Genomic DNA, 55,325 nt, shown 5'->3' with positions numbered 1-55,325 from the left:
TGGTTATTAAGGCATTTTTTCAAAGCAGCCATGTCACAGATTCAATAATGTTTAAGTTACTTAAATCTACCACTTAGAATCAGGATTCTGGGTTTTGAGTCTTCACTGGAGAAACCTGAAGGCAGTTAAATTATCTTGCAATTTGAATACTTCACGTTTTCAAATACACCTTTCTCTATTTCTTGCTTTGTCTTTTGTGAGCAGTTAACAAAATGTAAGTTTACAAGCGCACAATATGTGGACTTTCTTCATGTTTTCACTGCTGCCTTCTAACATATTTGGTACATTTTCCCTTTACACCGTTTCCTTCTGCAGCAGGAGCAAAACAAGAAAAGACTGATCTCGTTACTAATGATATCATGTTTGCTTCTGCTTTCTCATCTTATTTTTATTTTTCTCTTTATGCCTTTTGAACTCACAGCTTCTCTGCGTCACACACACACACACGACGCTGGAGGACGGCAGCAGTGACCGGAGCACAGCAGCGGGGTCAGCAGGTGGAATCCACAGAGTGAGTGAGAAAAAGTGCAAAAGAGGAAAAAAAAACAATAGTTTTTCATCACATTCATGCTCACGCAGCAGTGATGTGACTCCCCCAACACACACACAATCCAACACACACATGCACACACGCACCCTAAGACTTTGTTGTATCTATAAAATATCTATAAATCTTCTTATTCTTCTCTTCTCCTCCTCCTCCTTCTTCTTCTGCTTATCATCATTATTATCATTGATCGCCACATATTGCGTGAATGGAAACTCATTTTGTCTACACAACCTTTTCTTTTAGAGGTGATCAGGCTGCGGTGAACTTCCTCAGCAGTATTACCTGTAATAAAAAAAAAGAGCATCCGTGTATTATTACAAGCCAAGAATGAGCCCAAATCACAATAGTTAGCGGCCACGTCAGGGGTTTCATTTGTTTCTCTTCATGCTCGTCACCAAACGTGAATAATTGTTCAGTGTGCAGACACTGGCAGCGCTCCGTAACTTTATTTCTGGCCACACTGACGTGAAAATCAGCTGTTTGGTCAAAGTCTCCACACAGCTGTATAAAATTCAGATTATTGCGTTATTATTAGTGTTACTATAGATTTTTAGAGCTGAACATCCTTCAGAAAAGCATCTTGTAACATCTTCAAAGTGAAACTTTTTTCCTTTTCCCTTTTTTCCCTTACAAATGAGCTTTTAGGTGACGGGAGTGATTGGCTCCTTTAAATCTGCACTGTGAAACATTTTAATGAGAGTCACTTCATGCAGGAGCTCCGGCTTAGGGGCCCCGACCCTTCACGCATGCCCATGAGCAAGCATTAACTCCCCTCAGCCACAGAGGAGCAATCCTGCAGGGAGCTCCTGGTTTGGGAGGGGGGGGATGTGTTTCAGCCTCCGTCTCCCTGCAGTTTGTCCTCCAGGACATCTTTGTTTACACAGCTCACCTGCTTAAAGGAGAAATAATAACAATTACTCTGAAGTTAGATGAACACACACTGGTCAGAAGACTTTAGTTCTCTGTGTTGTGTGGCGTGAGGACGGCCGCAATAACATGACGGCAAGGCAGAGGTAGAAAAATGCTTCTGTGATGTCTCCAAAAAAGCCAGTATTAGCCAATATAATTCATTTTTTTTAAAGAAAGGAAAACTAGAATAATATCTAAATGTAGAGAGGTTAGATCCAGAGAGTGAAGATGTTTTTCTCTCTCTCTGTGTGTGTGTGTGTGTGTGTGTGTGTGTGTGTCTTTTCTAAACCAGAAGGTGATTTGGGGCTCTGAATTAGTGCATTTTACATTTTCATGTGAGTGTGAAAGCAGCCTGTGATGTGCTGTACATGTTTGGAGGTGGACACTTTGCATGAAATGATGATTCTAAATGTGTTAGGATATGTCATCCCTGAGTTTTCTTTGACTTCGTCTGGTAGAATTTTATTTGAAATGGAAGATGCAGGGAGCAAGTTGTGTACATGGGGTTGATTTGCATCCGTGTCGTGTTTTTCGGATGTGTGTGTGTGCGTGTGCACGGTCTTTACAATTATTTGTAGATTACGGTCTGAAATTAAAGACGGTGTGTGCGCATGTGTCCTCCATGTAGCCACAAACATTTCCAGCAGCCCACAGCTCATATGGCTGATGTTAAAATCTGATGTGCAAATATCACCAAGCACCCGCAAACCACATAAACATGTTCCTCTCCTGCGTTTGCATCAGGCAGAAATGTTCTCAATCAGATCAGCTGATCCCATGTTTGCAGTTTTCAGACGTGCAGTGAGCAGCACAAAATATTCACCTCGAAATGGAAAAAAATCAGATACGGATTAACTGTTGAGGCTCCAAAAGCAAATTTATTGGAAATGTGGAACTCCTTTGAATATGCCATTAAGCCCAACTCCTCATTTGCCCCTGAATAATTGATTTGTGCTCTTTTTTTCTCAATTTAACAGCAGAAGACAAAGAGAGACACAGAGCAAGTTGTGTGTGTGTGTGTGTGTGTGTGTGTGTGTGTGTGTGTGTGAGTCAGTGTGTGTCCTTGTTCAGTGTGTGTGTGTTACCATTGCTTTACACTTGTACATCCTCCGTTCATACATGCTTTCTTGTCTCTTCATCATATCCAAAGAATGACTGAATAACTATACTGCTCATTTCCTCTGATTAAGAAAGGATTTCCAATTCAACTGTCTGCTGTTAACTGTGTGTTTTGCTTCAGAAGGTGCTGTGTTTGGATATTAATGGTGCTTTTAACCATTTATGCAGGAGCTTGATAATAAAAGCAGTGAAATCTTCTGTCTCGTGTCCTTATTGATTTTGCGTGTGACGTTTTGATAAGTAACACCACAGCATTTGGAGCATCGTGTTATAAGAAACACTAATAAAAGCCTCATGATGTACTGTGTCTTCTTCTCTGAATATAACATAAGAAGACAGAATAAAGTGTGTATTCTTCACTAGTGTAACACACACTGTATTTTATTTGTAACAGCTGCTCTCTTCGTGTGTGTGTCTGTGTGTGTTTTATCCTGTGACAGATTGCTGCACACAGTTGTAAATCTCTCCAATTTTTACGTCTCTTCATCATCAAGGTCTCACAAATAGCGAACAAAAGCAAGGACATCAAGATAAGGAGCTGTCCATCAACGTGGTGCTGAATTATTGGCCGTGGTGGACCGTGTTGTGTGACTAAAATTTATCCATATGCTTTTATTGCACATATATGAACCAGCTGCTTTTTGCACATTTTCTCAAGTCACAAGTCAATTTCTCTCTTTATTTTTTTCAGCGCAACAGTTTCCGCTCGCACTCTTCATCCACCTCATTCACACTCACTCACACGTGGACCTCAGGCCAACTCACTGTACTCGCCTGCAGGCTCTCCTGGTCATGATCAGCAGCTGGTCCATTTATGTCCGAGATGGCCCTTTAATCTAAATTTCATTCAGGTTCCTTTGAAAGCTTAGAGCCAACATTTTAGACTCCTGTTTACCATTGCTGCATTTCTATTTTTAGATGCAATGCTCTTATGTAACGCTCACTCTCACATTATGGACCACTGCTGTCTGCTCCACTTGGCTGAATTGCGTAGTCCCTGCGTGTGTGTGCGTGTACTTAGATTCAATTATGGCTTGTAACTTCTATGAAGTAAAAAGAAATTAAAAGGGAAGGAAAAACAGATGCATTCAAGGCTGAGCATCTATCAAACATGTAGTTGGAAAAACTATTTTATGAGAAACACAAAATATCTAATTCAAGAATGAGGCTGTTTTGTAGATGGTTTAATTATTTAGACCTATCCCCCTTTGTTGATATACACTCAAAATAATTCTTACAAATCTCTGGGTAAATATGCTGGACATGCCAAGAGTTTGTTGTGTTTAAGGATTTCTCACAATACTGTAACTGAGGCCTGTGTACAGTTTATTCAGTGTTTTCCTTAAACCAATAAAATGTGTTTAATGCTGAAATCTAGTCTGCCAGTTTTCATCAAAGCAAATGCAAAGTCTGTTACTCACAGCGTAACGGACGAGGCACCGAGCACAGACAAAAAAACATTTCAGTAACAGAGTAACAGCTGAAATTTCATTTTGGTTTTTTTTCAGCAGGTGTAACACACACACACACACACACACACACACACACACACACACACACACACACACACACATGCACACACACACACAGTATTTAGTCTTCAGCTGTAAAAATATGAGAAAATGTAAAACATTAACATCTTACATACTGTACTGCAAAATGTCAAGCATTTTCTCCAGAAGGTTTTAAACACAGCCTGCAGTTTGACGTGACGGCTTCATAGAAACAAATCTTGGTGTGTGTACAATGACAGACAAACCTGTAAAGAAGCAGGAGGTAGCAGGAGTAGTGATACACTTTGCCAGAGTGCCTGGAGGCTGTCAAGAACAATTATAAAATACTGAAATAGATATAAAAGAAACACCCATTACAGAAATTCAAGGAACATATAAACAACCGCAATCTCCGGGTAAAAGGACAATTTAAAATCAAGTGAAATTGCTGAACACTTGTGGAAAAGGTGTGTGCAACTGATGACAAAAACAAAGATGATGACAAGGAAGTGGAAAGTTCTAGTCCTCAGAAATGCTGCAGAGTGTATTGTTGAAGGTGTAGAAAATATATAAAGTCAGATATATAAGGTTAAAAAGCAGTTAGGTGAATGTAAAAGGAGGAAGGGAAAATGTCTGATTTGTAAGATTATGCTAAGATTATGTGTATATGAAAATAAATAAATAAATCTTTAAACATCACTGTAAAACCTTGCAGGGTGAAACAAGATGACTGAAACATATTATATTTTTATCATAAAACACAGCTGGGCCTATTACACAATGAGCTTGAATAGAAAATGGACAAAAAAAGCTTAAATTGTAAAACAACATAACATCTCAGTAAATGCCATATTACATATTCTTTATACGTTTACAAAATACGGGACTGACGACAGGGAGGACTGTAGCATATGCTGTCAGTAGGTGGCAGTAATGCTTTGCTGCAATTTGTTATCAGAAGCTGGAAAGAAGAGGAGGAAGAAGAAACGGGCCAATCACAGATCGTCAAACGCTGATGCGGAAGTCTCCAACACGGAAGTAGTGTCGTGAATCCTTTCTGACGCATGCATTTGCACTTTGCTCACTTGTTTGTAGAGTAATGCAGATATTGTAAACCCGAACGTTAGCATTAACAGATAATACAGACAGAGGTGTGCGCGGTGCAGGTATGTCGTCCAGCGGAGAAGCAGTGTTAAGGGCCGTGGAGACGCCACTGTTCTGCCTCGGTGCTCTGACCGCGGCCTGGTTGTCTGTGTGCACCGTCTGCCGGCTGCTGACGGGGATCAAGGTGTGGGTGCTGGGCAACGGACGGCTCGTGTCTCCCACTGAACTGGGGAAATGGGCAGGTGAGAAACTTTGGGGGATAAAAACGTTACTGTCCGAGGTTATCGTGGTCTGTGTCATTCAAGTTGTTGCTTTCTATTTAAACTCTATTGGCATCAAAGTTAAAATATATCAAAATATTATAGAGGATAAAATAGGCTTAGTTGTCTTCTTAGTTTTGTACATGTATATGTCTGTACATTTTGTACATGTAAAATAGTTCATGAATGACATTGTTTAGGTTTGTGGTGTTTCCTTGATGAACTTGAGGTATGTTTAGTGTTTTTAAAACTGACGAAAATGTCGTTTTAATCAGCTGTTTCTTCTTTAAACATGAATCCAAACCGCCAAACGGTGAGAAGAAATAAAAACGTGGTTTCTGTCCAATAATCCACAGAATTTACAAGAACGTTTCATCATCAAATCAAAATTTTCCCAAACATGTTTTACTCGTTATAATTGGTGTCTGAAGCAACTCCTCTCACTTCACCTCATAGTAATTATCATTGTTTTATGATTCTGTCACCTCCCATCTCGTTTACCTTTGTGTTTATTCAAAATTCAAAATCTGTTGAATCATTTTATGTGTCTATAAAACTGAGCGTCAGGCTGTAAAAGCACTGTTCACTGACCTCTTCTGGCTGAAACTCTGCTGCATCCACAGACTGTATAAAACAGGCTGCATCTCTGACCACATCCAGCGAAACAGGTGATGTATGCAGCAGCTCGACTTTAAGCAATCTCAGCATTTGATTATTTGTAGCATCGGCAAACAGCAGCTTTTCATTAAAGGGCCTTTGAATGTAACTTTAGTCTTCAAAGTCCATGGTCTTAGATGTACTAACAAATCCTGTTTGGCTGATTATCAACTGTACAGTAGATAAAAGGTCATTGAGCAATGAAGGCCTGCAAGCTTTGGACCTTTAGGAAACACTTCTTTTATCTGAACTAGCTTTTAACTTTATTGCATAGGAGGAAATGTACTTTAACTGCTTCGCAACATAGTTCCATATTACATACACCTCCAGTTTGAGGGCACGATCTTTTGATGTTTTGCTGAACTACATTTTATTGGGAGGCTTTTCTAATATTCTGCCCTCCTCAAGGGTGTAAACGGCAGGGACAAAAAGTTAGAAACACCTTTCAATGCAATGTATTCCAGCACAGCAGCACCTTTAAATAAATAAACCCATTTCTGACTGTCGATGAAAACAGGGCATTATGAACTTTCTAAAGGTTGAATTCATGGCAGAGCTGTGGCATTGGATTGTGTTAGATTGTACAGGTGTAGCTCCTAATAAAATGGCCACTGAGTATAAATTATAAGCAGACACGTTTTCTTTAATGAAGTGATTTTTGCATATCAGTCTGAACGTGTCAGGAACAACCTGTACTGTACCGTGCTGTGTCGCAGCTGTCTGCATAAAAAGTCTAGTCTGAATGTTTAATGGTTCACAACGATGACTGTGAAGTTTCCACATTTTGCCTTCTTTGTCCCAGAAAACGTCAGACTGTGGTACGTTTCACGTGAAGTAAGGAGTGGGCAGGGAATGATCAGCGTGTTGTAATCGGGTGTAAACTGTAGTAAATCTTGTAATTGGATTACAGCTCGAGGGGATTATCAAATCAGACTGAACACTGTAAATCTATCTGGTTTGCTTTCTGACTGAAACTTGAACCTTTGGACAGACTGCTGCTTTAATGTCGGTGAGTCAAGGTGTTCAAGGGTCACATCATAATGCATAAAGCTGTTAGACTACAGGTGTTTGAAGCTTTCTTATTAATAGTTAAGATAAGCATTTTATACAGCATTATGGAAAGAAATAGGAAGCATTTAAGTATTTTTTAATGCAGTTATATTACATCACATCTTATATCGTTGATGGAAGTCATAAAATGCTTGTTTATAGTCTGTTCTGGCTAAAATCTTCATGCATATGCTATGTTTCTGTATTTTGTATGTGTATTTACCTACTTGGACACAAGGTTTCTCGGCATTTTCCAGTTTTTCTCATTAAACCAGTGCAGTCTCCGTCGCATCGGCCTGCTTGAGAAACCCAAATGTTTGGAGGATGTGAGCTGAAGTTGCCTTTGATCTTTTTGTGTGCAGCTAAAAATGGAAAGGCGTCAGATGGGTTTTTATTTTTGGATTACACATGCAAAGTGATTCAGAATATCCAATGAGGCGAAGGAGCCCGTTGGCCTCGGCTGCTGCTTCCATTCACAAACTTTGTCTCAGCGAAGTGGACTTGATTGAGAGGACGGCCTGATTATGTAACACGACCAGAGTCATTCATAAAGGAGACGCATGATCCTCGGGATTCTGGTTCACTGGTACCCACATCGCACTTTGTGTGTGTCTGCGTGAGACAAAGATGGAGTCTGTGGCAGTATTACAGAGAGCTGTTGTGGTGGTTTCATTCCACCTGATACAATGCTACAATTCTCACTGATGAGGCTGCATTGTTTTATTGTAGTAACAAGGCAGCTGGTTTATAAATGAAGTGTGCAAGACATTAACATTGTCTAAAAAGGAGTTCCAGCTAATTTTCTTTTCCTCACAGTCCTCTCAGTGCATGTGTGATGGCATCATATGAGAACATTTGTCTGATATAAATGTACAATTCATTTAAACCCTCGAACATATACAGTAGATACATACAAATCAAATCTGATTTCTTTAGTTGTGATGTTCTTTTGCGCTCAGATGACAACCTACCTTGTCATGATAACAGTCTTTGTTGTCTTTTCAGATATGGTAGTAAATTATTTTAGTATTTTCATTGGTTAGGTAGTGCTTGGTGCAGTGTTACATTGCATTAGGGCTGCAACTAATAATTATTTTCTGAATTGGTTAATCTACAATTCATTGTTTTGGACTATAAAATTGCAGGAAATAGTAAAACACTGTCAGGATGATTTCCAACAGTCCGAAACCCCAAGATATTCATATTTTCCTTTGGAAAACTGGTACCAGAGAATTTTTGACATGTGATTGAAGCGAATAATCGATGATCGAAGTAGTTGCTGATTAATTTTGTCAGGCAACTAATCAGTTAATTGATTAACTTAACTGGCTTTTCACACATTCCCACACTTAAAGTAAATTGCACTTATTGGTCAAATGAATTAAACACATCCTGTGTCTGTTATTTCTGTATGAAGTGGTTTGTTTCAAATACCTGCACTGTTACTCCCCTTGTGGGAAGAAAGGGGATGTCCGGAAGCAGGGCAGCAGCTGATTTATTCCCAGTCCTTCAGTTATTCTCAACAATAAAATGATGTTGGCTATCAAACCCGACGCCCAGATGAGGACACATAGCAGCACTGTCATCAGAGCACCTAGCTGGTCTAACCTACTTTTGTAGAAGACAGCAGTTCCTGAAATAACCCTTGTTTTATTTGACTGAAGGGAACATGCACTCAGCTGTAAAAGCTTTTTTTTTTTTTTTTTTTCTGTTCCGACTGCAAAACATTTCATTCTTAAAACAACTAAAAATAACCCAGCCTATGTTTCCCTCATCATTGTGCCTGCAGACTCTCCATCACTCTCCCCTCCTTTTCTCTGTGCTATTTATAGTTGCCCCCAGGATCCCCCATGTTTGTGTTTGTCATTTTCTCTCCTCTTTCCTCCCCCACTCCCTTCTGTTTGGCTCTGCTGCAGCCCTAGAGGATGCTCGGCACCTCAGCATCATCTGTACTCAGGAAGATCACACAGAGGGGAGATTGGTACAGCGAAGGGCAGATAGACGGATGAGTAAGAGGAGGGATGCATTGTGCTGTCAAAATAACAAAATGTTTGCTTAAAATAAACTTTATTGTCTCTGTGGGGATATTTGTAGTAGGCATTGCGGCAACGGCACAAATAACTTCACGAAAACAGCAGCGATCAGGTGTGCAGAGCTCAGCGCTGGCTGAGATTATCACGATAGAAAAATCCCACATTAACAGCATTACTCATGATATTTACAACGTCAAAGGCTTGTAATTCTCATATAAAAAAAACAACAACATGCCATCTAATAAATTATTTGATTAGGGATGCACAAAGCCGATATGCCTGATCAGTATTAATGCTGACGCTGACCTTATTAAGTCTGCCACAATGGGCCACCAGCTCAGCTCAGCTCGGCCTCGTATAACCTTACATAAAAATAATCCAGACGCATGCAGTGAGGTTTACGATTTGTGAGGGAAGAGAGAGGACTGCAGAAGAAGTTGAACGCCAGCGTCCGTACGTAAAATAATATAACAAGCGAGCGCCCAGCAGTTCTTGGTCTCATAAGGCCGCATTCACATCATCGTGAGATACAGTCTCCTCATTTCAGTGAAACCGCTGCATTTTGGGTGCTGAAGCAAAACAACTGTGAGCCCTTTATATGCCTTTAAACTCAGTGGTTTACCACCAGGTGTTCAGGCTGAAAACTGTGTGTTGTGTTGTTTACTGAGACAATAAACAGTGAAATAGGGAAGGAAGGCTGGTTTAGGTGATTGATCGTGCTTCGGCGTTGATGCCAGATGAGACGTGCGTTTTCTGCCAGTGCCTTCTCTGCCAGGGATGTATTTTTTTCCACGTTTTACAAGTTGTAGCTTCTTTGCAGCAGCATCCATATTTGAAGCATTGCAGTCCACCACAAGCCGATATTGAGCTTCAGGTGATTGATGTTGCACCATGTGATGAAGCTCTCCATCAGTCCCCTGTACTCCTTTGGAAAAATAGTCTCCAAGTAAAGACTCCGTGTTTCTCACTGGAAATTAGTGGTATCTTAATATCTTTTATTAGATTCCTTCAAAGTCTTCACTACATAAAGGTACTAAAGTGTGTTTTAATAGAGTCTGTACTGCTGTTGGTGCACCTTGCTTGTAGTGTTTAATGAGCCAAAGCCCCTCTAGCGGACCCTAGAGGCTGTGCTGCTCAGTGCACCCAGCCAGACAGATGTGGTTTGACCTATGTGCACGTCACTCTCACAACTAGATCTAAAGCACGATGTAAAAACTGGAATAAAATAAGAACAGAATAAAGATTAACACCTACAACCGCAAGATGAAGAACAACACACGAGTTTACATTAAAATAAACTGAATGTTGCTCTTTGCACTGATCTTTTCAGGGACATATTGTAACGCCCTGACTCTCCACCTCACTCCCCATCTACTTTTTGTTATATTTAGCCAGAGGTGTGATGAATAGTTCCTTCTGAAAGATGGGAAATGCTAAAAATAGGCCCCTGCTGCTGCTGCTGTTTGTGCCAGGCAGTTCCAGGGCATCCGCTCGCTCGACTGCCACCGATGACAGAGAGGACCTAACTTTCCCTCCCCCTCTCCCTCCCTCCCTCTCCTTCCCTCTCTGTCCTCCATACTCACCTCAGCTGCTCTCCATGTACCCCGTCCTGCCGTTCATCTGTCTGCTCTGACATTCGCTTTACCCTTGAAACTTAATTTATTTCATTTTTCTAAAGCTTTTTGTTCTTGGCCGTCATTGGTGGTTTGGCACTGCACTCTCCAGAGATCACCTGCCTGTCAGGCAGTCAGTCTACAACTGACATCTTAATCATCAGGTTTCTGCTGCCGTGAGGGTCCTGGAGGTGGCGCTCTTCGTCTGCTCATCTGTGGTGGCTAGCACTGCGTAGTCCCCCTTGGTCTTCTGCCTTCATTTTGATTTCACACCAAAGAAGATAACAACATCAAATCTCTGCTTTTGAGTCCACAGCGGGGGGGACAAACATCTCTGGCCTCAAATTTTCTAATACTTTCTTCTGTGGGAATATTTCTTTAAAACAGCAGCTTGTGCTCACAGAGCACATTTCAGACTAAAACATGTGGCTTCTCCTTCGCGTCAAAGTGTGAATGTCCAGTTGAAGGTATGCAGACACCCCCGTCCACATACTTTTGTCTTGTCTTGGTCCAGGGTTTTTCATGGTTTCAGAACGGCTCTTTACCTCCACTAAAGGACAGCGCGACTTTCTTTTCTCAGTTTTAATGAACAGGCCAATTGAGTCCCTTTCCTGTATGTTCCTGGACACAGACTGTGGTGGATAATGAGAAGCACATCTTGCCTTATTAAATTCTCTGTTTTCATATATGGGTTAAAACATTCTACACTTTGTCCTGCTAATTCAGTCTCTGTCTGTCCTTTTTTTCTGTGTTTAGTTGTGACAGGAGCCACAGATGGGATTGGGAAAGCTTATGCAGAGGAGGTAAGATTCCCCAGATTCTGGACATTTTCAGCCTGCTAACCTAAACAGCACAGGGCCACAGTGTAGGGGGGGGGGGGGGGGGGGGGCTGAGTGGCATTTCTCTCCATCTATCATCCATCTGCTTTAAAATGCTTCTTTACCTGTAGTGTTGTAAGATTGAGCAATGAGGTTTGTACTTTCTGTTTTTTAACATTTGCATTCATTTAGAAATGCTAGCGAACATTAGCTAGCTGGCTAGCCACCCAATGTTGCCTAACAAGCAGGGCACTCAGATCCTTTACTTAACTAAAAGTACAAACTGAAACCAGTCTATGTTAGAAGTAAAAGGGTTGCAATGAAAATTAAGTATTAAGTAAATTAAGTATAATCAGGAAATTATACTTAAAGTATTCAATGCAGAAAAATGTCCCCTGTGACTGTTATTACCTTTATGTATCATATTATTAGATTGTTATTTTTCATGCATTAATACAAAAGCAGGCTTTTGCCATTTTAATTATGTCATATAAGACTGCACTAATGATCATTTTCATTATGGATTAATCTGCTAATTATTTTCTCCATTAATCGAGTGATTGTTTATTTGTACAAATTCTACAGACAGTGAAAAATGGTGTCACAGTTACCCAGAGCCCATCAGCTGAGGAGTTTAATATTAGCAAAACATCATATTTTATAAGCTCTTCGTATGTTTTGTACACACCAATATTCACGTGTAAAGTAGGAACTCTAGCTGTCAGGTAAACGTAGAAAGTCTAATACTTCTGTCTGAGGTTCAGTAGAAGAAGAAGCATGAAGAGAAAAGAAGCAAAGTACAAAAACCTCAATTTTTTAGTTAAGTACTTGAGTAGAGGTAGGATAGCCCTATATGAGAAATGTTACACATTGCAGAAGAATGACCCAGTTTATGTATCCTGTTCATTTACTGATGCATGTGGACGCCTGAAAGAACCCATGAATATTCAGTTTCAGCCTGAATTTCACCTTCTCTAGCCAATTGTGCTGTTAGTAGCGATTCCAAAGACACCGATTGGTCAGAAGCTGGAAATCCCACCCTCTCCCCCTCGCGAGCCACCTCGTTTTGTGACACACCGTGAAAAAAAAAAAAAAAAAAAATAGTACCACGCAGTCAACCTGCCAAATGCCCATGCTCACACAAAGACAGACGCTTGTGCATGATTTTTCACCTCGCAGCATGTGAAATCAGGCTTCAGACTCAAAGAATTAAACCTGCAAACAATGACCTGAATGTTACATGAACAAATCAATTATAAAAGTGTACAAAACTAGGATTTACGGTGACAGAAGTGTGTTTTTGAACACACCTTTTGATGCTCTGGATACAATCCTAAATGTTCAGGCTTACAAAACTAACATGTGCAAAACTCTTATTTTAAAGCAAAACTTTATGAAAGATTTTATATTCCATAAACACAAACTTCTGTTTAAAGCCAGCTACACGTCGCTTTTGTTGACATGTTTTTTGTGCTTGCAGCTCGCCCGCAGAGGCTTTGCCATCGTGCTGATCAGCCGCTCTCAGGAGAAGCTGGATGATGTGTCCAAGGCGATCTGTGAGTCGTATGCGTGTTTATGTATTTATATTAAACATGCTGTGTAAATGCACACAAAAATTGATGGAAAGATTTTTGTGGGCAAGCTTCATGTAAGTCACTTTGACATACTGCATGTGGCTCAACATTACTCTGTTAAATCCATCACATGAGCTAATCCCATATTTTAGAGTCAAGGGAAATCAGCAGTACCTGTGGTCCAAAGGCACAAAACTAATACAGTGTTAAGTGTGACAGCTGCTCGACTGGAGTTCAGTCTTAATGATCCGTGCACTTATACGGCCTCATTTATCCCAAACCTGAAATGTTGCATCCATATTGCACTGTGTGATAGTCCAACGGGACTAAATGACTAACGACCAAATTGTATTGCATTGCGTGTTTTTTCACGAGCCAATTTTTATTGTGTGGAGATTCAGCGGGACGTTCACGCCTTCGGTTATGAGGCAGTAAAGCCTCCTGCTGGAGCTGAAAGTGAATCTGTCCAATTAAATAAAAGCTTTCTCTTAAGGGAAGGATATCCTCATTGATGATATAGGATTATTCCAGGGTTTAATTTTTTCCCCTCTGCTCTTCCCTTCCCTTTCCCAGTGGGTGTTTGTTAGCAACGTGGCCACTCATGAACGCTTCACACGAGGGATTTTTCATTTTTTCTCATAAATATATGCAAAATTAAAACGTTTATGCACATGTGTGCCCCCCAGCAAGCAAATGTGGCGTGGAGACCAAAACGATCGTGGCAGACTTCAGTGCTGTAGATATCTACCCGAAGATTGAAGATGGACTTGCAGGACTGGAGGTTGGAGTTCTGGGTAAGACCGCAGCAGGTGCTCAGGCCACCTCACTTTTTATAAAACTGAATCCGCTGGTCAGATGAGATGGAAAATTCAGTGTGAATCATGGCCTACAGACGGCAGGAATGCTGCATAATCCACTCTGACAAATGTAAGGTTTTCATATAATCATAAAGGTTAATTTATCCAGGCTTCTTCAGCCCTCTGCTGCCCTCCTAAGATCGGAAAGAGGAATAACACTCTGCACTGCATATTACACATTACACATTATCTTTTCATGCATCAGGTTATCAACATTATGTAGTATTTCTGAATGTGGGTTGATTTTATTTATGGATTATCAGAGACAGAAGAAACAAAAATCCAAAGCACGTTGAAGTGAAAACACTGTTTTCCAGCCCCCAAAGATGTTAGAAGACAAAGAAAACACAAAAGACAGCCTGCACAAAGACTAAACAACAATCCTGAAATACAAAAACACTTCTTCCCTCATCAAAATGACAAGAACAGCTAAAGTTTCAATGTCACATTAAAATTTGTTCCCCCTCTTGCTTAAAAACATCCTAACCTAACGTCCCAGTGCTGTTTGTTTTCTCTTGTTAACAGTGAACAATGTTGGGATTTCCTATGCATACCCCGAGTTCTTCCTCAACATCCCCAACCTGGAAACAGTGAGTCAGAGGTTCATTATTGTTCTGAACGCCATGAATATAAAGGATTATACCATACATGCATATCAAGAAAAAAAAGTTTGTAAAACCTTTTAGAAGATTATGAGGAATAAAAGTGGTAATAAAGCACATTCTGTAACGTACAGTTTGTCTTTCATACACATCTTGTTTGTAGTTCCAGCACAAACTGGGTCCTCTCCAGTTACCTGTTTTGGTTAAGAACTGGAACATGCGTTTGTAATTGATAACATAGTGTAATTATACTGCTGGCTTATTCAAAATGAGTGCATGTGGCAAATCTCAGCCAAAGCTAAAGAGTGGAGAAGGTTCATAAAGCCAACAAACTGCCTGAGAAACGTCTGTGACTCAACAATATCTGCTTAAAGTTTGCTAACTTAAGCTAACATCAGCCGCCATAAGCACCACACCAGGTAAGGCTGTCACAGCAAAACTTGTAATATATAAGAATATGTACACTATACAACAATATAAATCAAGCATGAATAACAATCAGTATGAAATATATAAATGTAAATATGTAAACTGTGTGTATTATGCTACAATGAATAGCAGCTACATAGAAATACAACTGTTGTCAACATCCTACATGGAGTAACAAGAATAATACTATAATAATAACAATATTAACTAGTATATAGCAATATTGCTATAACATATATGATTTGTTACTAACTGACCAATCAGAGCAGACTGAGGCGGACAGTGTCACAGTATTGGACAGTATGAGAAAAATAATGCGATTCTTGAACATTAGAGCATGTAAACCTATTCCAGCAGGCAGCTAAAATAAAAGTAAGAACCTGAAAATTGCTGTAATGTGGCCTCTTTAATCAGCCATGTTAGCTGCTGGTGAGTTAAACCTCTCACATGTAGTCGAATGCATGTGCTGTTTCTCCTTTGCTTTGGCAGGATAACATCTTTGACACCTGCACTTGAATTAGTGGCGCTTTCCAGGTTTCTGAATCACCGTATTTGTCAGGAAATGCACAAAAACACCACTCACGTTGTTGCTTTTCTTCTCGTTTCAGGTCATCGACACCATGATCAACATTAACATAACCTCAGTGTGCCAGGTGAGGATTTCTTTTGTAAAACTTGGGTGTAAGTGAGGCTTTTTGACTATGATCAACAAAAAACGTCTGAGAAGAAACGAATCAAACTTAATAACTGAGTATTTCTCCTTTGAGTTAATATTGAGCGGAGGCACCTGTGGGGCACTGCAAATTCTCCCCATTTGCCTTTGAAGAACCAGCAGAGGTTATCGTAAATGAACGGATCAGTCTCTGTCTGCAGGACTCCGTAGACCTGGACTTGTAAATGTTTGTCGTTATGTGACGTCTGGGTTGCCTTTGAGTTATTACGTTTGTCCGAGTAGATTCAAATGGCTGATATAGTTTGAGATCCAGTGTCAGGTAGTCCCAGAGGCCAATAAAGACGCAGACAACACAGTGACATAAAGCACAGTAAGTCACTTCCGTCCCTCTCCGCCGTGTTCTGCAGCTCCCAGAGCAGCAGCTTAAGTCCACCCACTCTTAGCACTTAATTTATGTCATTCAATATTTCTTTAAACTGCTCCCTCTGCTATCATTATCATCCCTTTCTCTCTTTGTCTTCCCTCCCCGATCACCTCTCCACACACAACCCACACACACACGCATTTGCAAATGTGGATGCACACCTCCACACACTTGTCCGCAGCCCACGCACTTTAATAGGATTTTTTGTTTGTCGAATGCTTTTACTCTGTTTCTCACCGTCTCTCTCTCTTTCTCTCTGTTGTTTCCAGATGACGCGTCTGATTTTGCCTCGAATGGTGGAGCGGTAAGTTAGTCTGACTCGAGCAGGAAGAGATTTGTTAACAGGTTACTGATGTCTGTGACTCTTTGGTAATTAACGCCAGCACAAATGCATTAAGCAGCACAGAGCGCTGGATGATAAATAGGTAACATTGAGCTGAAATGGTATTGTGATGGTATCATCATATCATGTAATAGTTTTATAAAATTGTCTTATCCAATTAATGACTTCCCGCTAATTTTAATTATTTTTTCATTTTGCACATGAAGAATTTTATGCAATGCAGTGCAATGCAAAATAGTAAAAGGAATAATTAGATGCTCATTCATTTTCTTGCAAAGAGTTAGATGAGGAAATTGATGCCGCTCTCACATCAATGCGAAGCCGGAGCTGGGACACGCTTAGCTTAGCTTAGCTTATCTTAGCTTAGCTTAGCACAAAGACTGGAAGCAGGGGAGCCGCTGGCCTCGCTCTGTCCTAAACCTACAAAGAAATCTGCCTTCCAGCAACAAGTTTTATCTCGTTTGTTTCATCCGTACGCAGCAGAAGTGTAATAACAGCATGTTGTGGTTTTGGGTGTTTTTTCTTTAATGATTAAAAAAGCTCCTTACATGCATTAAAAATAACTGAGGCTGAAAACACAATAAAGCCTCAGCGTCAGCACGTGAAGCATTGGTTTGTAGTACAGGAAGTGACCAGATTAGTGGGTAACCCTGAAGAAAAACAAAGGTTATGCAATGTTTCAATCTCAAATTGCACCTTACAGATATACAATGAAACGAATTTTTTGCACTAGCTAATATTTTTAGCAAAGAGGGATATTTCTTATTGGGAAATGTAATCTCCTTTATGATATATATACATAATGTACCATCTGTAATTGTGGTCGTTGTAATGTTATCTGAAAGCCGTCGCTTGCTTGGCCATCACATGCACACAGTTATTTTTTTCTTAAAGTATCATCCACCTCTGGTTGGAAGCACCACAAACTGGAGCAAAAATATCCTCAGATGGTAAATATGTGGGTGCTGATGTTAGCATATCTTTGATCTGATCAATATCTCCCAGCTCTTCTTTGATGCACAACAAGAGCAGGTTCGGTTCAGTTTGCAAGCGCACGTCGTATCATGTTCCCTCTGCATTCTGGGATTGATCTCAGGCTGAAGTGTTTGTTGCTGTCACCCCTGTCTCTCACGCTTTGTTTTTCAGTATAAAATAGGAAATAAATTCCTGTGTTTTCAGGAAGAAGGGGGCTATCCTCAACATCGCATCTGCCAGTGCGATGTACCCTGTTCCTCTGCTTACGGTCTACTCTGCCTCCAAGGTAATCTCAATACGTAGTTTATGACCTTTTCCTCAGTTGTTAACTGAAGTGTTGCATACAGATGCATCTCTGCATCATAAACGGTTTACATCTTATCATATACTGTACTGCTCTCCATGAGGACAAACCCATCTTTTTCCTTGTGTTATGAGTGATTCTGCCTAATCTACCAACAGACATTGAGGCAAAATGTGTCTGCTGTTGGCGAGAGATGTTAGTTCAGCATTTATTTGGATTTAGAGATAAAGGGAGGGATCGTCTTTTTTCCACATTTGCTGTTTTAATTGTTGAATATAAATAAGTCGCTGACTAACTCAGGTCCCGAGGTAGTGTACCAATTAAAAATGTTTATAGGAGCATGTGGCGTCATAATGTTTTATAACCGTCTCATGTGTGTTTGTTAGCTTAAAAAGCCGGCTGTTCACACTTTGAGCTGATTAATTTGCTGGTGTCTTAATACTGGGTCATGTTTATCCACTAAACCCTCGTTTCTTTCAGTTTAAAAGTGCTAAATCTAAAATCCATCCAGGGTGAATCTTTAGTTTATTGCTCAATTTAATGATCTCAGTTCATTACAACTGCCATTAACATTGTGGCAGTACAATGTACGTGAAGACTGTGCACATATTTCTGTTTTTGCACAGCAGATTTTGTATTATATATGTTCCTTTGAGAGTTGAAATCCCATGATTTTTGGTGTTTGATGCCATCTTTTTCTTTGTGGAATTGTAGTTTTGACCTGCCTTTATGTTACACAGGCATTTATGGACTTCTTTTCACGAGGGCTTCAAGCTGAATACAAGAGCATCATCATCCAGGTAAACCATGGCCCAACCTTAGTCCTCCTGCTACAAGCCCACATGGTTTTGATAGCAATTGTTGAGTCATAACTGTCGTTAAATATGCAGTTTGAAGAAAAATCCTTTTCTAGGCTTAAGAAAAATAAATGTTCTCTCAACACTGTGCCGATACTTCACCAAACTGTGTGTAACCAGTGTGTTTCCTTGTTTTTTTCAGAGTGTTTTGCCATTTTTTGTTACAACCAAGCTGAGTAAAATCCGTCGGGCTACGCTGGACACGCCCAGCCCAGAGCGCTACGTTTCAGCCGAGCTCAACACTGTGGGGCTACAGACCCAGACCAATGGATACCTGCCGCATGCCATTATAGTAAGTCTGGGTATATGATAGCAAAGTCTAATGTAAATAGTGCACGTCATGTATTTTTCTTTCGTCAAATCTTCACTCATTCAGATTTGAGCTTCATTTTGATCTTCACAGAAAGCAGTTACTGATTTCTCTAAAAACCTAAAATGAACTGCCTCTCAAATGATTGCCAAATGTTCCCCCATCAGCCAAACTCCAGCTGAAATTAGTTTGAAAGGACCCACAGTCTATTTTCTACATCAGTCGTCAAACAGTCTCTCTGTAGAGCGAGGTGAAACGCATCTCAGGCTGCTGAAGAGCCACATTTATGTCTCGAAAAACAAGCAGAGTTCCTTTTGTACGACACAAAAGACATTATATCTCTATCTGTTTGGGCTTTTTATTGAATGCTCGCCTGTCAGGGAGGCTGGCATCTGTGCTAACTGAGGACCTGCTTTGTCATCTGCTTGTCCACTCAGAGTGACTCAAGATCTGCTGAACGTGTCCAGCCAGTTAGAACTTGAGAGCACACCGCCGGCCAAATCTTCCTCTGCATATTGTGGCCATTTATATAACCAGGCTGAACAGTTGAAGTGCAGCTTTGACAGCTAGGGGAAACTCCATAAAACCAGTCTAACGCAACTGGTTTCCCCGTAGAAGTAATAACTCTGGTGAGGCGTAACCCTCATTAGGAAAGCCCAGTCATGTCAAAGGTATTCAAGGGCAGCAGGGCCAGAACCTCATCAGGCTGCAGTTTCACTTTACACAAAAAGCCTCCCACCTGCTCATCTCCATTCACTAAATTAATACTGTGTCGGCAGTTGCTAAAGCATCTGTCAAAAGGTAAACATCCTCTGGAATAATGGAGTGGGATGCTCTGCTACCTTGCTGCATTGTCGGCGTCCTAACGCTGTAATTAATCTGTGGAGACACAAGCATCAGAAATGAAACAGACACACTAATTTAGTGCGGCTTTTTCGGGCATTTGGAGTGGTCGCACAGGGAAACAGTCATTTTCTCCTTGCAGTTTCTCCATGGTGCGTTGGATACTGTTGAACTGTCTGACTGGAATATCAATGAACATGTTTATATATAAATCTAAAAATAACAACACCATCCACCACAGCATACAGGTGTTCAATAAATCCCATTCAGCACAGACGAGCCTTTGTTGATCGTGTGCAGTCAACAGTTTTTGTGCAGATAACGTGAATGCAGCACAGATCTTTGCCGCAATCAGCTCCTATGTCTCACTAAACCACAAGCAGGAGACAAAAAGTGTGTGTTCTGATTATTTGATAATCCCTCTCCCGTCAGTTGTGCTGCCCGTCTCCCAGTCTTAATCCACGAGTCACCAGTGGCTAATCGAGACCGCTGTAAAGCAATCTGCAACCTTCTTAATTTAGATGTTCTGTCATCTTTGCTGTAGCTCATTTTTTAAAGATGTTTTTTGGTTGTACTATTAAGATGTCATGGTGAATGATCCACTGTACTGTAAGCTATGAATGCAAGCTCAAATTCAATCATGTTTCAGCTGCGTTTAACACAGTCAGTTAGTAACTTCATCCTGCTGTTGGTCTATGAAGCTATCATTGGTAGCATAGACATTATATGAGGTGATGAAGCTCAACATCTTTGTCAATATGTTCACCTGGACAGGTGTGACCCAGCAATCCTCAATAGCAGTTTGTAGTCTCTAACTACAGCAAATGTGGCCTTTTTTAACTGAATCAAACGCCCGTAATTCAAATATATTATCCATTATTATATCCATCTTGGATTTAATGACATATCACAAAATTCAGATTTAGAGTAAATTGGCATGAGAAATGGAAAGAATACAACTGAGAGGAAATCTATAGGTATTAAATTGAATGTGGTGTAATAGTAAGTCAGTGAAAGAACCATTTATGATGCGTCATAAAACTCCTCCTTACTTAGAAAAGGATTAAAACAGCAGGGGGTCTTTCAGCTGTTTCAGCTGCTGTGCTGTTGTCTGGTTAGTTAAATGTGACGTTACGTCACTTTATGGGTAAAGCACAAAAGACTTTATTGCTGTAATTTGAACTTCCTACTGATGCACAAGATGTACCATTTAAATGCAAATTTTGCAGCTGACCCCATGTCCAGAAAGATAAGGTCACCGTATTATAAAGAAACTGAGGTTTTGTCTTTGTAGATTTTGATAATATCAGGAAATGGTTGATCTGTATGCAATATGTGCTGCTGCTGCAGAGACTTGTACCAAAATGGCAGTAAATCAGGCATCATTTGAGAAGAGCATTGCCTGAATTTCCCTTTGCACAAACTTGCTCGCCACAGTTGTTGCTCCTGTGGGTTGGAAATTAATAATGAATGCTAATCTGTTATTTGTAAATGCCACCAGCTGACCATGTAATTTCCCTCTGTAGGGCTGGGTGACTACAGCCCTGCTCCCTGCCAAGATCCTCAACAACCACCTGATGGGGATGGGCTTGTCCCAGCGAGCTCGTTACCTCAAGAAGCAGAAGCAGGGGTAGATAGATCAGCGGCGGCCGGGAGCAGCGGCGACAGGGGGGACCAACCACCATCGTGGACCAAGAAGAGAAAAATGGGACTGTTTCTGCACAACATCCCGGTTTCCCTCCCTCTGACGCTCCCAGTCACGTCAGTCAGTCAGTCAGTCAGTCAGTCAGTCAGTCAGTCAGTCAGTCAGTCAGTCAGTCAGTCAGTCAGTAACACATTCTCAAGATTTAAAAGGATGAAATTGGCAGTTTTTTTGGTGATAATGGCTTTCTTATTTCCTCATGCTTTTGTAATTTTTCCAAAGCACTTAGATTCACACCTTTCTTCTGGAGCGCCAACTGAGAATCATTACTTTATTCTTTTCATCTTAATATTTTCTCTACAGTATGATGTGGTGTTGAAGGGACCGCATGTACAGTTTAACCAGACTACATTTCATCTGTAAAGTAGTAAGAGCGGACACTGTCGAAGAAAACCAGCACAGGGGGGAATGTTCTGGTTGGTTATCGAACGTGTGTTATGTTTACCTGCAGAATAGATGGTCAAATTAATTCTTACAGCCGGCCTTACTGTTTGCCGTGACTTTCTACACCATAATTCTTACAATTCTCAAGATAAATTCAGTCGTGGTTATAACGATGGGCTGGTTTTGTGTGCAGCAGTAAATGTTTTCCCATGTTGTTGTCGGATTTACTTACATGTTAAACAAAACCAAATGTACAGAAACCAATGGAAAAATCTCTGATACCTTTCTTTGACTTTTGAATACTTTGTGTATGTGAAGTTCGTGTTCATAGAGTTCGTGAGTAATAGTCTCTTACTTCACTCGTCTTGGCTCAGATACCAGCTTTTGCTTGCTTTCACTCAGGCTAACTGTTTGGGTGCAGCAGCCGGGGACCAGCTTCAGTTCTAAAGTTTGTGTCTTTGTCAGGGGTAATGACATTATGTGTTAGATGTGCTCCAAATCCCTGGGTTGCATGTAGTTTGAGCTGAAAGCAGAGCGAACCAGAACACCCGGATATCATTAGGATGCACTGACTATAGAAGACTACATTGCATTTGTCCTTTCAGCCAACAATAAATATCAGCTTAAATAACTTCATCCAGACTTCTGTCTCTGTCTGACTTCTTATGCTCGGTTTCATCTTTCTTGTCACTTCTGTTTTGGCTTCCATGACTGTAAGATTTAGAGCATTTATTATTTTATACTAAATACATGGAAAGGCCTGATAAGATAAGGTTTTGTAATTTGATAAAACATCCCGTGTAGGATGTGTATAATGTCTGTAAATCTCCTTATGTGATACAATCACACCCAAACATTCAGTGGAAAAGTCCTCAAACTCTTATCTGAATTGAAAATGCCTATTATTCTGTGTTTCTTCCTCTTCATCAGTCAGCTCATGTAACTTCCTGGAGTTATTTTACCGTTCATCATCATTTTCACAGTCCATACAAAAGTGTTACTTTTCCACGTTCTGCCTCTTCCCTCCCAAACATCGCCGGCTGGTTCCCATGCCAACAGTTTCTGGGAGATTATTCCGGTGCACCGGTATGGAAGCTGCGGAAATGTGTCATCGCTGACAATGTAGGAGGGGAGAGGAGCTCATGTGTGGAGGGATGCCCAAAGGAAGGAGCGAGTGGGCTGCAGAGATGTATATAAAGAGGAGCCGGCTGGTGCTCAGAGTCCACGGCTCGCTCGCACCGGCGAACACACACTCTGTGATCTCACAGCAGAGTTTCAGAGTGAAGAGCAGATCGGAAAAAGAGCAAAACAGGATCGCTCAGATCGCCTCTCATCAAGCAGAACCCTCAGGACTGAACACTAAACAACCGTCTCTGATTAACTATTATATTTTTGCATCATCTGTACCAAAACTTGTGGAGACCACCGATCAGACACAACAGAATTTTTCACAAAAGGCTTTAAGTCCCACGTCCTTCGCCCCATCCACTCCTGAGCTCGTCACCCTCACATTTGGGCCACCATGGCAACCAGCATGGACACACTCCCTGCCCATCTGCTGCCTTTGGTGATGGAGGAGTTCCCCCAGTCTCTGGCCACGGCTTGTGTCTGCAGGGCCGGACAACGTGAGCCCCGCCTCCGCTGCGTGCAGTGCGGCATCATCGAGGAGGAGGAGGAGGACTGCTCCACCCTGGAAGAGGACCAAGCCCTGCGGTCCTTCCTGCAGACTGTGGAGAGCCTGAGGAGGAGCACCAGATGAGCTCTTCCAGAGGAAGTTCTAGCATGACAGTCACGTGTTTGACCCATTTGGCTTCCCTGCAACCAGTCTAGAGACCAACTGATGCCAGCAGTGTTACGGATGCAGACTGTGTAGACTTCAAACCTCTGTTGGTGGTGATATTTTGGTTGTTACCACTTGTGGACACCCTATAAGGCAATGGATGAATCTGCACTGAGTCAAGGCACTGAGGAACTGTGATGGAGTGCTTCTGAGAGCCAGTGCGCAGATAACAAACTGTTTTGTTTCTATATTTTCAAAGTGAATTTGCTTTGTTGTTTAGTGATTTCCGGCACAGCATTGCTTTCACCTCGTCAGGCTGTTTTAACGTTTACATGATGGCTTTCTTTTAATGCCTACAACTATGATTTTCAATTCAATATATGTATATGTTCTAACATGTATTTGGTGGTCTGTTTTCTCTATTATTAGGGCTAAAATCTGTTAGATTTAATGTTTACAGCTTTATAGATCAAGGTACCTGTAAATGCTGCTTGAAATCGAGCTGTATGTAAGGGGAAGTGCTGGCTACAAAGAGCCATTCGAATCTTTCAGGCCTTTCCATGTGGTGGCACTATTGATACACTTTTTTGAGCTAAATAGTACAAACTGCACTGTTCACACACAACTATCCCTCCTCTTAGCACAGCCATAACTGCATATTAACACCTGCAAGCTGTAAATTACCTCTGATATTTCAGATATGAGTAAGACATGAGTTCATTGAATATGATTTTTTTCTGATTCTTTGTATTGAAGCAAACAAAAGTGAATCATGAGGCCACACCACATGACTACACATGAAAATCCCCCGGCTGCCATGTAGTACCCTTCTTGGGCCTTGCAATAAAAACAAAATTTCACCCTTTACCTGGATTCTTCACGTCCTTCTTTTACATATTTTACACTAAATCAGCCCTCCTGCAACCAATTCATTCCCACTCTGGTTCACTGTCACCGAGGTAGCTTTTGCATCAAGCTTTGTGTCTGCACCATCTTTGCACACTCAAGAATGAGCTATTTTTCTGTTTAAAAGGCAAAAACAATTATGAAGCAGCTATTACAGGATGAATGAACAGTTATTTGATTCAAGGTTATATTGGATTGCGCTTCGTCCATTACTTGATGACTGAAGATATATATATTTTAAAATACACTCTGCAGGTGTCTGCTACATGAATGAATTCAATTTTGGTTAATATTTACTGAAAGTCAAAATCTGGATTCTTCTGCCACCATTTCTGGTGTTAAGCACTGATGCGCAGGTAAAATATTTGAAGCAATCTCCTCAAGTAACCCTCAGACTGTCACTGAGTCATTGATTCTGGTAAAACACGCACTGGTGTTTTTCACCAATTTGACCAATTCTAAACATCCATCTCTGCTCACATATCTGTTCAGGAGCATGAGGTCGCTGGAGTCTATTCCAAGACAGGTCACCAGTCTGTTGCAGGGCCAACACAGACAGACAAGCAGACTTACTCTGATCTACAGGCAATTTAGAGTTGCTGACCTGTGCTGTATGTATTTGGCCTGTGGGAGAAGAAAACCCACACAAATACAGGGAGAACATGCAAACTCTACACAGAGAGGCTGCTGCTTTCAAGTTCTTGTTGGGAAGGAACAGAACTAACGCTGATTTTAAATAAGCATTTCTCATAGTATTCGGAGATGTTCTGCTACCCATAATCTCCACTTGTAAGACTAGAAACACACTGCACACTGAGGAGTCATGGAGTACTGAGAGAAAACTGACAAAAGCTCCTTTTGATTAAAGTTCCAATAAAATCAAAATAGAGGTGTAAGAGGGTTTTTTTTGTTTTTTTGCATCTTGAGCTGTCACATATATGCCATTGTTTGGCCCAACAGTGACAAAGAGTGGTTTTGTATTTATTCTTAATGGCATTTTAGAGTTTGTCATTTCCTGGAAAACAATGAAAGAATGTTGATGAGTCATTCTGTAATAAGGAGCTTAAACTAATTTTGCCTCCAACGAAATGCTTGTTGTTTCTGGAGGCAGATCACTGTACAAAAACACAACTTTATAACTTCATTCACTGGTTTGGGGTGAAACTGATCATATTATATGAGGAAAAGGCTGCTTTGCCTTAATTGTTGGTGATTTACGGAGTTTCCCGATGGACAGATAGCTGTAGCTGCTGTTAGCTGGTTAGCTCGATTGGCTGTGCTGCTATGAACTGACTCAGTCCCAAGGTGACCACTTAGCTCCTGTACCCTGGCACCAAACTGTTCTCTGTTGGGCTTTTAGGCTGCGTTAAGTCCTGGTCTGGGTGTTTTCACAGTGAGCTCCCAGTCTGGGCAGAATCAGCTGATCGCTACTGTAGCTGCAGCTTCCTGTTTTTACAGAAAACATGCAACTTGTGCTCTGCTAATCAAATCATGGGAACTTTAAGGACATCCCTCTTACTGTGAGGCCCCATGGGATGTCTGTACTGTAACAGGTCATTTTGTAAACAGTCAAGCTACTATAGTTAGTCTAGGTGGGACCGAGGGCAATTGTAGCATCTCAAATTGCACTGATCACAGCTTGTGGCATCCCTGTGGCACCTTCTAGCACTTCTGTGGCAGCTTGTGGCATCCTGCTGCAAATACTAAAACATTTTCACATTTGTAAATGATATTTTTGTTGAATGTTTTATACCACTTAACTATGTCAGCGTCTGTTGTCACTGACGCTGCTTAGATGTTGTGAAGGTGTGACACAAACTTGTGACAGTGAACAACAAACAGGACTGAAAATAGAAATGTGCAACCATGTAGCCAGATTTTTCACTCATATTTTTATTTCATATTTATTAGGTAGCTGTGTTTTTATATGTCTTGTCTAGAAAAAAAAACAGGATTTGTTTTTCTTTATTGTAACTGAATGCCATAAATGAGTGTAAAATGTAAAATTATTAACAAAGAGTATATTTTTGTTCCTTTTTATTTACCTAATTGGGCGAAACCTCCGTGGTGGACATAATTGCATAAAACACACACAGCAGAATCAGGGCTGCCGACCTGTCGTGACAACAAACCATCCTCAGAGATTTGGCCCTGCCCTATTTGACAGCAAGTCAAGTCTCAGCTGCTGAATGAGTCCTGCTCGGCTGCCGCAGGCTGCCACAGAGTGCCACTACCTGCCAGTGCCACTCGAAGAATCTCAGTGTCTCTTTGCCTTTTTCCAGTTGGATTTGTTTGCCTGTTTGGACTGCCTTATCCAGTTTTGATCCCTGCCTGCCTCATCCCTGTAAGCCTTTGTACTTTTGTGTTTTGTGGATTAAACTCATTGAAGTACTCCAGCCTTGCCTCAAGCATCTGCATTTGGGTCCGTCCTCTGGCTCATCTGTTACCCTGCTTGTACAGCCATCACACATTCTGTTGTCACACATTTGATTGCTTTGTCACATGTCAAATGTCAAGAGCCAATTTCTCATGCTCTCTAAATCTTCATTGTCTACAAATCAAAAGTTGTCTTAACTTCAAATGCTGCCGTGTTGGCTGAAAATCAACATTTTTTAGCTTCATGCTTGGTGTGCAGTGGCAGCTTGGAGCCATTAAATTTTAACACGTAACAGAGCAGGCCCTATACACTGTCTGTTTACGGCATGTCTGGATTCAGACCAAGGAAAACAAAACAGCACGGGAGGTGAATAGAACAGTGTGTGGATATATATATACCGTATATGAGTATGTATGTATGTATGTATGTATGAGTGTATGTGTGTTTATACATAAATACATGTACATGTAACGGCTACTTTGCCTTTTTTATTAACCAAAAACCATGCTTATCATACAACCTTTTCCTCCCCAAAGACACACAGGCCTTCCTGCCAACTGGCTGTGGCATATGATCTTAAGTTCCCAACTTCACAGAGTGCCAATGAGATGGCAGGGCCAGATTGGCTTACTGGCTTTTTTCAGAGGCATGCGTGTTTTCTCTCTGCGGTCCCCAGGCTACGAGCTTTGCCAGAGCAACAAGCTTTACCCAAACCAGCGTGGGAAGGCTCTTCGGTAATATGGGGGAGGTCATGAGACATACAGTTTCAGTGTGAATGACATATGGAATGCAGATGAAACTGTTATAACAGTCCAGAAGAAGCAAGGCAGGATGCAAACAGTTGGAGCTATGACCTCTGGAGAGCGTGGTTCTCTGGTGACGACAGTGGTAGCACCATTCCTCCCCACTTTATCCTCACAACTTCCTCCTTCACGTTGTCAGAGATGGACTACCTCGATCTATTGGGACGGTGGAAGGATCCAGCTGAGATGTAAGAAGACAATTTCCTTGTCTTCCTGTGCCACGTTCAAGCTCACACAAGATCCAGCCCTCAAGCTAAAGTCTTGCTAATTCTGGACAACCGTGCCTCCATCTGTCAGTGGAGGGGATTGATTTTTGTAAGAGACATGGCATTGTGCTCTTCTCTCGCTGCACCTTTGCCTCAGGCACCTCCGTCTCAAGCTATTAGGTGTGTTGCTACAATTGCCCCCATATGCTGTTACCTCCGCCCTGCTCGTGGGAGAAGTATAACATTTGACTTCAATCTCAATAAATATTGTGAGTCTTAACATTGCTTGTACAAGACTTGATGACTTTTAATGAGTAGAACACAGATACAAGTTACCTGCATAAAAATAGCTTCCAAATAGTTCAAGAGGTTTTGGAGTAATTGAAACTAAAAACTGTTGCAGTCTGTATTCTGTGCACGTGTCAATAATGTTTTGCCTTTCTTTTCCTTGTCTTTAGGTGGCATGGTGGCACGGTGGTAACACTGTCACCTCACAGCTAGAAGGTCCTGGGTTCGATTCTTGCTGTGGGCGCTGGGGGCATGTCCTCCACCATGCCTTCGGTGCCTGCTGCTTGAGGAAAGTTGCCTCTCTGTGTGGAGTGCATGTTCTCCCCGTGTTCACCTCCATAAAATATACCCCCACTGAAAACATGCAAGAATATCACCACCTGACCAATGGTGACGAAGAGAGTTGGGTCCCCGGGCGCTGCTGTCGGCTGGCAGCCCACCGCTCCTGGTCTGCTGCGGAGGAAGGACAGACCAAGGATGGGTTAAACGCGGAGAAAATAATTTCACGGGAAGCATGGCGTGTGCATGTAGTGCGCAACTGTGTGATGTGATAATAAAAGTACATTTCTCCTTCTTCTTCTTCTTTAGAAATAGGCGTAGTTTGTGGCAACAATCTGTCTTTCGTGTGGCTTTAAATGTCACCTGCTGAAGATGACAATGAGGTCTAGTTGAAAGCTGCAGAAAAAGCTAATAAGCTGACTCTGAGTCATTGTTTTTTGCTAAACCACTGACTTCAGTTACCTGAAGGTAAACTAACGTCATCCTATGAATGAGGCCTGCGAGCTAGCTGCAGCTTCACTTACACGATGACCCACCCTGCTGGTTGCAAGCGTATATCAAATGCACCCTTCATGATGGCGGGTTTTTAAACTGCCATATTGCCACCTGTACCTGCTGCTGCTGCTTCCCTTGCTGAACTGCCAGCTTAGTAACTGTGCTGCACCCACTGCTGTGAATCGTGTAGCATTTCATAAACAAGCTGACCTGCTAACTGTCCGAGAATCTGCTGGCGGCTAGTAATGTCTGTTCTTTTGCTACCTATTGGCATGTGCCAATTGTGTAATTTCTTGTTGTTTTGTGTGCATTAACATGCTCTCATGCACCAAAAGGGTGGCTATTTACTCACTGCAAATGTCTGTGGTCCTGTACAGAGAGAAATATTGTATATTTTAGACTTTATGGATGTGCCATAAATGACCACAGGTCATTATCAGAATTAATATTTGCTTAATGGGAAATTAAATGTGCTTTTCTGACAAATGCAAATTAAGTAGTAACATTCATAACTTATCCACACACCTCATATTTAGCCAGCAGTAAATTAGGTTTATCTGACAAATACCAATATTATTCTTCATATCCTAATCTAAACTGCTGAGTTCCTGTTCTTTGTCATGCACCGCTGCTTCATTCAGTGACATCCATTGTAAACCTTATATCCATGTCCTGACAGTCATCTGCTCCTTATCGCTGTATTTGATATGAGGAAACTGTCTGCTCCAAGCCTGAGGTCTTGTGACTTTAATATGTATAAGTTCATAATTATCTGCTGCATAACTGATGCGTCTAAGCCTGCTGCTACATATTCAGTGGATTTCTGGGTTTATATTTATATTTTATCTCAGTTCAGTAAAGACTATATGTTCCTTGTGGTCTCAGGCATCCAGCAGGGGACACATCTCGTCTCATGATCATGTTAATCATTAAATGATATGCTAAGCAGTGTTCAGGCCTGAAATACGTAGCCTTTGAGATGTGTTGCAAACAGCACAAACAAGTTTGAGGGGTCCGGTTGAGATTTTTTTCCCATTTACTGTTGCTTTATGCACTATTTTTCAAGCAATTTCAGATAATAAAATGGGTATCTGTACCCATATGTTAGCTCTATATTTTCATACGGAGACGATTTACCATATTTATCACTTCAAATTGTGTTTTGTTGTTTTTCCAAATTGTGCTATTGTGCTTGAGGTGACTGGAGCTGTAAAAAACCCCCTGAAGTGGCAGATCTGCATGATCAGAATTTCACTGGCTATTCGAAGCGTCAGTCATCTGCAGAATCAATTGCGATTGGCTCTATCTTCACGCAGAAGAAGAGAAGGAGGCCCTTCAGTTCAACTCAAACTACCATTGGCTTCTCTGGATGCTAGGCTTCATATGGCAGATGGTGATTGGTCAAGTGAGGGGTCATTTGAAACCTGGGACTCTACAGACAAGATGCTGGTCATCTGCATATGTTTCTGAAAGTTGTGACGATGAAGACGAGGAGGACAAGTGGAAGACGAGCACATCGACTGTTAATTTGAAAGAAGAAAATATCTTTCTGTGGATAATTATCATATTGTGAACTAGATGTTTTTAACTACATTAGTAGTATTAATACTACTATACTTTACGACAATGTGATAACCTATAGATGGCGACATTTTCTCAGTAATCAGCTCCACTGATTTGCCTGTCCAGTCAGGGGAAATTGCACAAAGCTGAAGTTATTTTAAAAACTTAAAAGATTCAGCCTTTTGAGAAAACATTCTGGGCTGGAGCTCAAGAAGCCACCCCCCTGCTGCTCCATCGCTCAAAGCTAAATATATTTCATAAAGATATATATTTCCTCTGACATTAGTGGATGCGCTCTTTATTTCAGGAGAGGACGAGCATCTCTGTTATAAAATGCCGCAGGAAACTGGAAATGGAAGCGTGTCTGTTCAGTGAGACAGACATGTGACAGACATCAGAAACACGTCAAAAACCGACCAGTGTGTACTGCCCTTTAAAATCAAATTAACTCACTGATGTGGTTCAGTGAGACACAGCTCTGCAGACCTTTGGAAGGACATTCTGCTGGACAAATACTTCGTTTCATCCTGTATATATTTCTTGATTGTGTTGCTTATTTAGACTATTCGATCACAAGTCAATTTTGCTCCTATATTTAAATTTCAGGAAGCAGGAAACACTGCTGCTCTTCTGTAGCATTTCATGAACCCCACCTTACCCCAGCATCCACCTGTAGGCTCTGAGTCTGAGTCCCCCCCGGGGAGAGTTTATTATCGTCACTCCCCAGTTGTTGGTGTTTGCTTGTGGGGAATGACAAGCTCAGAGTCTGACACCGAATATCAACTCTGAACATACTCTGCGTTCACGTTAATAAATCTGGTCTACGAGAGCTGGCGGCTTGAAAAAGAGCCATACATCTAGAAAAATGAATAAATATGACCTTTGTACACCTGTTTAGCAGCTTTGAAGGACAGTCGAAATGACTGAAGCACCAACTGAAAAACCTGATTCATGCCGGCATTCTGGTGATAAGCTGACAGGTGCTGAAATGTGCTTGCTTGCTTGCTGTATTCACCGCAACTTATTGTCAATCAATCAATCAATCAATCAATCAATCAATCAATCAATCAATCAATCAATCAATCAATCAATCAATCAAACAAAACCTTTATTTGTCCCCAATGGGGCAATTGCTGTGCAACACTGGGAGCGACACATAAGTGCACATCAATCACTCATAATCATAGTCATAAATAGATAAAAATACTCAATTGTGTGGATAAAATAGTAAAACAATAAGTACAAGTGTAGATATAAACAAAACAACAGGAGAAGGGGGTGGGGGGGCCCAAACTATCTTTTCCTCCTGGAGTTTAGTAGGGTGATAGCTGATGGTACAAATGAATGTTTATATCTGTTAGTTTCAGCATATGGAAGTCTGAGAAGTGAACCAGAAGGAAGAAACTGAAACTGTTGATAAAGAGGATGAGGACGATCTGCATCAACCAGTATGAGTTGTAGTCTTATTCACTTTATTTCCCTTTTGAGAATCTGTCTTCTTCTACAATAATATTACATCACTTGTATCTTGACACAGTCATGGGGTCAAACAGACGTGCTGAGAATTGATTTTGGCCGCCACGAACACACTTGCTGTTGCTCGGTGAGGACGAAGAGCCTAAAATGATGACAAACAAATAGACAGCGTGGATACTTGGCTATTATGGGCACACATCCTCATTACCCCACCATAGCCTGCTCACTGAGCACATGTACGTACATGATTGGACTTGCCCTTCCATTTCACTTGCCACGCTGCAAATCGCTGCCACGTTGGCGGGTTCACTTCATTTGGGCACGGCATGCTATTAAGGGGTTATTTGTATAATTTACCACTTCTAATTCCAAGGCTCAGCCATATTGGCAGGAACATTCAAGACTAAATTGAGTGTGAAGATTGAGAGGAATTAATGTCTGCTGGACTGTGAGCTGAATGCGTGCCTTCTGCGGGCCCTCGGCCACCACAAGGACAAGAGTCTGAGCAGGATTTGTACGTTAAAGGTTGACTTAGCAAAGTCAATAATTGAGCTACTCTGTGGGACTTTGTCCGCCCCAAAGCAATCAGCCATTCTTTTTTTTGTTGGATGAGACGAGAGAGGCGAGCAATAAGGCTTGTAAAGTTGAACAAAAACAAAAAGTGAACAGGAATTTCTTTGTAAAGGAACACAGGTTTTACTAATGTTTCAGACTTGTTAAAAACAGAGCTTTGAAGTGAGATGTAACTGGTTTATGCAGTCTTTGTCTGCTCCCCCATCAAAGAGTTCTATGTGCTGCTGTTTTTTTTAATAATGCTTTTTAAATATCAAAAATGTAAAATGTCTTCCTGACAATAAAATGTGGAAATTTGGCTTTTGCTTGAACAGGCAGAACAAACAACATCTGTCTGTATTTCCAGTAAAAGATGATACTAAATATTTGTTTTGCAACACTTCCTTAGTAGATGTTAAAATAAAGTCCACAGAGCTGCGCATCACTGAAACAGATTAGTGTGTTCATAAACGAGCAATCACACTGGGAGTGTTTTTGACTTGTTTTTTGATTTGTCACGTGTCCGTCTCACTGAACACATCTGCTTCCATTTCAAAAACAAGGTTTCCTGCAGCATTTTATAGTACAAATACTCCACCGCTCCTGAAAAATTCATGAAATATATTTAGCTTCAAGGAAAACAGGCAGGGATGCTAGTTCACACAGCAAAGGCCATGCATTTGGAAGAATCAGAGGGACAATCCCCTTTACTTGTTACACACTACATGCACATGCACACACACGCCATGCATTGGTGAAATTTTTCCTCTGCCTTTAACCCATCCTGGTAAGTCCTGCCAGCCAACCGGTGGACCCCGTTTTCTTTGTTGTCACCATTGGTCAGGTGATGATCTTCTTGCATGTTTTAATGTTGTTTAGGTTTCATTTTTTATGGAGGATCCGCCAGGTGAACACGGGGAGAACATGCAAACTCCGTGCAGAAAGTCCCCTTTCCTCAAGACCGAAGGCATGGTGGAGCCCCAGCGCCCACTGTGCCCCAGGTGGGACTCGAACATGGGACCTTCTAGCTGTGAGACAACAGTGTTGCCACTGTTCCACCGTGCCATTTAAGGCATGAATGTCCTGTTCAGACCATCATCCAGTTACTAAATTGCTCACGAGACGAGATGCGTCAGGACCTGTGTGATTCAGCCCAGCAGGTGACATTGATCGAAAAAAAAGAAAACCTTCAGAGTTTTTTCAAGAGGGCGAAGTAAAGAGAAAAGGCTCAGTCAGTCGCTGTCAGGCAGAGATGTGAGAGGAAAAAGTCACTGCTGGTCAGACAATAAGAGTCTCCATTGAGCTTAAGTTACTTTAAGGTTATGTTGCACAGCTGGACTTGTATCAGTGACTCTGCGTTGTTTGCATCAGCGACTGTGATCAGAGTTAATGTTATGGAGATTAACTTGCTAAAGGCTGCAATTCAAAACATCTCCTGCTGTTTGTATGATGCAAACTGTAACTACAGAACCAGTCAAAAGTTGGCACGCACCGTCTTTCCAATGATTTTTCTTTATTTTCCATTCGAAATTAATACTGAAGATATCAAAACCAAGATTAAATAACACATGTAGGATTATGTAGAAAGCAAAAAAGAATTAAAGAAAACAAAATATGTTTTAGATGTTTTAGTCTTCAAAACAGCCACAGTTTGCTTTGATGACAGCTTTGCACACTGTTGGCATCGCCTTAACCAGCTTCACCTGGAATGGTTTTCAGTTCACAGGTGAGCCTCATCAAGAGTTAATTAGTGGAATTTCTTGCCTTCTTAATGTGTTTGAGAGCATCAGTTGTGTTGAGCAGAGGTAGTGTTTGTGTACAGCCCTGCAGAAGAGAAATGACAGTCCATCATTACTTTAAGACATAAAGGCCAATCAGTCTGGAACATTTCAAGAACTTCGAATGCATCTTTAAGTGAAACCATCAAACATGAAGAGGAAACTGGCTCTCACCAGGACCGCCCCAGGTAAAGATGACCAGCAGTTCCCTCTGCTGCACAGGATAAGTTCATTACAGCTACCAGCCTCAGCCAAGCTGTCTGCTTTGTGCTTCATATGACCATCATTTGTTTTGCACCGGGACAATGACCCAAAACACCTCCAGGCTGTGTGAGAGATGTTTGACCAAGGAGAGCGATGGAGTGCTGAATCAGATGACCTGGTTTCCACTATCACCCCACGTAAACCCAGATGAGACAGTTTGGGAGGAGTTGGGCTGCAGAGTGAAGGAGAGGCAGCCAAAACTCCTTCCAGACTGTTGGAAAAGCATTCCAGGTGACGACCTCATGAAGCTGAGGGAGAGACTGCCAACAGTGTGCAAAGCTGACAGTCAAAAGGTGCCTGCTTTTAAGAATATAAAACATAAAACACACTTTGCTTTGTTAACACAGAACACATTCCATGTGTTATTTCATAGTTTTGACGTCTTCAGCATTAATCCACAATATAGAAAATAACAAAAATAAAGGAAAAAGAAGGTGTGTCCAAATGTTTGATAATGTAATGATGGCATGAGAGTTTCAATATGAGTTTTCCAGGCTCAACGTGAGCACATGGAGCAACAATGGCTGGAGGAAATAAAATTAATGAATCAATGACTAAGACCAATAAGATTCTCTCCCTGCTCATATAGAGTCCACTAAATTTCTGATGAAGGGTTTATCCAGCTGCAGTTTGCATTCAAGTTGAGCACATCATCAAGGTAACCTATGATGCTGTTAGCCTGTTCCAGGTTACACTGAAACGACCCATTACCACCAAAAATGTCAGCACCATTTGCAGAGGATTAGTTTATTGATATCGCCTTTACTATAACATCTTAGTCTTGAAACATCAGTCAAATGGTATAAAAACTGCACAGCTCGCCAGTGTTGATTTTACATGAAATGAGAAGAAGTGCAGCAGCGTTTAGAGAGCAGAAGAGTCACTTTGCCTTCTTAAATGATATATTTCTCACTTCAGAGAGATAATATATCTTTATAGTGTTTCAAGGCTGTTTTAAGCATTTTGGCCATAAAAGAGATCTTAAAGCAGATAGCAGGTAACTTGCATCAGTTCACTCTAGTTACCGATAATGAATGAAAGTGACTGGTGCATACTAAGTGTGCTGACGCTCATTCATTGGGTTCCCAAGAGAAATTGAAGCAATAGATTGCAAATGTTCCCATTACCTGAGCACAGAGCCAACTTTGTAAATAGAAAATCTTTAAAGCTTCAAAGTGATGACACAGTGCTTTATCAATAAAATACTACAGCCAATGTGCCTTAATGACAGAGCAGTGATAAGACTATTTACTTATGCATTCACACTATCTGCAGTTGACCTCGAGTAATCCTTGTTTGCCTTCACATAAACAGTATTAACTTGTTGCCGTCCTTGGACTGATTGTATGTATTTGTTTCCATACTGTGTTTGCCTTTGGTGAACAACATATATGTTTATGACTCTTTTCCGATTTAAGTCTTCATAAGATGTTGAAATTGTGGGCTGCTTTTGGTTGTTAACCTTATTGTAGTCTATTGTTTAACTTCCCACTGGTGGCTTCCTGACTTATTCTATTATCCACACCGATTCACTCTATTTTGCAACTTTAACAACCTTCGTTCCCCTCAGAGATAAGTTCAATTGTAACTAAATGCCATGCAGGTTGAAAATTGGGCTTTAAACGCCAGAAATCTCAGCTTCTAGCAAAGTAACCAATGAGTCATTGTTGCTGATCACGCCTGTCATACCCTCCCAGAAAAATTATGGTCATTATGGTACTGTGCGTCAGTCAAAATCTGGATTATTACAGTTTTGCAGTTTGAATTCTGCCTGTATTTTACCCTGTGTGTCTCTGCATCTGGGTGCGTTTCAGCTCATGTTTGGTGAAATCTGAACTTTAAAGACTCTTTAGTCACATAAGTTTGGATTCTCCCCTTCGAAGTGTTTTAGTTTGATATGTGCATCATCAATGTAGCTTTTCGTTCAAATCAAAATGCCGTTGCAACAAAATGCAATCCCATTCTGGTGGAGACGCTTGTGCTCAGTGACTCTAAAAGGATTGTTGTTGCGAGCACCAGCACCTGATTGGGCCAGCCAAGGAAAAGTGGTCTCAGTTCGTTGGCTGGACAAATGATAATTCACAAAGTGCCCTTTCATTACTTTTAAACGCTTGGACTGGGACACTCGGGACCCGTCTCTGCTCTGTTTGACCTGCAAACAGAATGAGACAATACATCATTGCAAAACAAACCGTTTAAGGATTTTCTGACCCAAAGGCCACATGCACAACTTCATGCAAAGTCAGTCGACTGCTATTGATTCCCAAAATGACATTTGACCATTTGAGAGTACCAGCTACAGGCGTACTGGACCTTCATCGTACTGGATTTTGGTATACTGGGCTTCATCTGCAAGTGTTAAAGGTTGTGAGCTAGCCAAAACTACATGGTTAGGTTTAGGAAAAGATCACAAGTTAAAATGAGTATATTTGTGTTATGTATGTGATGTAGATTAAATATGTTTGGTAAGTTAAAGTAAGTCAATATTAACTTTGCATGGAACATGAACATCAGTCTCATGGGCAAAAGTCCTGTGTTTGTTTGAGCCATCCATCGACCCCACCTCCTCCACATGCTGACTTGTTTTGCTCTTTATACTGTGTCACCTGACTTCCTCCTTTCCTCCTGTCATAATTACTGTGGCCATTAGAGGATGCAGCCTAACAGTAAACTGATATATGAGTCATACAACCTGCTTGCACAGATGACCTATACGGCCGTTTTTCTGCATCATTTATCATCTAAAATTCCTTTTTTTCAACCCACTCTCTTTAATATGTATCATTATTGGTGAGATTTCAGCTCATGATCATCATATAAACTATTTGATTAAATAATGAGCGCTGCGATAAATGTCAGATGAAGGCAGGGTACCCAGATACAGTACATTTTTCTTCCTGTTCCTACAGTTGAATGTTTGAGCTTCACTGTGCAGACTTTGAAATGTGAAAGCTGTTTGCACATCCATCTGCTGAAAGTGGACGTTTTCTCTGTGCTCTCTGAAAATCCAATTTTAAAAAGGCGGGACTACGAGCGTGATTAGTGACATTACAGACAGTCTGGAAGCCGTAATGATTTCATGTAAAGCCGTTTAGCAGGATAACAGAACTTTCTATGTGGGGAAAAAAACAGATGTGCATTATTAGTCAAAGCACAGCGCTCTATCTACATCTTAAAACATGTCTGAGGGGATCTTTAGCGTTGTTTTGGTGAATCCATCCAGCTCCATCAAGCAAAGCGCTCCACAACAACAGCGTCAACAAAAAGGTGTGAATGTTCTCGCCAAAATAGCGGAACAAGTCGCACGTGGGGTGAGAGGTTGTGAGACGCTGCTAACGCTGTAGTGCTATTTCTGCCTTTGTTTTTTGACAGCACACACTCATGAAGGTTCTTGGCAGGTAAACATATATACAGGCTGTTTGAGGCACAGGAACAAACAACAAATGCTGCTGTTTTTCTTGTGAGGACACTCTTCTTTAAGGTTATTCATACACAAAAAGGAGAAAAACATCGTGCATTATGCAGCAGTCGGATATACATTAATACAAAACCCTCCTCTCCATGATTGTGGAGATTACATAAAGATATGCTGCATTGTACATGTCTGTCCACCTGCCAAACTGATATGAATCACAACATGCCCAAGCTCCACATTTGGCGAGAAAGTGCACCACAGTTATTTCCTTCTCCTAACAAGGATAAATCACATAATTTGAACCTATCTCCATGTTGGAAGAGCAAATAAATGGTGACAGTCAGATAAGGAGTTTCTTGAGCAGTATAGGTGCTCACATTTAGCTCCAAGCAATTTCTCAAGACTTCGACTATACCGTCCTCCTTAGGGTAAAGCTATTTAGCATTTTCAGTAGCCACTTTTCCCTTCATGTTTTCTGTCATGTCATCTTGTTTTCTCAAGGTTTTTTTTAGAACACATTCCCTGTGGGACAATTAGATTTTTATTTTTATTCCAACTACTTTAGCAACTTTGTTTGAAATATGTGTATAAAGAGTGATCTGAAACCTGAGCTGCTATTTTTATTAGCTGCCTGATTACATAAGGTTTTTAAATGGTGTCTGTGCTTAAGCATCGTCTTACACATTTTGCTGTCAGTCGTCAAAGCGCTTTATACATCATGTGACAGCGTGAATTGTCTTGCCTTCGTATAAAACCCACTTTTTACCCTACAGCTCTTTGTATCAACATGACAGCAGTGTATTCATCAGAGATTGTGCGTTTCTGTAGAATTCGCTTTCAAAGAGATTAGAATAATACCTACAAAGAACATCTATTGATAGTGTGATTGTACATGTGTTGTAAACAAACTGTAATGCCATTCAAATGGCGCTCTCCCTGTTCTGCCAGGTTTGTCTCTGAAGAGGGAACAGTTGTGATGACGGACAAAAGCCACTGCTTTGTTTTAGCCTTTTTGCTCTTTTTTCTCTCTTCCTCTGTCGGCCTTTTCTGACAAATAACCCTTTCTACAGTTTCCACATTTCAACTGGGTAACTGAAACGTGACCATTTAGCCCCCTGAAATCAGCACAGTGCATGGTCTTTGTGTCTTATCAGCACAGATGTATAGGCATTCTTTCCCCTCCCTGCTCGCATGTGCCTCCCTGTGATTTTCAAAGCAAAGGTTGAGTGAATTGAGATTTTGAAACGGACTTCCTGGGCTTTTGGCATGATTGCGTTTCTAGAATGTCTGGGAATGCCTGAAGAGCAGAGACAACAAGCGCATTCATCTACATGTTAATCAAATGGCCGCATGCGCTGAAATTGCCAGCCTGTCGGGGGGAAGGTAAGCATTCAGTCGCCTCACCCCGCAGGCCTGACTGGAGACTAAAAACCTGTGCTTTTAAATCACTGTCCTCAAACACAAAGAGCCCTCCCACTTATGATCTGACTTTCTTTTTGCTTTAGAGAATTTATTCCATTCAGAGATGGCATGAGACATGGTTTATTTAATAAAGTGGACTTTTGTATTAGATTAGATGACCAATTTGAATGATGCCGCACTGGCACAGTCATAGCTGTGTCGTTTAGCATGAATTACAATGCATGAGATGTTGACAAAAGCCATTTTGCAAGGTCACTTGTCGTAAGAGATTTAAAGGAAAACTCAAAGTGATTGATTGATCTCCCAGAGAAGGTAGCGAGTAAGAGAGGCACACATTGCTCTCTGCTGTGAAAGTAACTGTCAAAACATGCAGAACTGAAATGATTAGTTCATGAATTATTAGTTATTTGTCAATTGAAAGAACGGGAAGTATCAGCTACTTTACTGATTAATCATTTAAGTCATTTTCCAATAAAAAATGCAAAACAGCACCTTTTTCTAGCCTCTTGATTTGCTGCTTTTCAGTCTGTTAAGTGACAAGAAACTGAACAGAATTGGATTTTGGACTGTTGGTTTTTTCACAGCTGTTGACTGATTTGACTTTGATTTTTCTGAAATTTGGTATAAACCCATTTGAAATCAATAAAATAATCATGAGATTAATTAAAATAGACATTGCCCTGTGACCCTTTACAGCTCTTTAAACATGCAGCGTGGAAACAAATCAAAGAAATCAACTGATAGATCAGCTGATCAACAAAATATTATTCATCAAAATATTTTGTATTCTATTAAAGATTTTGGACAATCAAGAAGATATGCCAGAAAAAAAAAAGTTTTTTTTCATATTCATATGATTTTAGTTGATGGACAGAAAACTGATCAGCAGCTGTTTTGATTATTGATAACTTGATTAATAAAGTGCCACTAACTCTGTGCATGAACCCAGCTTCTCAAATGTGAGAATTTGATGTTTTTGTCTGTCAGGTGGACAAAACTTTGCTCACCTTGAGCTCTGAGAAGTTTTTTATCGATTAATCGAGAAAATAATCTGCAGATTGATTGTGAAAATCATTGCCACTTGCAGCCCTATATGCATGACTTGCATGCTTTCCAAACTCTTCCTTAAAGGCCTGTGTGGCAGCAGGTTTCTGTTCCGACCAAGCCGGAGCACACCAGGCTCGACTCATTCAATCTCAGTCTTAAAACGATGGATAAATCGAATCAGGTGTGCTCTTGATTGGCTGGGCCAAAAACCTGCAGCCATACGGCCTTTTATGAAATAGCCTGGACACGGCTGAGTTAAAGTAAATTCCTTGTATACACTGGAAAAGAGCAGCAGTGTAGTCTTTCTTACTTTAGCAGTGTGAATTGAAAGAAAGGAGAAAGAATGAATTCTGGCAAGGTAATTTGTGTGATGCGGTCCGTCTGCGAGGGGGTGGGGGGGGGGGCATGTATTCAGGCTCAAGCCAGTAAATTAAGCTGATTCTACTTACTCTTGGTTCTTCCTACACCCGGCTTACTCCTCTTTTTCACAAGAACAAAGTCTAGTTTGTCCCTGGCACTTGTCTTGCTCGCCTCTCATCCATTTTAGGAAGGCATTGGCGCTATTCATCAAGGGCACGGTCAGTGTTCATCAGAAGACCGATTATTCCTCCATTCTCTCATTGCTGTCCTTCTCATTTGATTTCCATCAGTGGGGTCTTGTTCTCTAGCTCTCTCCGTCCCCCCTTAATTAGCCTCCAAGCAGACACAAAGAGGAAGTTGTGATAATGAAGCAAGGAGAGGAGAGATTCTAATTTGGAGTACAGCTAACCCTTCAGAGACACACTATTTCATTTCTAATTCATCCTCCCAAGGCCACACTGGAAGTTGCACTTTAAACATCTTCAAATTTTAAAGATTTAAATAGTCAGTATGCAGCCATAAAAGACCACATTTGTGAAAGTTATTAAAAATTTCTTGAAGCTCTTCATATACAGCACATTTTTATAGTATATATACTCCTGTAGAAACAATTAGCTGATTAATCAATCTGAAATCTAATCAAGAGCAGCTTCGACGAGCAAAAACCAGTTTTGTCAACAGATAAAAAACAAAATGGACCAAAGTATTAATTACCGGTTTAATCCAAACTCTTGGGTGCACCTGCTAAATCGCACGGCTCATGATTAGTAAAGCAGGAACTGCCACTGCCCAAAATATCTCTTCTTCTGATTGAGCCACTTGACCTGTTGCGCTGCTGTTAACAAGCAGCATCTTGCATTCAATAATGTTCCGTCTCTGTCGTAATATTGTCCGACGGTTCTTGGAGGAAACAGATTTATGGACTGAATTCATCTGCATTCCACTGAGAGAAAGGAAGCGCTGACAGGCAGCCAGAGTTTATAATGACAGTTGGATTTGCTGAGCAGAGTCCGTCTGGTGCGCTACAGTGACATTCATATTGTGTGTGAACGAGTTACTTTTCCTTTAACCTTGCAATAGATGTAACCTGTACCCACTGTACCTTTATACAACAAACATGATGACAGCTGGAGCCTCAAAGTGCTTAGAGGACATAAAAATAAAAAAATGCATGAGAAAAGGAGACAAAAATTACACAGAGTGAAATATTTTGTTTTTTTGTTGAGTAAAACTAACAAAAATCAAATAACCGATTAAAGCTATATTATGCTTTCTTCAAAAAAACAAAAAACAAAACTAAAACTAAATCAAAATCAGGTGCCAAATTGAACAACACCGTTTGTTTTTGTCAATGTAATACAGTCTACCTGTGGGCTCAGATTAATCAATGAATGGACATGATATAGAACGGATTACTTGATAATGAAATAATTGCCAGCTGAAGCTCTAACGTTCGCACTCAATCATGACAGTCTTTATGTTCCATAGACTCCAGAGTTCAGAGTCTGCTGATTGCAAGGTCACTCTGAACTCTGTAAGCACTTGACAGAAATAAAGTCCAAAGTCCACGCACCCTCTGCAAGGCTTTTATCTCTATTCGAGAATTTTCAATACTTCAGAATATATCTCTCATTTAGATTAGTCCTTCTACAAACACACTGCATGGATCGGCCAGTGCACTAGCATTCATTTAAAGCACACAGTGAATGGGTGATTGCAATCCCTGGGGGAGACAAACTGATAAGAGGATTGATTGACAGATCAGGGGGTCTTGCTACGGCATAATTTATCTCTGAATGGCTGCTGCGGAGTTCACATTGAGGGGAGATAATGTCATTTTGCGCCTAATAAGCTAATGGATCCTAAATCCATTTTTTAGCGCGCATATGAGCTGAACACCATTACCCTAATGGTGATGCACAGACTAGGGATGGAGAGAATGGCAGTGAATGTTATTTGAGTTTAAATCCACTCAAACATGTGGAGGACAGATTATGACAGAGGACATGATGGGTACAGTGTTGCCTCCTTAGTTAAGTCTGGCCCTGCTATTCAGCATTTTCCTCACAGGAATTAGATTATATTTGGTGGAATTAAGGCACTGAAAAGTTGATTAGGGATAAAACGATGTATTATTTACAGTTATTAACTATTATTTTGGTATTTCTAAATACATTATGAAAAAACCTTTCAGCATCTTTTTGAACCACCCAACAACAGCTGGCACATGCTAAGACGTGAATTCACATGGGACCTGTGGAGTCCTGTGTTAAAGCATACAGCCTGTCTGTGTTTGGGTTTATCCAGTGGGGGTAGAGAGACATCAGGGGGTTTGATGTCCAGGGGCCTCACGTATAAACAATACAGCATGTATGCACAAAAACAAGCTGATAGACAAGGATTTGTCTTTCTGTGGAAAACACTAGATTTTAACAAACGTGGTGCAATTCCACAAACACTGACATTTGCAAATTAACATTATGGAAGCACAAAAGAATGTAACTCTCTATGAACTTCAGTCTTCTTCAGGATGTCATAGTATGACAGTATAGTATGTATGTTTGTCCAAGAAGCCATGTATGAAACGGGTGGTGTGAATGCTGAAGCCAGTTGTGTTTTACCTTGTCTTCTTGCTGTTAAATCCATCGGCAGGTCTGTCTTTCCTTCCCTCTGATGAACGCTGCTCAAGTCAAGTCAATTTTTCAGTGCTGCAAATCACAATGTGCCTCAAGGGGCCTAACAATCTGCACAGAACACGACGCTCTGTCCTTAGTAGGGCTGAATATTATGCAAAAAACAAACCAAATATAGATATATAGCAATTGTTTTTGTGATTTGAATCACAGTTTCTCATTTTTGCCTTTCATTTTCACATAAAAAAGAAAATAATGTGATTTTTCTTGGGTCCCTAGCCAACAAGCATGTTCCCTTAGTCTGGAGAATATGATTTGTAGGCCAGGACATCTCTGCAGCGCCGCAGTGCTTCATTTATAAATGGTATGTTGTGACACATTTTGCTCTCATTGAAAAACTGCAGCGCCTGTGAATTTGGATGTGGCACTTGGCCATATAGCAATTTTGATAATAATTTGATTAACTAGTCCATAAACTCTCATTTGGATAAGGAAAAACCCTGAATTGGGAAACAAAATGGACGACACATCTTGTAGGCCACAGACATCAAAGCATCACAGTATTATTGATGACAATATACAGATATATGTCGCCTGTGTGACCATTTGTCCCTGTTATCACCATCACTGCCACATGCTTACAAATTTAACCATGCTTCTTAATTGTTTGGTTTGGTTAGCCATAGTTCCATCACAGATTTCCACACAGTTTAGTTAAAGTTTAGTTAAAGTTTAGTTAAAGTTTAGGAGTTTCTTTCTTTGCTACTTACCGCACCCACCATGTGTTCCAGCGACAAAAGGAGGACACGGCTGAACACTTCCTGTATTAATACACCTGGTGACATCATCAGTGATGTCACTAGGACCAACCAAGTGTTGGGGGGGGACTAAATTAGGTAAAGTATGTGTTATTGATGTTGATTATGATCTGTGTATATATGGCTGCAATTGTATGGCATATGGTAAAACTGTGAAGTGGTTCAGCTTGGAGGTCAGTGAGAATGAATAATTTTATCACTTCCCTGTTGTCAGCAGAGGCACTGCAGTCACCTCCATCGTGTATGGTACAGACTCCTGCTGATGGACGGGGATATTTAAGCAGTTGCTTTGACTGTCAGGGACACTGGATGTCAGAGTGTAGCTGGTTGCATGTAATGTTAAGTTAAGTTAATATGAGCTGAGTTAAGTTCATCTTATGTCATGTGTTTCTTTTTGTTTTGGACATGTTTTCAGTAATGTGTGGCTCATAGTGCCACTTTTCTTTCTGAATAAACTGCTTTTGGGACACACCTCAAGAACTTGTACAGCAAATAGATGGCCCCAGAAGCCAAGACAAAGGAGCAAATTGGAGTCATTCAGACCACTGGGAAGCAGTTTCTCAAAGTCCTGAATCCTGAGCTTCACACCTGGATTTAAGAGCAGAACCCAAAGACCTCCAAAGACGCAGCAGAATTGGCTGAAGCTTTTCCTGCCTGCCTCAACAAAAGAGTTCCTCCCAGCCAAAACCCGCCTCCCCACACCACTGGGTAAGCCTGTTTGTGGGAATGAGTATAGAGCCAGGAACACCAGACAGTTTCTTTCCCACAATCCCCTCCTAGCGTGTCATTCATGTGGGCAGACATGTCATTTTAAAGCAGAGTGTCCTAAGGTACATGTGATTAAAACTACATCTGTGAAGAGTATGGATCCACGAGGACGTTGAGCCACATGGCCTCTCCATCATGAAGTGCTGGCAAGTGGACAGTTGGGATGTGCATCATATAGTCCATAATAACACTGCCAGGATTTTCAGTCTGATTTTAAAAAACCACAGTGAGATAATGGCAGTAGTCCAACCTGTTGACTTAATGACAGCATACGGTTAGGCACAGTGACAACGAGCATGGATACGAGCTCCACAGAGGTGCAAGAATACGGTAACAACAAAAGAGGGCAACAGAACAAACTTACGTTGCAACCTGAAGCAGAAGCAACAGGTTAAGTATAAGGAGAGCTGTTGAAGAGCTATTGAATGAATCTTTAAAAGCTGAAACTTTGGCAAATTGTACTCCGTATTTTGTCATATTGTCAAGAATAACGTGACAAAAGTACCTTGAAATTTTATTTTAGGGCCGTATTGCACACCCCTAGAGGATAGACTACGCAAACAAAGAGGAAATCCACTGCAATTACTGAAACTAAATATTTTTCAAAAGCAGGACACTCTGCTGTCCTTCTACCCTCCCTGGTGGCTCTGATACTCTGCCGGTGTGCAGGAATGTGCTGTCAGCCATGAACTTTCATATCGAAACATGTCTTGATTTATTTATTTTTTTCATTTTTTAGCAAGTAATTTTATCCTGTCGATAATCTTTTGGATGATTACGATATCTTTGAAGTTAAATATATCAATATTGTGACCGTCTAACTCTGTGTGGGAGGATTAATATCAACATGCAAAACAGGAGTCCTATACCTTCTCATAAACGTCGTCTTACATGTGTTTTCTTAGCTGATTAGCTCGCCCTTGTTAAGCCTACATTCAGGAAACGTGTTTTGTTGGGGGTGTGTGTGTACCCTGCAGCTTCGTTGTGAGGATGGAACTTTTAGGGTAATCAGCTTGAGTGAATACTCAGTTGTGGCTCTTCCTGTCAGTCCCTCGTACAGCCTGAGCCTTTCGACACCTCACAGGTGTCTGATGGTCTGATGTACCAAGAACCGCCTCCCGCAAAGCAAATGTTTTGATGAAATGTCTTGTTTTGTTCTGGTCCTTTGATTGAACACCTTTGAGACTGCCGCAGTCAAAAACCAAACAGCTCCAGTGTCTTGGCGTTGCTCACAGTCATTCCCCTGACGCCCACTATCATGATAATGTCTTTTGTAAAGCCCATTTACACTCATCTGCTGCTGTTTCATTCACCTGTTTATGCAGTCGCATTGATGCAAATACAAAGGAAGTGAGTTCTTCCGCAGTGGCAGGGTTACCACTGAGTGTTATGTGCGAAGGGCTTATAAAAGCATATCATGTTGAAACAAATGAGACTTCCAGCTCAACACACGCTGGATTTGATAGAAGATTAAACTCTAATAAAGACACTCAGCCACTCGTACGTATTCTCAAATACGCGCTCGCTATCACATCACTCTGTGATTTCATTTTCTGCATCAGGGCTTTTCAAATCCATTGAACCTCTCTCACATGCCATTTCATGCATTTTGTTGTTATTATGTTAAACTGTGCTGCATTTTTTTCATTTATATTCTATTAGAGAATTTAACTTTGTTGATTTTTTATCTTAATTTCTTTTTAAATTTTGTGTTATTCCATGTCTTCGTTTGTGTCTACACGTATGTGGATTACTTTGGAAAACAGATTTTCCTCTACGTTTTAGCCTCTCGTCCACAGGCAGAGTTTTAGGTCACTAAAATGGAGGTTTTTGCCGATTGTGTGAAGAGTGTGGCCTGAAACAACAATGGTGGACTCACATCTTGCTTTAATTTGATTAGCACTGCTTGAAATGTGTTATAAGCATAAATAGATATATGTTACTGACACTACTCCTGCTCACAAGGACACATTGATGATGTAGAATTTATTGCCACCTTTAATGCATTCTCCTGTGTGTTGAAATTTTTTAGAAATGAAGTTTGTGTGGACAGATTTTTTTAAACATGGGGAAAATATCACTTTCTATAAGATCTGTACATGTATAAACCAGCGATGTGGTCAGTAAAACTGGGCCAATATCATTTTTTCAAGTTGAGAGACGCTCTCTTGCTTATGATATTAGAATTGGATTTGTCATGTAATCAGAGCAAGTGTTTTCTGTTTAATCTTTAACGAGTTTGCCTCATACATTCTCCAAAAGTTTGCGAAGCACTCAGCTTTTAGCATATTTCGTCATGTTTGCTTGAGATCTCTTTCCATTAACAGCATAACTTCTATCAGAGAAGAAATATAATAAAAATACCAATTTATATTTGTGAGGGTAATATTTGAGCAGGAGCTAAATTGAGTTAGAGAAAGTATCCAGAAATTGACAATCACTACATTTATCTGCTTCATCTTGTCTTTTTTTTTGTGCCATATGAAGCAACTAATAAAGGCTTTAGAGTGGAAGAAAGCCAAAGAATGCATTTAGTCCTTGGTGTCTCTTGCCAGCTATTAAACATGATGTTGGATATGTAATAGTTTTTATGTAAGCAGTCATCTGGCTTGGATCATTATTTTGTATAATAATTTCTTTCTGTATGGGCGCAGAGAATATAAGGCCGTTTTAAAGGACCACAATAACACATTGATAAACACTGCAGGAGTGATGAGCACAAAGATGAATTCATAGCATATACATTCCCCTCCCAACGCATCAATTGACAATGAGACAATGTGAAAGGGTTTGCTCACATTGATGAACCTACAGAGAATCATTACCTGAATCCGCACCTCCCTCCAGCTTTAGAGAGCAGCTTTAGAGCAACTTAAACTGTCCAGGGGGCCAGAGTCACTACTCCAAATGGGCGATAATGTTGGTCTGTGGCTGCTGGATGCATAATTAAGAAACTGTTTGCTAACAAGTAACCCATATCTATTTAAAAGGTGATGATACTGTATGTGTGTTCTGTTCACAACTTATTTCTGCTCCCAGCGTGTAGCCAAAAAAATCTGTTATTGCAGATTTGAATGTATTTGAATGTAGTCCTTTAATACTGGCAAACAGAACCAGTCTGTTACTTATATTTACCTAAATGTTGATTAAATACTTATCTGAAATATGGAAATGACAGCTGCAGCCTTCATTTTTCACAAAGTTCTGACCCAAATAATGAAGGTCCTGATTCCAAACCATAAAGCTGCTGAGTTTAAATTATTGATATGATGTGAAAGAAAAAGTTTAACTGGGAGAATGTGACATATGGACATAATGGACAAGAAATGGACATAAAATGATTCGCTGGACAGAAGAAGCATACCTCTGTTTAAGTTATTGGTACTACAAAAACAGTCCACTCGAGGTTGTAAAGTGGTGTTAGAGGGTGATGCTTCTTTTGCCTCATAAACAATCTTTGGCAGTGTACAGTCAGCGGCTTGCAGAGAGCACACAAACCCACAACAGCCAAGTTTCTTTTTGGCCTGCCATCAACTTACTCATGGAATTAACATTAATTAGCGACAGCCAAGCTGCCAGCAACGTCATTAACCAGCAAAAGCAGCGGTCAGCGCTGGCTAAAAGTGTGAAACTGCAAGCTGAACATTTTGTAATCTATTCTTTGCTAATAAGCGGATTTGTTGAGTTAGCAAATTTGTGTATTTTTAATGGCATCAATCAGCAGTGCAACTAAACAATTTTCGATCCATGGGATCAGCTCGGGACATCCCTAATATCGATGTTAGAGGGTGTTAAAAAAAAAAAACCTTAATTGTAGTTTACCTTCCCATATTCTGTTTTTAACATAAATGCATAACATAAAACTGACATTTTGATAAAGTTCCCTTAAATTTGGTTATTTAAGAGCTCTGCCTGCATGTCTGAGCCAAACATTTTACAGTTGAAATATAAATTTGTCAGTGCTCTTCAGGGGATTTCGGGGTTTGTGGACCCTGATGAAGACCACAGGCTGAAACACCTTGGTTTTTTAAAACAGAGGTATTCTTCGCCACAGTAAAAGCATTGCTGGAAGTCTCCACATTGAAATTCTACAATTCAGTATGCAGCACATTTGTTTTTCTCTCTTCACTAAAAGGAATTGTGGCTTTTTTCGTTCAATCTCATTAGTGCTTTTGTAAGAAAAATATGAATTTCAGTGTGTAGAAGGAGCACCCGTAAACTGGCCAGCAAGGCAAATGTAATTAAATAGGTGAGTCTGCAGCAGATAACTAATTGACACTGAGAAAGAGCGGCTACTTGGTATTCAAAAAGAGTCTGAATCCTTATTTAATTGAACACGAGTTTAAATGTTTAAATGATATCAGCTGCTCTCAGCAGGAGAGGAACAGAGTATTGAAGGGGGTTCTGTAAGTTAAGGACTAATTTTCTTTACCTTACTTTTGTCAGGCATAGACATCCTGGACTCCTTCATGCGTGAGCAGACCCAGATCAGTACTGAATATGAATATGGAGCCTTTTGAGGCTTAATATTCGGAAGGATGCGTTGGAGCACATGAAGCAGAGACGGAGGGGAGGATCCAATCTTTCCAGCGAAGGTTTGGCAGGACTTGGTGAGTTTCTACAAAGTCATCCGTCACTATGCATTGTGCTGCGCTTTAGAGAGATGGATGGGGAGCTGTGCTGTTGCTGTCCTGCAGGGACAGACTCTATAGGGTCGAGTTGGTTCATACTCATACACTACATAGTGTACATGTGAATTTAGAACAGAGAAATGCAGAAATTAGTGACTGGAGTCTTTTCAGAGAGAATGCCATTGTGAAACAGAATATTTCAGAAGAAGCGTCATTCGCCGGTTAAAACATTTATCAAGAGTAACTTCTTTTCTTCCCCCCTTCCTGATATGAAGTGTTGAGTCATAAAGTTGGAGGAAAAGCTGCATTTGTTGTGTCAAAGCCCAGCGGTAACTATCATGTTAGTGGCTTTAAATGAAGCCAGAGGAGATTATAAGATAGATGCTACCGTTGAGGTCTGTGGTCAAAAGGTGATGTGCACTTTCAAAGGAGATGTTGAACTGTTTCGTGGAGACAGCAGAGAAAAGAAAAATAGACTTTGTAATGCAGACAGCAGTGTTTTATCTTCTTGACAGGGAAAAAGAAAATCGGTGCAACAGTCACTCTTCAATACTTACTTCATTCTTTCACCCCCTAACATTGCGTTGTAATGGATTCTCCACAGCTTTTAAGATAAAACGTGCAACTTTGAAAAACGTGTATAGTTATCATGAAGTCATGGATCAAGGGAGGTTGCTATTTTGCAGGAAAGGCCGAACATTTGCCTTCTTCAAATAATCAGGAATGCCATCAGTGGAGAGGAATGCATTCACAATAGAGAGCAAGCAAGAGCCCACAGCCCCCTGTAACCTCTTTGAGGAATTTACTGTGAATAATATCTAAGGGAATTTGGGTGGTTTGGAAGATAACCACAAAGAGCGGGTTCAGCAGTGATAATTTTACGCATGAGCACCTTAAGGCCAGAACATTCACCAACAGAAATAGATTTACTGTGCTAAAAACACTCTCAGAGAAATCACTGTGGTCTAAGACTCTGCAAGACAGAGAGGTGTAATTTCGAGTTGTACTTTGAGAATGAGAAATGGGAATAAACTTTGATCAAAAGTTCATAAATTGACTCCAACTTGAAAGTTTAGAGTACACCAGCCTAATGATTGAATTAAATATCAATAACATTGCTTCAAGCTGTTAAATGCTTATTTCAATCAAGCTCTGTGTCATTCTCACAGCTCCAGTGTCACTTTGAAGCAAATCCATGATTAAACCATCAGAACGCTTTCAGATTATTCCCCAAAATCTGAAGATATATACGCACAAACCTTAAGGATATAGCTGGATTTTAGCATGACCCATGTGTCCTGGAGATGCTTCAATCCCGAGCTTGATTTTGGTAACTGCTCATCCTTAAATAATCCCTATGCTCTGTGTAAGTATAATAAGAAGAGTAGAAAATTGCAATAATAAGATGATGTATCCTGCTGGCTTCTAAGGTGATTATTAGGTTGGTAGTTTGCTCCTTCAGCACAGCAGCAGAGGTGCTCGGCTTTAACAGTGGAGGGCTGGGGGATTAATAGAGTTACAATATGATCATTTGATTCACTGTTGTACAAAATTCTTTTGTTTAGATTAATTGTTATATGCAAATTTTAATTAAAAGCTAACCAAATTTGTTCAGAGTTTTTGTTTTACACTTTTTTCTGATGTTATGCGTATCGGCCGTACACGGTTCATTGCACCGAACGATACATCAACACTGTGTATAAAGGTTGTTTCTGTTGCGCCCAAGAGACCAGAAACCAGTGAATATATAAGTTTAAATATTGTATTAATTTCAGCCATATATCACCCAACTTTATCAGTGCATGAAAAAGATAATAGAAATTTGTTCTCAAACAACTCCTGCATAGTTTCCCCAAAATATGCCCAAACACAAAGCGCCCGTGTGGTTTCTGAGCTTTGGAGTTCACTGGAACTGCAATAAATTCAAGGAAAACACAGCTGCTGTGAGATATTGACTCACAAAGTGCGCTTACAGTATGATTACGAGAACATTTCGGGTGGAGCATCACTTTAACTCCGTAACTACAACTAGTTAAGATAGATGGTGACCTACAGTACCATTTGTGTAATTAGTGAAAAGTCATTTAAGCCATCGATGGTGAGCCAGAGAGCTGTTAAAACAAATCACATGATGCCTCAAACACTGACAGGCCGACTCTCTCTGTCACACACACACACACACACACACACACACACACACACACACACACACACACACACACACACACACACACACACACAAAGTTCCATTTTGTAGTTATTGTCCAAGTGGGAAAATAATGTTGGTAATTATCTCCTCTGTAATGCCAACGTGGTGTTCATAAATTGCTGTATTATAATTTGAAAACAGAAAAACAATTTCCTCATGCAGCCCTGGCCTCAAATTTCCTTATAGGCCTAACGATGATTCAGAATATGTTTGGCTCATGGAAATTGTTTTGCCAACGACTTTTTAATGCGGGAACATTGTGGTCTGAATGGAGTCACTTCATCTCTCCACTGGAATTTCTCTGATGGCCTTCACTGGATTTCAGGGGCATTTCTGCTTATTTTTTAAAAGTGATAGCATTTAGCAGAAAATATTAAGAATGTGTGAAATAAACTTACCAGTAACCATTTTAAAAGAAGAAAACGATGCCACTTATAGACCATTAATTTGCTGTGATTCATTCACTTGATGACTTTGAAGGCCTCTTGACTTTCCTCCGGCAGTAAATGCATCGCAGGTGGCTGTTTTCTGAGAGCCAAAGATATATATTTTGCTTTTGCAGATTTCAGCCGAGCTGAAAATCATTTTTATTGCAGCTCTTAAGAAATGTTTACCCACTGCTAACAAACAGCCCTCTCCTGCCTCACACCCTGACATCATAGTGCGTTTGACATCAGTGTTTAAGTTATGCATGAACAACAATCACAAGCACCAATAAACCTGAAGCCAACACCTTAACAAACATATCAAGAAATATAGCAGAGATGGACAGCAGATGGATTGCTGTGCTTACTGTAAGTGGTTATTTCAGGACTCATAATATGACACATTGCTGCACATCAATGCTTCATGTACTCAGTTCCACTGACATGGCAACTGCTGTGAGAATGGCATCTTATAATAATGACATTAACAAACAGCCCATAATGTACTTTTCACGTGGGTAGCAAAGGCTTTACAGGGAATGAAACACACATTGCAAACGAGAGACCACAAAGGCAAAGACAAACGATAAAATCTTAAAAGGCTGTGTTTCTGAGATTAATTATTTAGTGACTTCAGGTCAGTATCATTTGTTTTCTATGTGGAAGCAGAATCAGAAAGCCTTTACTGAAGCGTTGAAGTGGCAGTAGATTGCTCAGACAAATGAGCAGGCTGTAACATTTAGAAAAACACTCCTACATAGAGACGCGCATTGGAAACAGTTAAAGTGGCATGTGCTGGCGCCATTGTACATTGATATTCATATAAAATCCAATCCAGTTTTTACTTGTTTTTATGGCCTTGTCATGGTGCTGGCTGTGTGGCATTGTGGTGAGTTTAAGTCCAAGAGGAGAGAGTACTGACACCCAAAGCACCACGGTGCAGCCGTCTGCATGTTAATGAAGTGAAAAGTGGAAATACTTGCATCTAAGCCTTTAGCCACATTAATGCTTTATTATACAGCATTTATACAAACATGTGTTGACGTTGAAATATTAGGTAATTAATGCATGTTATAGTTTTATTAATTACCTCATTAAGAATGCCTTTTGTTTCAAATATCATGGTAATTATGGTGGGAAGGTCTTTACAAAATAAATCACATTTATCAGATGAGAACAGACTGCTTGGTTTGAGTTTGTCTTTTGATGTACGTCGACTTTGAAGGCACAGCAGCGCAAGACTACGTAACTTTGTAAAATAAAAGCTGAATTCATTAAAGAGGGGAGTCTTAAAGAGACAGGCAGTGTTTCAGACAGAGGGTGAGCAGGGGGGCTGCAGCACTGGACAGTATGAGCAATATATAATAATGTGTGTTTTTGAGTATTTAAGCATGTAAACATTTTCTAGTAGACACCCAAGATACAAGTATGAATCTGGAAATGAGCATAATGAGTCCTTTAAGGCAACACAGGGCTGCTGTTTTGGGGCATGTTCCTTCAGGTGCAGCGGTGGGATATGACATATGATCCAGGACGGCTTATCAGACAGTAAAACACTACTCATTGGTTTATAATGCTCTTAGACAGGCTTTTAATGCTCTGCAAAGCAAGAGTTTTATCTTTCATGATAATTGCGATGTAGAAATCCAACTTTAACTTTAGAAAGTAATTTAATGTGGTCTTGTATATATTTAATTGGCCACCACAACCCCATTTTCTTCTTTGGCCTTAATTGGTCTGATAAAATCAGCAAATGTCAGCTAACGGTAGTTAGCATTAACTTGATAGCTGCTGTTGTGTGAGATCTCTTCTTTTGCTGACTTTATGATTATTTTACTAGAGCCACCGTTGCAGTGTTGTAGTATATCAGTATTCTGATCGTAATTTAACAAAACAGTAGCAGACATGTTTCCTCTCACTCTCATTCAGTTTACCTAATCATGATCCTCCAAAAATCAAGGAAAAGTCGGCATGCTATTTGGAGCTGCAAAAATGTGTCCATTAATCTGTTGATCAGTAGCCAGAAAATGAATCTGTATGCGTTTGGGTTTATCAAGGATCAGTTAATCCTATGAATCATTTTCATGCAAGAATATGAAATGCTTCTTTAATGTCTGATTTTCTGCTTTTCTCTGTGTCATTTAAGTATGAAGAAATTATCTTTGGGTTTTAAACTACTGACCTTACAAAACAAAGCATCTGACGTTACCTATGACCAGTTGAAAGGCATTTTTCATTATTTTTTCACACATGTCAAACTGATTTATCTTTATTATTATGATTATTATTTCTCATTTTATTCACCGTTTGCTCATCTGCATTACCTTTGGCATTTACACATTTGCTTTTGCACATTCCTATTATTATTAGTATTATGGCTACCTTTATAGTAGTTTTTAACTTTGTAGTTTACCCCAAAGTATTTCATCCCTCTTTCTAATTGTGGGTTGAGCAACTTGTACTGCAACAAAGTACTTTCTCTGCAGGGATCAATTAAGTTTTTTCTGAATCTCAATCTTAAGAACACACAAACAAAAGATCAGCATTGTCTTGCTTTAAGTATTAATTTGCCAAAGAAGCCTATCCATTGCCAGGCGAGTCTAGGTCTCAGGAGTCCTCATGGGTAGTTCATGGTGTTCATGGATGTTTCAGAACTGTGTTCCAGTCCACAATGCACAAGCACGCCCAGAAAGATGGACTTAGTGGACTGGAACTGGGGTTGGCACCATGATTTAGATTTGACAGCTTGTTATTCTGTAAAGCACCACAAAACTTCCCATTTCTGCTCCTTTCCCACACACTGCTAGTTAAAACTGTGAATGTTTGCTTTTTTATGGCCACAAATTTACCAATTACCGGTCGTGTTGAGTGCAGTCCTAAAATACGCAGGAGACATTTTTGATATATTGCTAATTAATTAAGTAGAAACTGCGCAGTGCATGTGAAA

General features: G+C 40.5%; 1 protein-coding gene across 1 annotated transcript; it reads left to right on the top strand.

Moving 5' to 3' along the window:
- The first annotated feature begins 5,070 nt into the window (after positions 1-5,070).
- Positions 5,071-22,519, top strand: hsd17b12b (hydroxysteroid (17-beta) dehydrogenase 12b). Its single transcript, XM_070966243.1, has 11 exons — positions 5,071-5,417; positions 11,545-11,591; positions 13,087-13,162; positions 13,867-13,974; positions 14,563-14,627; positions 15,677-15,721; positions 16,435-16,469; positions 17,688-17,769; positions 18,528-18,587; positions 18,787-18,936; positions 21,324-22,519. Exons 1-11 carry the CDS (start codon positions 5,240-5,242, stop codon positions 21,429-21,431), a joined length of 954 nt encoding a protein of 317 aa, XP_070822344.1. The 5' UTR covers positions 5,071-5,239; the 3' UTR covers positions 21,432-22,519.
- The last annotated feature ends 32,806 nt before the right edge of the window (positions 22,520-55,325 follow it).

This window comes from Chaetodon trifascialis, chromosome 1 (genome assembly GCF_039877785.1).
Source record: "Chaetodon trifascialis isolate fChaTrf1 chromosome 1, fChaTrf1.hap1, whole genome shotgun sequence".
Classification (NCBI taxonomy): Eukaryota; Metazoa; Chordata; class Actinopteri; order Chaetodontiformes; family Chaetodontidae; genus Chaetodon; species Chaetodon trifascialis.
Note: the sequence above shows the minus strand (reverse complement) of the source record. Positions and strands in the feature narration are given on the sequence as shown.

Coding starts and splice junctions, on each gene's coding strand:
- hsd17b12b (XM_070966243.1), top strand. CDS start 5,240: ATGTCGTCCAGCGGAGAAGCAGTGTTAAGGGCCGTGGAGACGCCACTG. Junction 15,722..16,434: donor ACATAACCTCAGTGTGCCAG/GTGAGGATTTCT, acceptor TGTTGTTTCCAG/ATGACGCGTCTGATTTTGCC. Junction 16,470..17,687: donor TTGCCTCGAATGGTGGAGCG/GTAAGTTAGTCT, acceptor CTGTGTTTTCAG/GAAGAAGGGGGCTATCCTCA.